We start from the raw sequence: 63980 nt of genomic DNA on the forward strand, positions 1-63980 counted from the left end.
AGATGCTGAATTTCACTGACATGGAAGCACCTAAAAGCGTTGTCCTCTCGAATGAATTCAACGACTATTGCAAAGCAATGAAGATTCATCCATACTAAGTGGAAACATGATCAGTCCAAATGACAAAATCTAAACTCTTTATTGCATTCATTTTATCTTAAACAAAGTATATGGCAGGGATTCATTTAATTTATAGAAATGCTGAATATTGATCACTTAAAGTCTAGTGATAGGCTGAGTGAAAAGGATTATTAAATTAAATGCATTAACAATGTAATTTTTGGATTCTTCTGGTTGCTCTCCTTGTGGGATTTTTTTTGACTCCATGATACCATTAGTTCATTGAACACCTTAAATGTCATGTTCCAAAATTTCATATAAGCATATAAACTCTTACATCTGAAGTTTACCAGTTTAGACTGTTCGAACAAACTCTTAATGGTCTTCGTGTTCTTCTGCTGTTGGTGAGTTGTAACCTATTTCACCTTCCATGTAGGACAAAGCTTTTTTTCTAGTTCCATCCATTTGTCTGCAAATTTCATGAGGTCATTGTTTTTGTTTTTGTTGTTGTTGTTTGTTTGTTTTTAACAGCTGAGCAATACCATATTGGGTAAATGTACCACATTTCCTATTTCCATCTTTGGATAAGTGACATCTGGCTGCTGTGAACATAGTTGGTCAAGTGTTCTTTTGGTAAGATGGGGTATCATTTAGGTATATTCCCAGGAGTGGTGTAGCTGGGTCTTGAGGTAGATCGACTTCCAATTTTCTGAGGAGCTGCCATATTGATTTCCAAAGTGGCTGTACAAGTTTGCACTCCCACCAGCAGGGGAGGAGTGGTCTCTTCTCCACATCCTTGCCAGTACTATTTCTTCCAATTCTCATTTCTCTGAGCACTGACTGGATGACTGTTCTGTCTTCACCTGAAATTGTGCTTCTCTGAGACACTGTTTGCTTTTCTATCTCTCACCACAGGTGCCTCATCAACTTGAAAGATAACTTACCTTAGGTCCTAAGAGTTTATGAACCAACACTAACATACCACACTCAGCATTTCTCTCCCTTCAAAAAACAATACGTTATTCTGCTGATAAAATTTACATCTAAAAATTCTTACAGCACTAATACACATTTTATTATGATTAATGCCACTAGTATCAATATTTACAAATTTACTCTTTCAATACAGGATAGACACTGTTTTTGCTTTGTCCGGTTTTAGTTTTTTGTTTCATTACTTTTCCTTGCCTTTTTGGATTTCTGGGTCATTATCCCTGAGATTAGAGAAAAGAGGTTTTGGTGTGTGGATGAAAGATTGCAGAAATGAATGAATGACTAACTGAACTGACATTGTTGCAATTATAAACCAGGTGTCATGCAGGAAAGAGATCTGGAACTGGCTATCACCAATTAGGCAGCTTTCAATGAAAAGTTTGCAAGTGTTAAAGACAGTTCTGGGAAATAAAGTCTTAAGGCTTCGGAATGTGTGCTTAGAATGTCACTTCAAGACAGAGACTATATGAACATGAATTCAGCACCATGAATTCTGCAGCCAGTATATGAAATTAGAAATTGTTCTCTCTTTCATTTGTCATCCATAGTTATTTTAGTGATCATTGCTCTTTATATGTGGTAATTTAAGGAAAAATATGCAAACCCATGTTCACAAACACACACACACATACGCACACACACACACAATTTAGTAACCTCTATACAGTGAAAAAAACTGATTTTATTTTACACCTTTGGTCTACCACAAGGACCTAACTTAATGGGAGCCATACTTGACTTATGTTTTATTATAATAAATAGAAATCCCCTGAAGATAAAAAGCTAGATACAGGTATAAATATACACATTCAATTTAATTACAATATTCATGACAAACATTAACAAGTATTCCCAATTTAATACATATTTACCTAGAACAATATAAGAAATCCTTGAATATGGATATTTTGGTCATGGTTAAACAAGGACAGCAACAAATACTTGGAAATCTCAGTAAATACATTTGAAAACAATAGTGTTTAATATTTTTCTTTATCATCTGATTGATGTGTAATGTGATATATCTTTCATAAAATTACACTCTTCCGAACTAAAGGGCAAAACAAATCTTTATACAAAAAAACCCATGCTTTGAAGGTATACTTAAATTAAAATGTGAAATTAGTAAAGTGTATGATTCAATTCCTAGGCTAATTGACCCATTTAATTGTATTTTTAAAATACCATATTGAGCATGACAAAATACGTTCAATTCAAGTCCTAAAAAGAGATTTATCCTTTACAAATTCCTCCCACTAATCATTCCATATGTCCTGTGGTACAATGGTTTTCTCATCATCCTTGGGGCACATTACTCCCCAGCTGAATGTTTTCAAAAACAGATTCTGTCACCTGCTCCTCATTGTAGCAGAGCCTTAAAGAACTCCCAAAGTCGGCCAGACTATAAGGGTGATACTGAAATTTTCAATTGAGAATAATTAGGTTTTATTTTCGATGTTCCCTGACCTAATCTGGAATCTTATGTAATGGGCAATCATTAATTCGTTTCAGCACCTGTTCTTTCTGTATCCTGTTACAACACTTATTAACACAGGAAACTTCCAGTGACAAGTACATTGGTGACTCTTCTACAATTTGAGAATCCAAACTGATAAGTATCCCCCACCCCAAAAAAAGAAATGTTGCTCACTTCATACTAAATTACCAGTGTAGAAATTGACTACATCACTTGGGCTTCAAATGTCATTATGATTAAGCACAGAAGTAACATTGTTATTGCAGCTGTTATCATAAATATTAAAAACTCACAGTGTGGATAATAGTTGCATTGCTCATTTTATTTTAATGTTTATGTCTTTATTCCAAAAAGATAACTTCAGTCTAAACTCACATTGTCACAGAATTTAAAGCAAACCTGTGCTGGGAGAAACAATACCAATCATTTCAGAAGCTGAGGTGCTAATATACATATTGTGTGGTCTAGCCGTATGTCCATCTCTTCCACAATCATATGTAAATATGTCTAGTTTACTGCAGTGAGCATCGGGCCTTCAGATTTCATTCTGGTCTTCCACTTTCTCACGTATTATTTCCTGTCAGCATCCATAGCATGGGGCCCAGCGAACGACGTGGCGTGAAGTAGGAAATGCCCTAGCTTGGGATAGATTGAGCCCTGATACTGTTCTAGAAGACCCGGGAGTCAGACACTCTTCTACTCCCTGGTGATGAAAAAGGCAGTCTTCCTTAAGTTCACTGTCAATCTAATTACAGAGAGCAACAAAATTTTTTTCACTTTTTTCTTTGTTTGCTTGGTTATTTTTGTTTTTTGTTTTTGTTTTTGTTTTTTATCAAAATGAGAGAATTGAAAGGAGTTCAGTTAGCAATCGTCTTTTAGTGTTTCCTATGCTGAGATTCAGAGGAACCAGAGAATACACTGATAACTGAATAGTTTGAGTTAGATAACTGAATAGTTTCAAAACACAAATCTAATACATTTTTTTCTCAACTCCATAAAACCATGTCCAGACAAGATAAAAAAGCAGAGTCCTCAACAATAGGATATTCTAGTTTTAAGTTTTCCACTTTTATGTACTAAACTTTATGATAGTCTTTATATTTTGTTCTGTTTTCTTCTGGTAAACCATTGACACTATTTATGAGGAAGTAATTAAAGTCTCCATTACCTCACGTAGACATACAAATTCTTTAAAATCTTCTATGAATCTGGCAACATCGAGTTCTCCTAAATCCTATCTGAACAGAAGCTAAAGTAATAAAATTATAATTTATTTTTTAAAGCCATTTATTGTTTGCAAAGAAATTCAGATTAAAATTTATTTTTTAAAACACAATATGTTCTAGATAGTGACAAAGAAAAACAGAGACTTTCAGTTTTAAAGTACTGCAATTTATTAACTTCCTTCAGTGACACTGTAAGCAAAAGGATGTGCTATTTAAGTTTTCAGAAGGAAACAAACAATTGGTTTTGACTTCTTTCTTCAGTAAAAGAGATAGTAACCAGATCTGCAAGAAGGAATGGCTATCTACACCCAGCCCAGGGAACCCTTCGGTTACGTGACTTTTGGCATGGTTGTTGGATCTTTCTCATGAGTTTGCCTCTTGAGAGACACTCATCCCAGTGTGCTGTGATTTGATTCCTGCACATCCCTAAACCAGAAGGGCAACTTTTATATTTATATAATTCCTAAAAGAGTAACCTCTATCTTTCTCTAAATATGTTCATTCATACATATTACATTAATATGTTGCACAGCTTTTAGACACAGAATAAGAAATAAACGTAAGTATTTGTCAGGGACAGAAATTTTAAAATTCTAAACCTAAATTCTTCCTTTAAGTTGCTTCTTCTGCTCAGGTATTTGGTCAAATCCACCAGAAAAGCAACTAATAGGAGTATTTTTGTTCTGTCCTACAAAAAGGCACATTTGCTTACTTGACAGAAAAAATAGTTGATTCATCTATTACAAATATCCATGTCTGAACAGCACATGAAAAAGTGTGTTAACAGCATACAATTTTGTTATTTACAGCCTATTAAAACCTTCCTTAAAGAGATAATATATTCATGGTGTCCCATATTTCCTGGATGTTTTGTGTTAAGGATTTGTTGGACTTAAGATTTTCTTTGGTTGATGAATCCATTTCTCCTAGTGTATCTTCAACACCTGAGATTCTCTCTTCCATCTCTTGTATTCTGTTGGTAATGCTTATATCGGTAGTACCTGACCATTTGCCCAGCTTTTCTATTTCCAGCCTTTCTTCAGATTGTGTTTTTTTTATTGTCTCTATTTCAGGTTTCAACCCTTGCACTGTTTGCATTGTTTCTAGCAATTTTTGGTTTATCTTTTCGTCCATTTGTTGCATTTTATGAATTTTTTGGTTTGTTCTTTCTTCATTTCTTGCATTTTTGGTTTGTTTTTTTTCTTCCATTTCTTGCATTTTTTGGTTTGCTTTTTCTTCCAGTTCTTGTATTTTTTGGTTTGTTTTTTTCTTCCATTTCTTGCAATTTTTGGTTTGTTTTTTTTTTTCTTCCATGTCTTGCTTTTTTTAGTTTGTTTTTTCATCCATTTCTTTGAGGGATTTTCCTATATCCTATTTTAGGGCCTCTATCATTTTCATGAAGGTGGTTTTAAGGTCATTCTCTTCTGCTCCATTTGCATTGGAATGTTGGAATCTTCCTGGTGTGGAGTACTTTGAATCTGGCAGTGTCATATTTATTTTTCTGTTGCTGAGTGTGTTTTTGTATTGTCTCTTTCCCATCTCTTCTTCTAGTGGGTGCAGAAAGACCACCTTACCGGTCTGGTGGTTAGGAGACAAGAGTTCCCTTCTGGTGGGTGCTAGCAAGTCCAATAATCTGGTAGTTCTTTTATTCCTTGTCCTCGTTCTGGTCCCGTGGGTGGAGAAGACCAGGAATCTGGGGTGCTTAGCCTCCCACCTGGTCCCCTAGTCCCTTTGGTGGATCTGATGGTTTCCTGGTCTCGTTGGTGGGAGAAAAAACCCTGGAATATTGGGTGCTTGGCTCCTGCCAGGATTGGAAGCTCGATGCAGTTCCCAGGCAATCCTCAGGCACTGGCACACAGGCCTGGATGCAGGGCCTGTTGTACCAGGTCCAGCCAGAAGAGCTGGTCCCCGGGGCTCCCTGGATCCACTAATTTCCTGGTCCCATTGGTGGGAGAGAAGACCTGGAGTCTGGGGTGTTTGGCTCCCACCGGGATTGGAAGCTCCAAACCTAAGAATAATAGGTATAGAAGAAGGAGAAGAAAACCACCTCAAAGGGGCTGAAAACATATTCAACAAAATCATAGAAGAAAACTTTCCCAACCTTAAGAAAGACATGCCAATGAAGGTACAAAAGCTTACAGAACACCAAATAGAGTGGATCACAAAAAGAGTCACCTCGCCACATAATAATCAAGACCCCAAATATACAGTATAAGGAAAGAAAAGAGTAGCTAAGGAAAAAGGCCAAGTAACATATAAAGGCAAACCTATGAGAATTACACCTGACTTCTCCATAGAAACTCTGAAAGGCAGAAGGTCATGGATAGATATTCTACCAACACTAAGAGACCATGGATGCCAGCCCAAATACTATACCCGGCAAAGCTTTCAATCACTATAGATGGAGAAAACAAGATATTCCATGACAAAACTAGATTCAAGCAATATGTATCCACTAACCCAGCCCTACAGAAAGGTTTGGAAGGAAAAATCCAACCCAAGGAAGTTAACTACAACCAGAAAAACATAGGCATTAAAGAATCCCTCCCTACAGCCAGAGGAACAAGGGGTGAAATTCCACACATAATTCCACTACCAACAACCATTCAAAATCAAAGAAGAATGAGCAATCAATGGTCATTAATATCCCTCAACATTAATGGCCTTAACTCACCCATAAAAAGACACAGGCTAGCAGAATGGATTCTAAGACAGAACCCATCCTTCTGCTGCATACAAGAAACACACATCATCCTCAAAGACAGACATTACTTGAGAGTTAAAGTTGGGAAAAAATTTTTCCAATCAAATGGACCCAAGAAACAAGCTGGGGTAGCAATCCTAATATCTAACAAATTAGACTTTAAAATAAAATCAATCAAAAGAGATGAAAGAGGTCATTACATACTCATCACAGGCAAAATCCACCAAGATGAAGTGTCTATCCTGAACATCTATGCCCCAAATACAAAGGCATCCACATTCGTAAAAGAAACATTACTAAAACTTAAATCACATATAAAGCCACACACGCTTACAGTGGGAGATTTCAACACACCACTCTCACCACTAGACAGGAACACCAGACAGAAACTCAACAAAAAAGCAAAGGGTCTAATAAAAGTAATGACCCAACTGGGATTAACAGACATCTATAGAACATTTCATCCACATAAAAAAGAATATACCTTCTTCTCACCACCACATGGAACCTTCTCAAAAATCAACCACATACTTGGCAACATATAAAACCTCAGCAGCTTCAAAAAATTGGAATAACTCCATGCATATTATCAGACCACCATGCTTTAAAATTAGAATTCAACAACAACACAAATGGCAGAAACCCTACAAATTCATGGAAATTGAAAATGCACAATTGCACCATTCCTGGGTCAAAGAAAAAAAAGAAATTAAAGACTTCCTAGAATTCAAGGAGAATGAAGACACAATATACCCAAACCTATGGGACACTTTGAAAGCAGTGCTACGGGGGAAGTTCAAAGAACTAAGTGCCCACATGAAGAAACTGGAGAATAGTTACATTAGAGAATTAACAGCACAGCTGAAAGCTCTAGAACACAAAGAAGCAAAGTCCCCCAGGAGGAGTAGATGCCAGGAAATAATCAAATTGAGTGCTGAAATCAATAAAGTAGAAACCTGGAAAACAATACAAAGAATCAATGCAAGGAAGAGTTGGCTCTTTGAGAAAATCAACAAGATAGACAAACCTTTGTCCAAACTTAGCAAACAGCAGAGTGTGAACATGCAAATTAACAAAATCAGAAATGAAAAGGGGGACATAACAATGGACACTGAGGAAATTCAGATAATCATCTGGTCATACTTTGAAAACCTGTACTCCACAAAATTCGAAAATTTAAAGGAAATGGACAACTTCCTGGATAGCTATCACTTGCCAAAATTAAATCAAGAACAGATAAGCAATTTAAATAGACCTATAACCCCTATGGAAATAGAAGCAGTCATCAAAAGTCTCCCAACCAAAAAAAGCCCAGGTCCACATGGCCTCAGTGCAGAATTTACCAGAAATTCAAAGAACAGCTTGTACCAATTCTTCTCAAAGTATTCCACACAATAGAAGCAGAAGGGTCTTTGCCAAACTCTTTCTACAAGTCTTCAATAACCTTGATCCCCAAGCCACACAAAGACACAAATAAGAAAGAGAATTTCAGACCAATATCTCTCATGAACATTGATGCAAAAAATACTCAATAAAATACTGGCAAATCGGATTCAAGAACACATTAAAACAATCATTCACCACGATCAAGTAGGATTCATCCCAGGGATTCAGGGATGGTTAAACATATGAAAATCCATCCATGTAATCCACCATATAAACAAGCTGAAAAAAAAACCACACGATCATCTCACTAGATGGTGAAAAAGCCTTTGACAAAATCCAACACCCTTCATGATAAAGGTCTTGGAGAGATCTGGAATAACAGGAACATACTTAAACATAATAAAAGCTATATACAGTAAACCAACAGCCAACATCAAATTAAATTGACAGAAACTCAATGGAATTCCTCTAAAATCAGGAACAAGACAAGGCTGTCCACTCTCTCCATACCTTTTCACCATTGTACTTGAAGTTCTAGCCAGAGCCATACAACAACAAAAGGGGATCAAGGTGATACAAATTGGGAAGGAAGAGGTCAAACTTTCACTATTTGCAGATGATATGATAGTTTACATAAATGACCCAAAGAACTCTACCAGAGAACTCTTACAGCTGATTAACACCTTCAGCAAAGTAGCAGACTACAAGACCAACTCAAGAAAATCAGTAGCCCTACTATATATAGATGATAAAAGGACTGAGAAAGAAATCAGAGAAACATCACCTTTTACAATTGCCACAAACAACATAAAATACCTTGGGGAAACGCTAACCAAACAAGTGAAAGACCTGTATCGCAAGAACTTTGAATCTTTAAAGAAAGAAATTAAAGAAGCCCTCAGAAAATGGAAAGATCTCCCATGCTCTTGGATAGGTAGGATCAATGTTGTAAAACTGGCAATCCTGCCAAAAGCAATCTACAGATTCAATGCAATCCCCATTAAAATCCCAGCACAATTCTTCACAGACCTTGAAAGAACAATAATCAATTTTGTATGGAAAAACAAAAGACCCAGGATAGCCAAAACAACCCTTTCAACAAGGCAACGTCCAGAGGCATCACCATCCCTGACTTCACGCTCTATTATAGAGCTATAGTCCTGAAAACAGCTTGGTATTGGCACAAAAATAGACAGGTAGACCATTGGAATCGAATTGAAAACCCTGATATTAACCCACACACATATGAACACCTGATCTTTGACAAAGAAGCTAGAAATATGCAATGGAATAAAGAAAGCATCTTCAACAAATGGTGCTGGCATAATTAGAGGCTGGCCTGTAGAAGAATGCTGATCGATCCATGTTTATCACCATGCACAAAACTTAGGTCCAAAAGAATCAAAGACTACAACATAATTCCAGCCACACGGAACCTCTTAGAAGAGAAAGTGGGTGGTACCCTTGAACGAATTGGTACAGGAACAGCTTCCTGAACATAACACCAGTAGCACAGATATTGAGATCCACAATTAATAAATGGGATCTGCTGAAACTGAGAAGCTTCTGTAAGTCAAAAGACACAGTCAGCAAGACAAAAAGGCAACCCACAGAATGGGAAAAAATATTCACTAACCCCATATCTGACAGAGGGTTGATCTCCAAAATTTACAAAGAACTCAAGAAGCAAGTCTCCAAAACACCAAAGGATCCAATTAAAAAGTGGGCTGCAGAACTAAATAGAGAATTTTCAATAGAGGAGTCTAAAGTGGCTGAGAGGTACTTGAGAAAGTGCTCAACATCCCTAGCCATCCGGGAAATGCAAATCAAAACAACTCTGAGATACCATCTCACTCCTGTCAGAATGGCTAAAATCAAATATACCAAGGACAATTTATGCTGGAGAGGATGTGGTAAAAGGGGAATACTCCTCTATTGCTGATGGGAGTGCCAACTGGTTCAGCCACTTTGGAAATCAGTATGGAGATTCCTCAGAAAAATGTGAATAAACCTACCACAAGACCCAGCAACTCCACTCTTAGGTATATATCCAAAAGATGTCCATTCATACAACAAGGATGTCTGTTCTACTATGTTCATAGCAGCACTATTTGTAATAGCCAGAACTTGGAAGCAACCTAGATGCCCCTCAACCGAAGAGTGGATAGAGAAAATGTGCTACATTTACACAATGGAGTACTATTCAGCAGAAAAAATAAATGGGTGACACTAGAAGAAACCATCCTGAGCGAGGTAACACAAAGAGAAACATGGCATGTATTCTCTCATATATGGATTTTAGACATAGATCTGGGGAGTGCCAGCCTACAATCCCATGGCTAGAGAGTCTGGGAAACAGAACCTTTATTCAGTGGCTGATGGAAGAAGAAGCAGACTCACATGGCTAAACACTGAGCTGAACTCAAGAAAGCCAGTAACAAAGAGAGAGGACTGATGACCAAAGGGATTAAGTCTGGGCTGGTTTAACCCCCAGAAACAGCTGACCTGACAAGGGTTAGCTCTTGAATCCTGGGCTGATGCATGGGAATCCAGCATGGGGCTGATCAAGACCCCCTGAATGGGGGTGTCAGTGAGGAGGCCTAGGCAATCTATGGGGCCATTAGTATTTGACCAGTATTTATTCCTGGCATACAAATGGACATTGGGTGCGCATCCCACAATAAGAGATGCACTCTCACCCTGGACTCTTGGGGGAGGGTCTAGGCTCTTCCCTGAATGGAATGACAGACTATGGACACCCCCATGGAAGAACTCACCCTCTCTGGGGAAAGGAGGGGGTATTGGGTGGGTGGTGTGAGGGCGTGGGAGGAGAGGAGGGAAAGGGAGAGGGAGGTGAGATTGACATGTGAAGAAACCTTGTTTCTAATTTGAATTTAAATTTAAAAATAAAATTTTTAATAAAAAAGAATTAATTAGGATAAACTTTGCAGCCTGTGCTATATAGATTTAAGTGGCTCTTTATTCATTTGGCATTATGTATGCCTAAGTCCTCATTGACTGTGTCACCTGACTAATTTACCATTACCCTCATTTTACACATGAGGAAACATGCAGATGTTATTTGGTCAAGCTTCATAGATCACAAGTGCTCAACCTAGTGTTTACATTCAATCTGGCTTGGCTCTTTTGGACCTGTGAGTAATTCCAAGCTTCTGCTACTGTAAAAACCCCAAGTATACAAAGAAGAAAAGTGAGGCATCTACCCTAAGATAACTGTCAAAATAATTCTTTTACTTGACTGTCCATTTGGTATGTAGGAAGCAATTGTTGCGTGCAAATTTCTTTTTAAGGTTCCAGAAAGATGATGAATTATAGAACAGTGATTCCTTAAGAAACCTAAGGGTTGCTGGCAAAGGCAAGAGAGGGCACAAGCAATAACACAGTGTTACATGTGCTATTCTTGAAGAATGAACAACATCTGTGGGATGGAGGGAATGCCTGCCTGGGGGATGTTTGTGATGTATCTGAAGAGACTGAGACATGGAAGTCCCATTTCAATTTCTAAAGGCTTATTTCTCACACAGCTTTGCTTTCATTCCTGAAGAATGGTCTCTGTCCACCTCTATCTCTTAACTACATGTGGTCTCACAGTACAGGCAGAGGCTAACAGGCGCAAGGCCTTGGCTACCACCTGGTACTACATAAACGTGCAGCAGAGCAGTAGCTCTGTGCAGAGCCTTCACACCTACAGTCTCATCTTAACCCAGACTTCTGACAGCCAAACTGGGCCAAACGTTCAGAGGGCAAAGCTGCTACAACCTCTGCTATGAGCTTTCTAATCATGCCCTCTTGGGTCTCCATGAATCCTTTGCTCCCTTGACGGAATTTCTTGGCTTTGGTCTCATTGTGTGATAGCAGGCTCTATATCTGGGTCGTCTTTAGGTGGACAAACATTTTTTTTGTTGTTTTTCGAGATAGGGTTTCTCTGTATTGTTTTGGAGGCTGTCCTAGAACTCACTCTGTAGACCAGGCTGGCCTCGAACTCACAGAGATCCTCCTGTCTCTGCCTCCCGAGTGCTGGGATTAAAGGCATGCGCCACCAACACCTGGCTTTAGGTGGACAAACATTTTAAAGAAATCTTAATTTACAAACCAGGAGGAGTTTTAGCCTTTCTTAAATGGTTCATTAGATTATCTGTAAATTACACAAGCCAATGGAAGTTCCTTCCCCTAGATGTATAATTCTGGCTTGGCCTTTGCTAAAATGGGATTTTAATGTGTTTGCTTCAGTAAAAGCAAATGAAAAAAAAATGATGTTGAATATTACAATGGAATGCATATTTTTTCCTCTCAGTAGATATACTCAGTAAATGAATTAAATATTTTAAATGTCTGATAGGATTGACAAATGATGGCTCAGTTTATTTTATGAATAATTTCATGCTCTGTATTACATTTCAGGAAAATAATAAAAATCACCTCTGTGGTATAAAAAAAAGAGAGAGACGATCTAAGGAAATGACTTGTATTAAGTTCTCAGATTTTGAGAACATACTACATTTTACCCCCTGACAAATATCTGATGCTTGGCCTTTAGTTACTCTGAGATGTATAATTAGCTTTTATAGACTACATTTGCTTTATTTATATATTAACATTGGAACCACTCTCCCAGTATTGTATTTCCATAATCACTATCCACTCTTCTACTAACCCCCCCCCCACACTCACAACACAGTATCAAACATGCTTTCCCTTAATTGACTATTGGAATCAGCATGACTCTGGAATTAGCTGTAATTCCAGTTTCCTTTTTTGGTTCTTGAGATTCATTTTGTATTTTAGGTTGTTGAACTCATAAAGTTCCTCAGGCTGGTCTGAACTTGTGGCATTCTTCCTGCCTCAACCTCCTGAGTGCTGGATTTTCATATTTGTATTTACCATGCCTGTTGTAAAAACATAGTACTTCATTTTATTTACAGATGGATGCATTAAGCTATGTTATGTTTCACAATTTATATATATATATGTGTGTGTGTGTGTGTGTGTGTGTGTGTGTGTGTGTGTGTGTGTGTCTGTGTGTAAAATGATGGTTTATTGACTTTAAGAAACTCAGAGGAAAAATCACATCTCCTTAGGAATATATTAAATAAGTCATAGTTTCTGAAAGCTAATGCAATCAATACATGTATGGTATAAAATTATTCCTAAATATACATTATGAAATCTATAATACTTTGCCTTTCCTAATAGTACACGAAATCACAGCACATTTCATAATAAATGTTTTCATTGATTTAAGCAGAATTGGTCTTTCACATTATATGTATATTCAAAGCCAACATTATTTAGACTTTTAAACCCTCCTTTGTTCAAGAGGTACAATGTAAATTTTACTTTAAAAATCCTTTACGAGATTGATCTAAAAAGCAGCTAAAAGGCTTTTCAAACTTTATATGAGCTTACAGCATTTAGACACAGAGGAAAAATAGTGCTCTATGAAGACATGAAAGACTGGAGACATTGTTCAGGAGTGGACTGGTTAACTGCTTTGCATGAGGCCCTGGATCCAATGCCCAACACCAATTTTTAAAAAGTAAGGAATGGAACTTGAAAAATAAATGTGCTATTTTTCACCAGAAGTTGACTTCACTATGAAAATAGAAATAAAGCATGATGCAAGCAGGCACAGTGATTCTAGAATATTCTACTTAGAGTTACAGGACAAATTGATAAATGTGTTCTGTTCATACACAGTAATCTTACAGATGAGAAAAATTAAATGAAGCGGTAACTTATACATGCTTTAATTAAAAAGTGGGAGCTTCCAAAGCACTATCACCTGAAGAATTTGGAATACAGGAGTATCAGTTCTTTTACAGGTGCTTCTAAAATACATTGCTAATAATTTCATCCTATCATTTTTCCTTATCAGCTCTGCCAGTATGTAAATTATTCTATGAGAGTCAAGTGGTTGAAGTAAATCTTCCAGGGAAATATATTACATTAAAAAAAACATTATTCCAGCCAAAGGAGTAACATGATTAATACACTTCTAATATTGTTCTGATTTTTCCCCAGAAAATCTGCATGAATGAAGAATAACAACCCAATGAAATCATACAATCAAGTTTTCTTTCCCATTAAGGATTCATTAAGATCAAACGGCCCTGTTTCATCCATCTTCAACCTCCCTTCCAGAAGGTAATTTCCCAGATTGCTTACTGCTCCTAGAGTTTTGAATGGAAGAATCAAGACACAGTATTTGTATTACCAGAGAGACTGGGATGACACTATGGAAAAGCCTACTCTGAAAAGTAATCCCATACTCACTGGATGTACGTACTCCGACAGTTTTCAGATGTTACTTGTGATCTCATTTACCCATATCTGTGTGTCTAATAATTTAAACAAACAACCCATTTTTGAAGAAGTCATTTACTCACTGCTTTACAAATGTTCCTATAGAGGAGTGATGAGCAAAGGGGTCAAGACCAGGCTAGGGACCCACAGAAACAGCTGACCTGAGCAAGTAGAAGTTCACAGACCCCAGTCTGAACCAGCATAGGACTGAACCAGCATAGGACTGAACCAGGCCCCCTGAACTTAGGAAACCAGGGCAGTCTATGGGACCTCTGTCAGTGGAACCAGTATTTATCCCTAGTGCATGGACTTTGGGGGCCCATTCCCCATGAAGGGATACTCTGTCACCCTAGATACATCAGGGAGGTCTTTGGCCTTGCCCCAAATGATGTGACAGACTTCGGTGATCCTCATGGGAGGCCCATCCCCCTGGGGAGTGGATGGGGGGGTAGGATAGGGGTTGGTGGGGGACATGGGAGGATGGGAGGGAGAGGGATGCAGGATTGGTATGTAAAATAAGAATGCTTTTAATTTAAATACAAAATTTATTTTAAAAAATGTCCCTGTAAAGGGCAGTCAGATAGAAGGGCTTGTTCATTTCTTCTTGATAGTCTTCCTTTTTTATTCTATTATTTTTTCCAGACCACTTTACCAGATTAAAGCCCATTCAAAGATCACTAACTCTCTGCAAGCTCTGTTTATTTTAAGATTTTGACAAATTTGGTCAAAACTTACATATTGTCAAGGCAGTTTGTCAAGTTTATTGAAAACTTTTTTTCTTTCTTTTTTTTTTTCTTTGTAGAATGCTGGGATTAGTTCACAGCCTCTTTGCCCACGTATGTTATTTTTACAGCTTTTTGTTTAATCAATGAACGGTTAGTGCTCGCAGGGGCCTCCTTTACCACCCACACATAGTTGCTGACACAACACCACTGACAAGGAAATACATGCTAAAAGAAATGTGGGTCGAGAGTGAACTTTATATGCCCTTCACCACTTAGCTAGATTTAAGTGAAAAACAAAGCACACACACACACACACACACACACACACACACACACACAAATGCAAACTCAAGAGTCATATTTTGTGAAGAATGCAGGAAGTGTACCTAGCCTAATTTCTTGTCTGTGCTTGGGTAGTGTATCCAAAATAAAATTGAGTGTTTTTTTTTCCCTGAGTGTCCAAAGTCCATCCTTAAGATCTCTCAGACTTATGGCACCCAAACTCGGCAAAATAACACTGCTGGTACCACACGCTTTCCTACCGTGAAACACAATGAAGAAACTAACTCTGGAGTTCGCATGCTTAAGCTATGCTCCTCCAGTAGCTAGCTATAATTCACTGCCCTGAGGTTGACCTTTCTGCTAGAGAAAAAGGTGTTGGAAATGTGGTTTCTGAGGCAAATCCATAAAATTCCACCTAATGAATGCAGAACACACACACAGTGTGGCCCCAAACATGATGACTTTGCTTTTCTGATAAAAAAATAACTCTTCCCACAGGAAAATCACTTAGAGGCTCCTAGTGGCGGGGCCACAAACACACACCTGATTCCAACAGTGGAAACAGGGGCAGCTCCTTCATCTCCTGTTGATGCTGAGATCAGTATTATAGACCCTGGGGCGGGGACTGATAGCTAAAGGCAGGATCAGTCCAAGCCTACAGATGAAAAGTGGTTTAGCTCATTTTGCTCAGGGTTGCAGGCTTTCCATAGAACTTCCTGGGGAACCTGGTTCAGCTGTTTTCTGGCTTCTCCGTGTGTTGTGCCTCCTGACTCTGTCCCTTACAGATGTTTTTTTCTCTACTGCGTCATCTCTGGGAAGCGACAGTATTAACTGCTAGTGATGGCGGCTCCGAAGGTGAAATTGACCAGATGCAAACCATTCTACTAGAAAAAAATTATTTAAATGAAAACAAAATTGCAAGTTTTCACATTTCAACACAGTGTCAAATCTAGGAACTTGCAGGGATTTAGTAGTCTTGGTGGAATTAATGGATGAACTCCTGAGGATTTAGTGATCTTGGTAGAATTGATGGCACACCAAGTATCTCTGCCTCTTTGAGAGTCCCAGGATAATGTGGTTTCCTGGACGAATTGAGACAGAAGGTGAGAACGGAAAGGAGCTATGCACTTGTAAAGACACTGACAGAAAACAGTCCAGCTGACCTAGATGAGACGCTGAGAAAGAGAAAGACCCATGTCCATTGCTGCTTACTCAGAGACAGTTTAGAATGCAGAAGAGAAAAGCCCAAGACCAGAGCTGTGGAGTACAACATCTTAATATCCATGAATACATTCAATGTCATATGAGAAACAAACATTCAGATGGAGAAATAGGAAACTACATGAGCATCATATATCATATATTTTTGCATGAATTTTACTGGAAATTAAATTCTGCCATGTCTACCAGAACCTACTGTGTTAACAAGATGTCAGGTTTTATAATAACTGCATAAACAATGTTGAAGTTGCTGTTTAATTCACTCTTGGAGGGGTTTTGTCCTTCTTTTGGGAAATTGAGGAAGTCATTTTCGTCACCCACTGGAGACAGAAGCTGCGTGGTATCTTTCCCTTTGTGGACATCTGCTGATTCATTGTCAACATTCTGAAATCTTCAGCTGGACACAGTAAATGCTAGTCAACCAACAGAATCAAATGGGAAAAAGGCAAGGTGAACAACTGATCCATTACAAGGAGTCTCTTGAATAATAACAGCCAATTTCAACTTCTAGAGTTCTGTATGCGTGCACATTTTAACTTCATTTCCATTTAGTTTCACGCATTCTTGCCTATGTGTGTCATTATCCACAGTACACGTCTTCTCTCTAAAACGATCTTCTAGATGCTCTAAGAGCTGATTATTTGACTAACTTGCCTTGTGTGTAGCAATCGACCCACATCTTGTTTGCCCCCTCAGACATACGGTACTTACATGTCTTGGTTGTAGAAAACACTCTTTTAGCAGTATTGACATTATAGCAACATAGTTAGTAACAATAATAATTGTTTACCACATTTGATATGATAGCAATGTTAAAGAGATGCTTGAGTCTGTCATTTGAATCACAAAAAACTAATTATTTATATGTAAACTATTATGAAATGACTTAGTCCTTAAGGAGGATTTTGCAAAGTGACATAACCCATTATTGGAATAGCTTGTGCATGGATTCAGTATTCCAGACAGGTGGCCCAGTGCCCTTTGCAATGGGCCTTCTACTTCTGGAAAGGCAGCTGCATTAAAATTGGTAATTCAGTCATTCTTATTAAATAAATTAAAAGTGTTAATTGAATGAATGCAAAAAATGGACAGAGCTTGACTGCTTAAAGCATTGCTAGTTTAGTCGTGTCTGGTTGTTGTCTCTTGGGAGCCTGTTCTTTTCTGAAGGGAAATAGAGGAAGAGCAGATTTGTGGGAGAGGGGAGTTGAGGGAGAGATGGGAAGAGTGGAGTGAGGAGAAGCTGTGGTTGGAGAGAAGAATCCATTTTCAATAAACACTTTAAGAATTAAGGGTTTTCCTTTATACAATAAATCAAAAGGAATACTATGTAAAATCCTTAAGTATTTTTAATAATAGTGATGGAAAAATATCCATTAGAAAAACTTATATATATTTTTAATTTCACAATATTTATTTCCCTTGAGAATCAACCACATGAGGAATTTTTATTTTTTATTTTTTCTTGTTTTTTAATTTAAATTAAAAACAATCTTATTTTACATACTAATCCCAGTTCCCTCTCCCTCCTGTCCTTCCATGTTCTCCACAAACTCCCCATCCCATGCCCCTATCCACTCCCCAGAAGGGTGAAGCCTCCCATAGGAGATCATCAAAGTCTATCACATCATTTGGGGCAGGACCTAGGCCCCCTCCACATGTATCTAGGGTGAGAGAGTATCCTTCCATAGGGAATGGGCTGCCAAAGTCCATGAACTTTGAGTGTCAGTTGGGACACCAGGGAATTTTTATTTCTTAAAGACATGCTTTCCTTTATTGTCAGAGTGTTAAGTAAATATATAATAGAGATATTTCGCAAGTATCCATCCATAGGGTAATTCACTACTCAGTTCTGGTCCTCAGACATAATAACTATGTGTAAGAAATGGGTCTTTAGCAAAGATCAAAGACAGTAGAGATCTCTTTGTCTATCACCTCCAAAAGTTCCTAATTCAAATCATTGAATTCTATTTATACAAAATGTTGGATACATTGAGAATAAACCATTCTTAATTCAATCGCAATGCACACAGGCACACTCTTACACATTGTAGGGTGCTCATTTGCAAAATCAAAGTAAGATGATTTTTAAGTGAATTGCACATGGGCTCATCAAATCACATGAGAGATTTTTCTTTGAAAGGTAAGTAATGATTTCAACAGTGAATCCTAATTTCACATCTAAAGAAAACATAATTGTTGATTTTTAATCAAATTAATGGCTCAAAATATTCCTTTATGACTAATAATTTCTTTCAGATACTGGAAAATTCAGAAAAGTCTCCACATATTATGTTCTAATGTAAAATAAACTCCCAATTTGAGGAAGAAAAGTTATAAAATTTCAATCAAACTAGGAACATCAAGATAGCGAGAATGGTCAAGCCACTCTCCTATGAGATTTCAGCCTTTGTCTTTCTGGATGAGATGATCCGCTCATGTGCCCTTGAAGCCTCAAACTTCCTCTATTCACTGCTCACTAAGGACAGATAGTCTCACCAAATGTGGGGCTGAGAAACCAACAGAAAGGGAGTGCATGAGTTTAAAAAAAAAAAAGCGCCACAACCTGACACAGAGTCCAAAAAAAGTTTACCGCCATTGATTGCCAATGTCCTGTCCTTTCATCAGGAAATTGGGAGTGCCGTCAGTTCCAATCTGAACCTGTCACCAAACATGTTAACTAGACTTGTAGCGTTGTCCACACCCAGGAACACCTGCTACTGAGGCTGCCTTTGCTTGTTTGCTTCCTGTAATCGTAAAGAAAGCATCCTAGCTTCCTTGAACCTGGGAACCGTGCATGAGCATGCGCTCCCAGCCTGTTGTCCCTGCTCAAGGTTACCCGCTAGAGCCCATTTCATGCTCGGCTGCACTGTGCTCTTGTGTGCTGTCCCAGAACATCTTGCCCTCTTTTTCCAGTATTCTGAAATCAGAGGTGCATTCCAGTCTCCAGCATGACAGATGCTTGCTCAGATGACTGTAAGCGGACCTCCTCAGGGCTGACTTTGTAGCTCTTCATTCAACACCTCATGGCCTGCTTATTTTAGCTGCCTGACCCCTAATCGTGAAGCCCAAGAGTAAACACTAGGACCTAGAAGAAGAGAGCAAAGAAAGACATCAGACCATATTAAAGCTGTTCCTTGATGACTTATACAGTTGCAGAAATGTGTGAAGTTTATTGCATCTAAGAGTTCTGACTTATTTAAGTGCACAATTGGAGCTTTATCTAGAAACCTGTAGATTGAAACTTACAGATAAAAGTGATGGGAAACATTAGGTTTAAATTGGCTGTACTGGGAACACTTATAAAAATGAAATTGTTTTGGCATGTATAAGCCATGGGGAAGTTGCTCTAACCTTGAATGTACCCTGGTAGCTTATGTGCCCAAGATGGATGGCTTCTTGGTACAGTTGGTCTATTTAAAAAACAAAAACAAAAAACAACTTCTGATTGTTGTAAAATATTTTACTGCTTCACCTATTCTTACAAGGTAATGGACTACAAAATTAAACAGGCTAACTGCTAAATTCTGCTTTTGTAGGAAATGCTTGCTTTCTTGGATGGCTGAGATACATGCTGCACATCTTTTACAAAATCAAACTTTGCCCAGATAGGATAAATATGAGCTAATTTGATGACCCAAAATTCAAAAACTTTGTTATTTGTGCTTTTGCAATCCTTGGATTAACAATAGCCAAGACCTTACCTAGAGAACTCTCTCTGATTTAGTAATGGCCAGTAATTTTAGTTAAAAGCCTCTATTTTAATAAATAGACCACAGACCCATACCAGACCTGATCAAAAATAAACATTCAAAGAGGCCAGTTTACATCTCTGAGATCAGCTCCAATTTGACATTAATGTAAACCATGGGAAAAAATGAACGGTTGAAATGAAGATAATTCTAACACCATAATCTTAAATTAATAAAAGTATGTACTAATAATCTAGGTAACTGAAAATAAAAATTTTAAGGCAAAGGCACATCCCCTCAAAACGATAACTAATGATATATTATAGGTATTATAGAATGAAAAACTGATTCAGGACTGTCAAAATATGTATAAAAAGTGTCTCAGCATTAGCTAAAAACTTCAAGAGGCCAGTTGCAGTGTTTCGGAGCCCTCTCTCTGGCCGTGATAATAATGAGCACAGTGGTACTTGGAGTCTAATGCTGCAATTGAACTGAAATGATATGTCATGGGTAAACTTTCAAAGTTAATCAAATCAAAGCATTATGGCAAAAATAACTTTACAGATGCTATCTAGTAGGTAAGATAAATATAACAGAAATATAGTGAAACAAAAATTTTCAACTTATAATAATTATACGTAACAGGCATACAGACTCAAATATTTTAAACACTTACTTGAAACATCTAACTTAACTTTGTGGTGTATATACATTATATAAATATGTACTGTATATGTACAAATAAATATTCTAGGTGAAAACTCAAGACCTAGACACATTCAAATAAGGCATTGCTCTAAATATGGAATATATTAACTTAGGATATTATATAAATATAGTATACTGTATACCCTATAAATAAATGCATATAAATTACAGAGAGAAAGAGTGAGGGGTGTATACAGTCCTGGTATTGGTAACACAAGCTTTTTAAGTTCCGTGTGTTCCTATATGAAACATAAAATGCCATCTGATATAGGATGGTCAAATTTAACATGAAATTAACAAGCACATACGTTCTTGAGAGATAATGGGCAAGAATTCAGCAAGGCTTCTTTTCAAAAGCAGTATGGACGAAGCAACATGCTTAGCAAATGTTGAACTATGCTCTCTTTTTTCATTTTATAAGATGTATCATTAGATAACTTGCACTCACCAAAATTACTCAGACATGATGTCTGTACAACTCAACAAGCCCCAGTACAGTGAGAACGGACTTTCTGAACGGAAGCTGTGCAGCTCACATGGAACTTCAGTGCTGAATGTATTTTATGTGCTTGCCCGCTTCTAAAGCCAAACCTCGAGGACAGAAACAAAACGGCAGAAACAGCTGTCTTCCTATCTTCTTTTCATACACAGAGCCACATAGAGAAAACAAGATAGGACTAAAACTGAGAGGCAGAAGGAGGGCTGAAGGCAGGTAATGGACGCGAGTTATGACCGAGCTGTATTTGAAAGAGCCGCAAGGGTCACGGCTGTGCATTTTGGACAGGGGAAACTGTGGCGATGTTCGTAGAAGCCAGTTCGTAGAACTGGGTACACACTAAGACAGCACTGTGAAAACGAAAGGTGGGGGGGGGGCATTGCTTTTTAAATACCGCGAGGTCACAGTGTTAAAGAGGGGACTGAATTGTTTCCTTTCCCTTCGCCACAGGTGAAGGTGTGTTAGGGATAGATAGCAAAGGCGATCCAGGAAACAAAGCAGAACAACAGAAAACAAACGCAAGGAGATATTTCCATCATTTGAAGGGAAAGTTTCATAAGCACTTACACAAAAGTGCTTTTATATAGTTGTTAGTGACATACAATATTAATCTTAGCACAACTGAAATGATACATGTGGAAAAATACAAATAAAGTGAGTTCCTTAAAAGTCAGCAAACTGAATTTTTTTTGGTAATATACAAGAAGTGGTTGACTATATAATCATATTACCTTATATGAAGATGTTGGCATATCGATAATGAAATAAAACAAAAATGTTAGTAAATAGAGATATTTATAGTTGTTAATCTTACAAACACTCGAAATACAATTTAGACACAGGAGAATATACTCCTGTGTCAATTTTGGAAATCTTATGAAATGAATTTGCATTAAATGAAACTCATCATGGATCTGATTTCTTACAAAAAAAGTCAGTGACTTTAGGTCCCTTTCATAATAAAAATGAAAGTTTACTTCGGAAATGTAATTAATCAGCTAAATTGCAATGCACACGTAAAATGGTTGAAAACCTATCAATGAACTCAGTCTTGAAGAATATCTGTGGGTCTAGTAATTACCCGGTGAAAACGAACACCACCACAAGTGTCCACGCCAGTGAAACTGCATATTCACCCACTTTGATCTCCCTTTGTAGTCACTGAATCCGAGTTGTCAGTCAGGAAAACAAACAGCAAAATGGAATCTTTCTAACTCTCATGAGCTAGTTAGAACTGGTCCTACAGTTCTGAAATCTTATAAAAATATATTTATAGCACACGAAATGAGAAATTGCCAAAATAACATGTTTATTGCACGAATACATTTGAAGACTTATACAATTATATAATCCTTAATATTATTAACCTTTTTTGAACTATTTGGCTAATTGGTCTGTCTTCATCGTTTGTGCTACAAGTGCCATTTTTCTCGGATCTAACAGTTAACCACTTTAATAGCAGCCTCCTCTGAGGCACGAAGACTCATTTCCAAGTTTCAACGCTTTGCATGGTCTTGACTCATTCACATTGAGATCATCCCTGTTATTGAATTTCCTTTCCTAATCTGTGCTTTGTAAAAACCAGGAACAAAAAATTCTTACAACCCGTAAGAACTGAAATAGTCTTACAGAATTAAAACCTTGGGCAATGATTCGGACAGAGGGTGAATTTAGAGTGACTATTTTTTAAAACCCCATTAGATCAAACAGCAGAAGTCAAATAATACTCTGTTATATCCTTTGAGTAATGAATATATTTCATAAAAGAAAGGAAAATTTGCACTTACAAAATATAAAACCTTGCCAAGTTTAATGTAGGGTATCCAGGTTTCTCCCAAATAATACATAGAGTTTGTGGTCACCAAATAATACATTTTGCACATCTTTGATTTGATTATGAATTTCATGAAAATTTAAAATTTCTGCTCCTGGTCCTCTTAAAGTAATGTGGAAAATGGTAAGTTTGAAGTAGGGCATACATTTCTTCCTTGCCTGTTTTATTTTGAAATATCCCTGCTTAATAAGATTTATGACCAGGGCTTACTGGACTCGGCTTCAAGGCTGTTTTGTTTTACTATAGCCATTCTGGCCTTTGGGTGTCTCTGTTCTTCCTCATGGATTGAACTTTTTACCTCCAAGATCCCATATGCTCATCTGACCTACAGAAAATGCCAAACGTTCCCTCATTGTATCTCTACCTCAAATACTATAGCAATTACTCTTATTTAAACTTTGCTGATTTATTCCAAACTTTATGGCCGGTGAAAAAGCCCAGGGAAGGACAGAAGCATTCCACACTGAGATGAACGTGTGCACCTCGCTAATAATTTAAACTAAACATGTAAACAGAGAAAGGTTGGGGGGTCCATCCATCTTCAGCTGCACGTTTGCCTACCGTGTCTAGGAAACCCCCTTTAAAGCATATTTCCTGATTTTTTACAGTTCCATGACCTAGGATATTGATTTTTTTCCAAAATATACCTTTCTTGACGAAAAAGCTTCAAGGTATCTGTGAAAGATGTACAGTGTTAGACTTACTTTACATATTAGTATAGTGTTGTATTCGTACAGTACTAATGTGTAAACACGGCAATACTTTATTTCAGAATAAATTCTCAAGTGCCAGTGTGAGACTGCCCTGCTCTTCAGTCGCTCACCCATTGCCTTGTGTTAAAGACTCACCGTCCAGAAAATTAAGAATAAAAATACCCGCAGACACCCATAACACACTTTGCAGGAGTCAGATGAAGCGTTGTGGTGTTGCTCATCCTGTAATAAAAATCAGACATATAATTGGTCCAAATACTTGCAAATACCGTGTGCTTGGGACTATCAGCATGGGAAATCAGAGCAAAGAGAACTCAAACCTGGGAGCCGTTGGGAGAAAGCAGACAAGGCCTTATCCTCAAAGCTACACCCTTCCTAGCAGCCGACTCCATTAGTCAGTTTGCGGGTCCTCTAACATGAAAAGAGTGATTCTGAATTTGCTGATGTGCCGCGTCTCCTGGCATATTTTTTAACCTATTTTTAAAACATTTTATGGTCAGAGAGAGATGACATTTCCCATCTCCATAGATGTGCCCTTATAAAAGAGAAAAATTTCCACGGCAAATGCACACTGTGCTTAATCCTAAATTAAAGTCGTTGCCCAAATGTTATCCCTTAACCCTGAGGCATGGGCAATTTCTAAAGAAACAAACTCGGCGTTTAATTAACTCTGAAGTCCCCTGTAAATGGAGCTTATGTATGTGTGTGTGGTGTGTGTGTAAAATCCAAGGCAGGATGAATTTAGAGAAGAAAACTGCTTGGAGGGGTTGCCTCCTACAGAAGCCAGTTGGCCCTATCTGAGTCAGACAGACTCCACACACAGCTACGCGGACTAAATTAAGGACTGGGGAGGTTCATCCAGAGTGCACAGATTAAAATTTTCAATAGACCTAAAAATGTCTCCAAGGCATGAATGAGCCCGTCACTTCTCCTCTGCCTCTTCAGCAAATGATGGATTCATTCGGTGCCCATAACACACCCTATGAGCTATGCCTGGCTTGCTCCGTGACTCTTCCCTCTCCAGTCATGCTGAAGCAGAGGTTGTGGTTAAACAAATGTGCTTTTATGGAGCACAGTGCTGTGAAACAGAGCTGATTAGGGCCTGACACATCGAATTAGATGGGGGCATGAAATTGGCCAATGACTCTATTGTTTCTGTAAAAGGTTCTGCCTCACCACCCTCCCAACTCTGGGAGGAACTGATTTGTTTCACTGTAATTCGGGGACTTTGGCTAGAATTCAAAAAATATTAGCACAACCTTAAAAAAATCTATTTTGAGATTTATCGAGCCATGTGCTTATTCTCAACTAGTTAGACCGTGAACTAGCAAATGGCCTAACCCACATGAGAACTTACTGTTAAAGAAATAGTTTCTAAAATAACAAGGAAAATAACTAAGATAAATAAAAATAATTATACATCAATTTTTATTTGTTAAACTTAATAAAACAGCTATAACTATTCTTTAATATATGACTGACTCATTATTATCACCTAATCTACAAAACCTTTCTAGAAGTGTATGGGACTCATATTAGAATCATTAAGACTCTTATGCTCAGATATCATGTATGTATACATACATCTACACGCATGTTATATATGCATATTGGATTGTATGACTGGATATTTACAACACGCAAACAAATGAAGACCTTTATCAGGAATTTACTCAAGTGTTCTGTGCGATTGTTCCAAAGAAAGTGTCTTTGCTTTAACTACTTTCCAGGCAAATAACATTTTACTCTTGTCTTTCAACTCCAGAGGACATGGAAAAGGGCCTCTCATTTTAACTTTCAATCCTGAAATCAATAGCGTTTCGCCTGGCTTATGTGCTTGAAATAATAGTTGACTAGAGAGGGAAAAAGTAAGAGAAAGGAAAACTGGAAGTACGGCATTTTAGGTAATCAAATTGTTGCCCCTAGCTCCTTTTTTAAAAACTTCAGCTCATCTCACTGAAGCTGAGCTGTTAGAAGGGAGTGAACCGCATGAAAGCTCAAAGGCTGTGAAGGAATCATCACGGGAGCGCAGAAGGAATCACGGGAGCGCAGTGTTCGCTGAGCAGCGGTCCACAGCTTTGCTCATAGAGAACTGGTAAGCAAGGTCCGGGCTGTGTGAGGGGCACGTGCACTGAGAGACTGTGGTGACTACTCCGGCTCTTAGTTCTGTCTTCTGAGCTCTTAGGAGGGGTAGCAGAGGTGTTTAATCTTTGATGGTTCAGTAACGAAACGATTAAAAGTGACATGTAAAACAGTTGTTCATGAATTTCTCATTTTCCCTTGGTGTCTTTTGCTCATTTAAAGTCTAGGTTATTTTTCAGAAGACTCGGAGATTGTTCCAGAATTCTAAATTTTGATGAATGATTTTTTTAAAAAATTGTCTCGTGCTTCATTTGGAGAGACTTTGAACTGATATCTTGGTACAAAGCCGTCTTGTGGTTGCTGTGAATTTAAGCTGTGGTACAGAGCAAGGTTCTCTTTTTACTGCATGCATATTGTAGATAATATGTGAGTGTGGTGGCTGGAGTTCCTCTCATGTCTGACTACATATGGAAGAGAACGCTTTCCTCATGAGGCCGCCCGCAACCACTACATGGTGGACGGGGTGTGGGGAATAAGAGTCCATAACTTTTAATCTGTCTGCTGCTTTTGCTCCTACATTGGTAGTGGAATTTTGTGGTGAAGAATTTCAGGGATTCGCATTAGTCAGAGCCAAAAGAAGGCACTGCCAATGTTGAGTCACAAGAGGCACCAAGGATCATCATTCTTGCTGGGCTCTTGCTCTGATACTTGTGACAACTGCTGTTAGTATTCAGGCATCTGTACAGGCCTGTCCTCGGGGTACTGACAGGATTCGCCCTCAGCTGCAGCTACTAAGGGTACCGACTGTGCACAGTCACTAAGTTCCCTTTTAAAAGGGCCCCGCCCAACTTCTATCCTCCTCCTCCTCCTCCTCCTCCTTCTCTCTCTCTCTCTGTCTCTCTCTCTCTCTCTGTCTCTCTCTCTCTGTCTCTCTCTCTCTCTGTCTCTGTCTCCCCCTCTCTCTGTCTCTCTGTCTCTCTCTCTCTCTCTCCCCCCCCCTCTCTCTCTCTGTCTCTCTCTCCCCCTCTCTCTGTCTCTGTCTCTCTCTCTCTGTCTCTCTCTCCCCCCTCTCTCTCTGTCTCTCTCTCTGTCTCTGTCTCTCTGTCTCTGTCTCTGTCTCTGTCTCTGTCTCTCTCTCTCTCTCTCTCTCTCTCTCTCTCTCTCTCTCTCTCGCTCGCTCGCTCGCACTCTCTCTGCCTCATTCCTCTCTCCTGCCGCTTCTATCCATGGAGTCCAATCTCCCCGCCTCCCCTTTCCCTTTGTACAATCCTTTTCCCTTAATAAAAAAAAAAAGAAATCTCCACTTGAACTCTCTTGCCTGGTGTCCTTCTCTCTCTAGCTGATTTTTTTTAATTGCAACTGTACCATCTGTTCTCCTCAGACTTGTCTGACGTGAGACACAAGACTTTTCTCTATTGCGGTATATGGTATATTATTCGGTAACATTTGACGGCTGCTCTACACTTGGACTTTCAAGTGCCTAACCATGCACACATGCATACATGCCTCTGGTCTAAAAATTCAATGAGAGGTAACAGTGGATAACAAGAAACAACAATTAGTATGAGCTGAGTTACAACTGTATTCTTAAATCATAGGGGAGTGTCCTTTTTAATTAAATACTGAGATTTAGCTGGGGTTACTTTCAACCAACTTTCATTAAAAAAATATTATCTTCTTCCAATACATTTTCAGCAAGCAAAATAAAGAGAATCACTGTCCTATACTGAGGAAAAATTTCAAATCCATGCAATACATGAATATTGAAATACAGAAGTGTTTTCTCTTTGACCTATCTAAAACGAAGCAATAGAAAAAAAAACACTCAATATAAATCTACCAAAAAGTGCTATGACCTGGGAAAACCCACAAGGCTTCGACCCTACACAAAGAACTACAGGCAACAAAGGAATGTTGAGAGCTGAAGAAATAATCTTCTCTAGGGAAAAGCATAGCAACTGGCTACCCAATAACAAAAGATCACTCCTGGAAACATACATAACAGTCACCTAGAGGATCACAATGAGAAAGAGTTTAACCTCAAAAATAATATGTATTATTATAATATTTCATAATTATTTTCTCCTACCCCTTTAATGTTTCATAGTCAATAAGTGCAAAATAGATCAGCTTATCATATAAATGTCATAGTGTTAGATTCCCTTAGAGTGGGGTGTAATTGTAACATTTAATGACTGTTAAAGTAAAATGAGTTCAGTTAAAGATGAATATTTATCATAGTTAAAATTTAATTACTCATATGTTTCAAAATAATATATGTGAGCTAGGCATTGGTGGCACACTCCTTTAATCCCAGCATTCGGGAGGCAGAGGCAGGCAGATCTCTATGAGTTCGTGGACAGCCTGATCTACAGAGCGAGTTCCAGGACAGCCTCCAAAACAATACAGAGAAACCCTGTCTCGAAAAAACAATAAGAATTAATATATATGTATGTTGAAACAATGTTATGAATTAGGAAGAGCATTCAATTACATAGTGCTGCAAAAAGATTCTTGCTAAATATATTTGATTTAAATATTTTTATGAAGACTTTTAAGAATTGAGTCTGTATACATTGCACTACAGTAGAAAACTTTTGTTTACTTTTGTTTAAATTGACTAGTGTTCTACACTTCCTATTATTTCATAGGAAAATTGCTATGTGATTTTTCTTCTCAGAATAACAGAAAATGAAGTTAATGTGGTTTGAAATTGAGAATTCCAGTGAAGTGGAATGAGTATGGCAAACATGCCTAAATTTCACAAACAGAAGCTTGTCTACACAAAAGAAAAAAAATTAATTTGCCGCCGATTTATACCAAGTTTTATTGATGCAAAAATACAGATTTATAGAAACCACCTGTTCTCACTATAAATATAGTTCTATTCAGATGAACACTTGAACCTCACTTTTCACAAGCGAATATAACTATAAAGAGTAAAACCTTAAGACATCATGCAAATTTGGTGACACAAGTGTGACAGGTAGCCACATATTCATAGCTGACATTGAATTCCAGATAACAGAATGCACAGACATGGTAAGAAGGGCTTTTGGAACTGGACGGATGTCTGGAAGACTTGAGGGACCTGCAAAATCCAGTGTGTGTGTGTGTGTGTGTGTGTGTGTGTGTGTGTGTGTGTGTGTGTGCAAGGCACAGACATTGTAGCTTGACTAGCTGTAGATAAGTAGACAGTTGCACAGAGTTCTTAATCTATTCAATGGTAAAGTCACCTGATCAAAAATTTTATAAGCAGTAAAGCCTGTTTGTTTTTATACATAAAATCCAACTACATAATGTTACTCCAGGATAAAATTAAGCGCAAAATCCTTCCAGTATTAAAGCAAAATGATAACCGGTGAACTTCGTGAATAAATCATTATCTGTCGCGTCACTTGGGTTTGCCATGCAATCTGTGTTGTACATTCTTGTTTTCAGTGTGGAGCTCAAATGTGTCTCCTTGTAGGTGCACCAGATTTTCACACGTGGGCTTTATGTCTCCGTTAACTGATGCTAAAAGAACAGTTAAAAATTAAAAACAAAGATTCAGTTCAACGGATTATTATGAAATGTATAAACATCAAAACCACTTCATTTGGATTGAACCTTCCTGCCAGGGAACTAGAGAAAATGCTGACATATGTAGGTACATTACAATTTACAACATAGAAGAGAGGAGAGGTTAGGACCATGAACAGAATATATCACTAAATGATCCTAGGCAAGATGCCACTACAATCGTCTTTTTTTTTTTAAGCAGACAATAAATTGATAGTCATGACAGGAAGTTATGTGTCCAAGGTCATTTGTCTAATACGCCCTTTCTTCTCATTGTTTTGGTCATAATGATATATGGGACTACCAATTTTCCAATGTACCTGTTTTTTTTTACCTGCCTGCCAATTTTCTCATAACTGATGATATTGTCATAATGACTGTAAATGCTTTGCAATGCCCTGCTGTGATTCCTCAAACAACATCCAAGGAGATAGTTAGGACAAGTTTCCAGATCCATAAAGAAACATGACAAACAGAAAGAGGGTGGTGATGTTCATCACTTTAAAATTCAATTGTATTGCTTAGAATAGAAGTGTCTGAGGGTTAAACAGATTCCCTTTCCCGCAATACCCACTTTGCTAAAATTAGAGAGATCAACAGAATCACTTCTTGAATGCTACTGATTTCCAGGAATGTTACCAATTTTATGGAAACAAGCTAACTGTATGTCTAGGAAAAATTATTTCAGGGATAAACTGTTGTGGTTATCAAGATTCTATGGTTGTGGGACAGTCCTGTCTTAGAAAGGGTTTCCTATCAGCGACTTTGTGGATGTGAAGTCACTAATAGATTAGCAACTATTGAATGAGTAGATCCCCAGAAAGCATAATGACAGTAGAAGCCAGAAGAGGAAAGTGGCGGAAAGAGAATGGCAAATGCTTGCAATGCATACACCAGATTGACAGCTTAAAGGGAAGAGTGAGACTTGGAGAAGGGGCCTTTATGGTTCGACCACTTCTCTTTCACTAGACAGGGACTTTCGATTGTATTATTCCCATTCCTTCCTCTGAACATTATGGACTACTAACAGCCCTTTTTATAGGAGAAGTTCCTTGAAGCTGAGAAGTTCCCTTGCAATCAAAGTCCATAATCCAAACAGAATCAATTGATATTCTGTTCCAGAGTTTGACAGCTGAAATTCTTACTGAACTAAGTTAGGGGCCTATGGACAGACAGTTTCTCCAACTGGGAGCTGGTGAGAAATGGAAGCTTTCACATAACCCACAGAAACAATGAACGACTGCATTGTGGAGATCTGCAGTCATGTTTATCCACATCTCAACTTGAGAAGCAGCGAGCTGAAGTTCCCTCAGAGGACAGAAGTCCTAGAAGTAGCACTCCCAGGATAGAATCTGCCAAGAGGGAATGGGAGGGTCAGGAGTGAGGAACACAGTGAAGAATCCTATCAGCCTGTGGTCTTTTATTTAAGGTCAGTGCACCTGATTTTGACAGGGTATTACATTTCCCAGGCATTGCCATGCTGGAGCAAAGCTGCAAAGAAGAAGTAAGAAGAGGAGACAAAAGGGAAGGAGGAGGGAGAAGACTGGGTTGGGAATTGTGAATGACTCCATAAAGTATCTTCTCCATAGTTAGGTTGGGTTATGCGTGCACAGTACCTTAAAAGGAGGCTGGACCTCATACTTGGCAGATTTGAGATTCAGTCTTCAGAAGTGAAGTGTGAGATCTAGAAAAGCATAAATGGAAAAGCGTACGTTTTCCCCTTGGTCAACCATGATTGTAGACATTATGAAACAAGGTAATGTTTTTTAACAGATCAGGGGACCATTTCTGATAACAGGGATTAATTTCTTATAATGAAAATCAGAAGAGGTAATTTCTATCAATCTAAGAACAAGGCAAGTCCTTCAGAGGAGATGAGTCAAATTCATAATTAGTCAGTGAAAAAAAATTAACAGAGATTAGAGCAACACCAAAGAAATTTGCCTCTAAAAGCAAAGAGGTATGGTGAATGAAGCCACTAACACCTCTGCCAGAAAGTTCTTGCAGAGCAGGGTGAGGGCTTCTAAGAGGTGGAACGGATTTTGCAAGCAGAAGCCTGTGCCTGTGAGCCAGGAAGACTTGCAGTGGGTTGAACTGATGGGTTTCATACAGTTCATCAAAGGAAAATGATTATGAAGATGATTTAGAATGGCTTCGGCTATGGGCATACGTGGGCAGGGAACAAATGCAGAAGTAAAAAGATGATGTGGGTTGCAGTTGGAGAAGTGGTGTGGTGATGCAGTGTCCTCTGGTGGCAAGTACACTGCCTGAGGTTATTGAACAATACGTTTAAGTGATGGGATGGGGAAAAGTATTGTTTACTGGAGGACAAAGTTAAATAAGAAAGTTGAATGCAACAGCAAGCCCCGGGAGGCATGGATTAAAAGGGAACAAGAAACAATGACTCTGCTCCAGAAATGGGGAAGGAAATCTCCCCGGTGAGGAAGTAGGAAGAAAAGACAGAGCCAACAAACTATAGAACGTTGTATCATCACTGAGAAAAGTGGAAGGAATGCTGGCCAAACTCCACCTTCGTCTAAAGAGTCTGATACTATCATCAAGCTGGGTTAACATATGAAGGCTGATGCAAAAGTTTCCCTCAGCCACGCCTATACATGTAAGTGAGAACTTAAATAAGAACACGATAAAAAAAATTGAAACTCACTAGGCATGGTGGTGCACACCTACAATCCCAGCACATAGGAGGCAGAGGCAGGGACACATTTGAGTTCAAGAGGGGGGCTGACAATTTTTTCTGCACAATGAGGGTGAAAAATCCTAAGCACACATTTAAATGCTGAGTCACATGCTTGGACTTGTGTTTCTAATCTAAATGTCATATATTTTATGAAAGTCCCAATCTTTGACCAAATCTACCTTCCAGGATCTGGTCTCCATTTCTGGATGAATCAAGTACACTAGAATGCTCAAACTAATAAATAGGCTGTTTGTAAGGTCCCAAAGACCTTTCAAGAACAAAACAAAGGATGATGGAGAGATAATATCTAGAAAACCCTTACCAGACTTCTGGGTGTTCTGAAACGGGCACTAGATTTTGAGTCTAATCATATGGGTACCATCAATGTAGATTCAGCTATTTTTTTTTCTGAAACAGGGTTTCTCTGAGTAACAACCCTGGCTGTCCTTTAACTTACTTTATAGACTCGACTGACCTGAGTCAGTGATCTCTCACTAGCTCAGGTCAGCTGATCCTGTGGGTTTCCATCATGACCTTGACTCCTTTGTTCATATTTTTGCTTCTCCCTCACTTTAATTATAGTCCAGGACTTTGGCTTATTATTTAATTGTGGATTTCTGCATCTGCTTCCATCTGTTTCTGGAAGAGGGTTCAAGCTTCTCTGGGGGTTATGGAATGTAGGCTGCATATCTTTTACTTTATGTCTGGTATTCATTTATGAGTAAATATATTGTATATTTGTCTTTCTGATTTTGGGTTACCTCACTTAAGATGTTTTTTTTCCTAGTTTTGTCCATTTGCCTGTGAATTTTAGCATGTCATTGTTTCTTATCTCTGAGTAGTAGTCCATTGTGTAAATATACCACATTTTCTTTATCCATTCTTCAGTTGATTTCCACAGTGGCTGTACAAGTTTGCACTCCCACCAGCAATGAAGGAGTGCTCCCCTTTCCCCACATTCTCTCCAGCATAAACTGTGATTGGTGTTTTTGATTTTAGCCATTCTGATCAGTGTAAGATGGACTCTCAGAGTGGATTTGATTTGCATTTCCCTGATGACTAACGATGTTGAGCATTTCTTTAAGTGTCTTTCTGTCACTTGAGATTGTTCTGTTGAGAATTCTCTTTTTAGATCTGTACTCCATTTTTAATTGGGTTATTTGGCAGTTTGATTTCTAGTTTCTTGAGTTGTTTGTGTATTTGGAGACCAGCCCTCTGTCAGATGTTGGGTTGGTGAAGATCTTTTCCCAATCTATAGGGAGCCGTTTTGTCTTGTTGACTGTGTTCTTTGCTTTACAGAAGTTTCTCAGTTTCAGGAGGTCCCATTTATTAACTGTTGATCTCAGAGTTTGCGCTACTGGTATTTTATCTAGGAAGTGGTCTCCTGTGCCTATGTGTTCAAATGTATTTTCCATTTTCTCTTCTGTGAGGTTCAGTACCACTTGTTTTTTATTAATTTGCCTATTGTTAAGATCCTCTTTCGACTATGTGTAGCACTGTACACACACACACACACACACACACACACACACACACACACACACACACACAGGAACTTGGTGACTGATAGCACCTGAGGGGACAGAACAGGTTTGCCAGCAGCAGCCCAGAGACAGGAGTTTCAGGTACCTGTGAGCAGTAACTACTATGAAGCAAGCCCAGGTCCTCTGCAAGAGGACCCAGTGCCCTTAACCATTTACTGTGTCTCCAGCATCTGCTTTCTTATATTTCGTGTCTTGATTATTTCTTTGGATAACTGTGTGATCCTGACTAGCTATTTCCCAACGCTTTCGCTCCTTTATCTATAAAATGGGTATAAAACAAAACATTCCGGAGTTATTCGGAAATTAAACTTGCTAATGTGCTAAAGACCTTGAATTTGCTTGGTGTTTATAATAGGAGATACAAAAGGAACCGCTTTTCTTATTGGTATTACTTTTGTCATCAATATTGGTTTTCCATTCCTGCCTCCCAGAACACATGTTACTACTTATATCATTAGACTGTTTCTGGAGGACCTCCTATTGACCCTGCCCTGTGTTTGTATGTCCCTGAGTTGACTACTGATTTATTTACGAGGTACCTGAGACCTTGCTGTGGTGGGGCCAGGAGGATGTGTAACCTCTTTCCCCCAGAGGTGTGCTGGAATAGCTGTGGCCCCGGGAGATAGTGTCTTAGGATCAGTGTTTCATTTCATATGGGAAACAACTGCCTTAGTCAGACTAATTTAGCAGAATCCTTGATGAGCCTCCCTTATTCCCATTTGCCCTGAAGGCCAGCACTGCAGAGCACCTGCAGCAGCTTCCTCCAAGCTGTGTCCCTGCTTGGAGCTTCCTTTCCTTTGGAGACTAGGTGACCTGGAAGAAAGAAGCCCGTGTTTCTGCGGAGCAGCACAGGAAAGACCATATCAGGAAAGACCCTGTATAGCAGCTACGGAAACAATAAAAAAGTCCTCGATGTCTGAAGAGCAGGACCACCTGGGAAACACGGGAAAGTCCACTCAGTGAACCACACTGACAGTGCCTCACCTCAGAGGTGATCTGCTGACTTTGACTGGTGTATGGCAGCCGTAATTTACTCTTTCTCTGATACTACCCTTTCATCTCAATGAATATTGTAGTTCACAGTAATCACAATGCCTTTTCAGCAGCACCCCTTACTGCTCGGTAAAAATCCCAGTTAAATATAGGTTTTAGAATCCTAATTTTGGTTGGGCTTAAGTAGGGTGAAGCATGCTAACCACTTCCTTTCACGTCTCCTAAGGCGACAGCTGTTTGGAATCCTATGATCCAGCTGTTTGGTTGGCTATCGTTCACGTCTGATTTGTTTTTGAGCACGTTCGGGATGTTATCCTAAGTTAGGGAAGTTAAGTTATGGTTAGAAGGAGGGCAAATTTTCTATTTGTTGATTAACTTTAAGAAAGGAAAAATTAATCAAAAGTAATTTGATTTTGGCCATTTCTCATTGTATTTATTGCTAAGCCCAAACTCTGGACATTATTTTCAGTTAAGCATAACTTACTGCACAGCTTTCACGTTTTCTTCTGGAACAGGGTGAAGCTGGCCATCTAGGTCCCCTGTCCTATCAAATTAGGAGGTCCCCGCTTCACCGGGATTTCGGTGACCTTCTATGACAGACACTCCTTTGGAAGAAAGCTAGTTGGCACAATCAGGTATTTAGAGGTGAAACTTCATTAAAACGAATTAAAGTTGCAGATTGCAGCCTGTCTTCCACTTTTAAAAAACAAGAAAACAATAAATTGTGCCTAGAGAAAGGGAGGCACGTATCAAAGCATCTTGTTTCCCAAATTGCTATTCATTTAATACTCACATCTTAGCAAGAAATAAAGGCTAATGTTAACATACTCAGTACCATTACAGTCCCTGAAATACATGCTAAAGTGTGTCTTACTTGAGTTCAGTTATCAGAAATTTTCATTACTTAAGTGAAAATACATTCAAATATACTTAAATAAAATCAGAGTTACTCTTATCTGTAGAACTGTATTAAATAAGACACTTTAAGGGAATTTTTAAAAAGTAGTTTTCTGACCTAACCTGTTGAAAGTAAGGATGTTCTGGTGTCATTTGTGACTATTGCAAGCAATGCGTTGCAGAATCTTGGTAGCTAAAATTTGTAACAATAAAAACATTTGGAAAATATTATTTTTAAATCAATAAACGACATTAAATGAGTCACATTAATGATGTCAAATATGTATCTGTACCACTAAATGAGAAGCAGCAATTAGAAGATGTAGGGAAATAACCCCCACTGTGTGAAGGAGCAATTTGAGCAATTTAGTGCTCGGTTTGGAACTACAATGGCTGCCGGCCCTCGGTAACTAACCTAGAGACCTGCGGGTGCTGAGATGGAAAAGATGGAGTCTGATTTTCACTTCCTCGAATAAACAGAATGTCACCAGCACGTCACATTCCACCCTCAGCGGACCCCTGGCACGGCTAATGAGTATAATCTTCACATTCAATCATGGGGGCTTCGTGACAAGCAAACAGCTTCAGCTAAAGTGACAGTTGAGACTGTCGCCACGCCACAGCCCAGCTTCACAAGGGGCACTCTTAAATGCCTATGTCCAAGTGGAATTAAACGTCTGAAACAGGGGGGCCTGGCCGTGTCCGTTAGGTGTCATAAATTTCATGCAGATTTGTTGGATTTCTTTTAAAAGTCGTTTCCTCGCTGCCTTTCCCTTCCCTGGACTTTTTTTGCTGGTATAGAACATGTGTCTGGATTGGAAGTTTGTTATGGTAATGGAATGGCTCTGATGCTCTCATGTCATGTCTTCTAATTTTAATTCAATTTCTTTTCTATTTTCACACTCTTCCCTTCTATTGAAAAGATTTTTTTGTTCTCATGTGGTACATCCTCATTTTGTTTTCCCTGCCATCTACTGCCCCCAGCTCCTCCCTACACCCCCTGCCATTCAGATCCACCCCCTTTCTGTCTCCCATTAGGGATTCAAACAGGCTTCTAAAGGAAAATGGTAAAAAACAAAACAAAACAAAACAAAAGAACCATATAATACAATAAAATAGAAACTGTCACATCAGAGTAGAACAAAACAAACAAACAGAAGGAAAAAAAGCACAAGAAACATGTATAGATACAGAGACATACACACACACACACACGAAATCAAAACTTATATGCAAAAGGACATGAAGAAAAAATAAAAAAAATGAAAGTTAACCATGAAAAAATAATTTGCTTAAATTGCACTGGGAATATATAGCCCAATTTTGGTTCATGATATCAAATTGGAGTTGTGTACTCTAACTTCCCATAAGAATGATTTGCTACCAAAATAAAAGATTTTTATTTTTTATTTATTTGTGAGGACTGGTTCCAGGATTATCATGTGACAGTCTCTTGGACCCCTGAGGATGAAGTATATTCTGTAATATTTAGAGTGTCATATAGAAAACTAGTAAGTCTGTTCGTTCTGTGACATAATTTAACCCCAATTAAACTATTAGGATGACCCGTCTATTGGTAGGCCCAGGTAACTGAAGGCACCTACTGTTGTTGTGTTGGTGGTCTTATGTTTATCTCTAGTAGACTTTGTGCTATGAAACTGGATGAACTGTCTTGAGATTGTAATGTTCTCTGGATGAACTGTCTGCTATACACTTGAGATTGTAATGTTCTCTTGATAAATTGTTCTTTTAATGAATAGGAAGTGAATTTTTAAAGGTATGCTTTGTCAGCTATTACAACATGATTGTGTCCTAAATGTTTTGGGCTGTCTTTTTACCTCCTGGCTGTACTTGCCTTTGATAGGGTGATAGAGGGGAAGTTGGAGGAGGAGAGAATGAGGAATGCATGTGTTTTAAACACATCATATTCATGTATGAAATTCTCAAAGAATAACAAAAACAAACTAAAAAGTAAAAAAGGAGATATTTACGTAAAAATGGTTAAGTATTTTTTGTTGTTGTTTCATTTTGTTTTTGCTATTTGAAACAGGATTTCTCTGTGTAGTCATGAGTGTCCTGGTACTCATTCTGTAGACCAGGCTGTCCTCAAACTCAGAGATCTGCCTGCCTGCCTCTGTCTATAAGTTCTGGGATTAAAAGCATGCTCTACCTGAGCCCAGCAAGAGCTAAGATTTTTTAATAAAATATGCCAAAATTAAAGTTCCAAAAAAGATGAAACTTAATTAACATTTATTAAAAATATCATGACATCAATCAGCATTTTTTTCTGTGTGAGTGTCCTTTGAACTCATTCTTCCTTGTGATTTTTTTTTTGTAGCAAATCATGCTTATGGGGAGTTAGATACACAACTCCAATTCAAGATTATGAACCAAAATTGAGATATATTTTCCCAATGCAAATTCAGCAAACTACCAGTTGCATTACCTTTCTGGAGAGGAAAAAAAAGGAAGCGCTGAGTTGAACAGTGTGGTTATCACACTGTGGATTGCAATGGCCGTGCATATTTCCTGGGCACTCTGAAGGTCACATGACCCTCACTCATCTGTAACTCTTTCTTGTACTGCTCAGTTTCCCTGTGTACAAGTCTGTGTCATCGGCTTGAAAGGTAGGTTTTGGGGTGAAAGGAGGAGGAGCACTCAGGTAGGCAGATGGGAGTGGAGTGTTTTAACCCTTGCTCTCCTTCCTAGGCCCCACACTGGGAGCCTCCTAAGGAGAGATTATATCAGACATGTGGCCTCATACTCAAACCTGGGGCTTCAGAGTTGGTACTGGAGTCACCCCACAGCATTTCCCTCCGAGAGATATGTGGAGAGGTGAAGTTGTCAGGTACTGTAGGGTTCTCAGTCACCTGAGCAGGAGTCACAATCAGAATTTAATATCTGCCTCAGAATCTTCCATTATGTGGCCTTAACACTAACGGTTTGTTCAGTCCTCAGCCATGGAGACCACTGTTCCTAGAGTCCTCATTTGCATCCCCTCTGATCTCTACTTCACTCTCAACCTGGGTACAAGCAGCTGCGGCTTCAGGGTCTTTTCCCTCTGGCTCTCCCCTGGCTTGGGATTCACAGTTCTTACTTTCACAGGAATAGTGAGGATTGTGTACTTCCCTGGTTATCTTTCAGGAAGTTCTCCAAGATAAAACATTGATCACACACTTCATCGCCTTTCCCAGGAAGACAACATGCTATCACAGGAGTTGGTAACAATTAAGACAACTCTGTCATGCCTGATCTATTTCTATAATATTTGAATTATAAAATTTTTCATTTTCAGGATACAGATCACCAAGTGGTCAAGGGTCAATTAGTGAACCTTGCACTAGCTAGGAAAACATTACTTCAAGACATCTGGAAATTTCATGAGGAAATGCACATTCCAAGAAACACTCAGGGTGTGTATATAAAAATGAGAAAAATTAAAATGATAAGAAGTGTTAATGATGATTCTGCATGATTAAGTAAGGAGTGAAAATAGAGAATTTTAATCTCATTCCAAGATTTTATAACACATTGCTTGAGCTGTCAAGGATTTATCAGAGGGGAGAATAAATGAAAGAAAAATGATGGTGTACTTTAAGCTAGAGATGATGAAGTGATATCAAAAGAGGAGATTAGAAGTGTTGTTCATCTTTACCTCATTGATTCTGGTCTACAGACATTCAAGCCGGAGCCGCAAACAAGCTGAGAATGAATGGGGGCTGAAGCCACTCTTTCAACTTCACAGCCGTGAAAGTAGCACACAGTGGCTTATAATTCTGAAACACCTGCCATCTGTCTTCTGCACAGAGTTAACGATAAGGAATAGACTGATCAACTTTCCAGATTAACGGAGAAGTTAAGACGGAAGGATAATGAAGCCCAGAAGAAACAAAGACAAACATGAAGTCAACTGGAGTTCTACAATCAGTGCTGACTCATGATTCATAACTAGCAGAGAAAGCACATGCCAGCACACACACACACACACACACACTCACACACACACACACACACACTCACACACAAAGACACACATACATGCATGCACTCACAAACATACACACATATGTGCACATTTACCCCAAAACACACACATGCACAGACACACACATACAACACAGATAGTTTCAACCTAGATAAGACAATGTAGGAATGTTAGTATTCAGGCATCTATCCTGGCCCGTCCGTGGGGTTCTGACAGGACACACCCTCAGCTGCAGCCACTGAGAGCACCACCTGAGCACATTCGCTACCTTCCCTTTTAAAGGAGCCTTGACCACCTCCCATTTAACTCTCTCTGCTTCTCTCCGAGTCTCCTCTCCCTCCTCCCTCCCTCCCTCCCCCCCTCTCTCTTCTCTTCTACATCTCCTGTCCCCTGAGGTCAGTAGTTACCCCTTTCCCACCCCCCTTTTTCCATTCACTTTTCCCCCAATTAAAAACAAAAACCCTCCACCCCAGATCTGTTGTATGGCACCTTTCTCTTGCATGATGATTTTAATACTAAAAAAATTATTGTTGATAGGAGCTCATGTAACCAGGTGTGCCTTGAACTTGTTATGCATCCAAGGGTGACTTTGAACTTCTGATCCCCCTACCTCTGCTTTCCCAAGTGCTAGTATTATAGGAATGTGCCTCTACATCTGGTTTATATTGTGCTGGGGAACCAAACTCAGGGCTCTGTGTGTGGTAGGTAGACCCTCTACGAACTAACTGAACTACACACCTCCAGGACAACAGAGCTGACTCACCAGTTAAGGTCACATGCAGTTCTTATTGAAGGCCAGGTTTGATTCCCTAGCTCTGAATGCCCGTAACTTTAGTTCCATGGAATCTGACTCCTCTTCCAGCATTCCTTGACTCTTAAGCATCCATGATGATGGCAAGACACTTACATGCATCAAATAAAATTCCCTTAAAAGTTACTTTAGAGAGGTACATCATGAAACCTCTGGCAGACACAGCAAAAATTAAACCAGAAGCAAGAGTACTTTCCTTAAGGATGGGCATGCCAGTGGTACTTAGAAATCTGTCAGGACTGTGCTTAACTTAAAATTCTTATATGCCATCCTTGAACCTTCAAACAATTACTGATGGAAGCAGAGGCAGACACCTACAGCTAAACACTGAACTCAACTCCTGGAACCCAGTGACAGAGAGGGAGGACTGATGAGCAAAGGGGTAAAGACTGAGCTGGTTCAACCCACAGAAACAGCTAACCTGAACAAGGGGGAACTCTTGGACCCCAGACTGATGGCTGAGAGGCCAGCATGGGACTGATTCCAACCCATGTGGGTGTCAGTGAGGTGGCCTAGGCAATCTATGGGGCCTTGGGTAGTAGATCAGTATTTATCCCTGGCATACAAATGGACTTTGGGTGCCCATCCCACAATGAGGGATGCTCTCTCAGCCTGGACTCTTGGGGGAGGGCCTAGACCCTGCCCTGGATAAAATGACAGACTTTGGAGATCCCCCATAGAGGACCTCATCCTCCCTGGAGATCAGAGTAGTGATTCGGTGGTGGGGCTGGGGAGGTTTGGTGGAGGGCTGGTGAGGAGGAAAGGGAGAGGGAGCTGGGATTAACATGTGAAGCAACCTTGTTTATAATTTAAATTTAAAAAAATATTTTTAAAAAAAGCCTGATGATGGGGGGGGTGTAACGACACAAATCTCCTGAGTAAATAGGGAGCTTTGGAGCATGAGGGAGGGTGGAAAGAGAGAAGGGGAAAGGGAGCTGAGAAACTGTATAGCTCAACGAAAACAAGTTCAAAGAAAGGAAAAGAATAAATGAAAATAAAAATAAAGAATATTGTATAGAAAAAATTTGATCCTCAAAATTCAGCAAACATAAAATATAGTGGTATGTGTTTGAATCCTCAAGACTTGGCCAGCAAGTATAGACTTTCATGGCTATCTCCAACCTTCAGGGCGAGACTCTTTTCAACGGTCACCTGTCGTATAAGTTTGAATTTCTATTATGTGAATAGATATCATGACCACAATAACTCATATAAAGAACACATTTCATTGGGCTGGCTCGCTTACAGTGTCAGAGGTTCAGTCCATTATCCTCAGGATGGGGAACACAGCATCACACAGGCAGATGTATTACTGATAGCCGAGAGTCTTATGTCTTGCAGGCAACAGGAAGTCAACTGAGACTCTGGGAAATATCCTGAGTATAGGAAACCTCAAAGCCCACCCCAACAGTGACACACTTCCTCCAACAAGGCCATACCCACGCCAATAAAGTCATATTCCTAATAGCTCCACTCCCTATGAGATTATGGGGTCCAATTACATTCAAACTACCATACCTATACAAGACCAAGTCAGTTAAAAGTCATCTAAAATTCCAGCAGAGATGGGAGAGACATTTCTGAGATGTCACCACATCAGAGGTGCTACCGGAAGCTGAGAAAAAGGTGGTCGCTCTCCTTTGGGAACGTAACTGTTTGTAGGTTTTGGGTTGGGGGCTCAGTGTAAGGACACAGAACCATATGCATATGATCAGCACTAAATGGATGCAGGGCAAACCTATAAAGAGAACGTGAAGTTGGGAGGGGATTGAGTGTCTGGGCGGAAGTAGTGACAGGTGGATGTGATTAAAATTCATTCTATGCATACAGGGAATTTTTTTAATTAAAAAAGTGTCTTAACAAAACTTGATAGAAAAATTCCTGAGGAATGACATACAATCTAAAACTGACCTCGGGGGCTCTTATGTGCACCCAGATATAAATGTGTACACATCTGTACATGCATTCATAAGCACACACACAAACACAAACATGCACACACACAGGTGCACACACATACACACACACATTTTGTTATGTTTAAAACTTTTTGTATTAAAACAACTTCATTCTGTTGCATTCTCCTAGGCAAGCAATATGTTGACCCATGCTTTACTACAACTTCCTTTAGACTGGGGAAACTTACCTTCATCTCTTAGTATTCCCTGGCTACTTGGGTCACACGGCTCATGTGCTTGCTCTCGCTCACAAACAATCGAAACCGTTGGATCCCATACCCGAGTCAGCCCTTCCTTCCAATTGCCATTTTCTATCCACATTCCTACTTCAGAACTGGAGCTCACACAACAAGGCAGCCTGACTAACACATCCTTCGTTCTCCAGATATAAATATCGAAAGGAATCTAATGCATATATTCATTTGTAACAGAATCTAAAGCATTTAAGACAGATTTCTAAGGTCTCTTATATAAATTTTCTCTTTACATAACAGTTATTTCCTTTTATAAATGAATACACATGCCACAAATTATCCTCATGCAGAGACCTGATCCTGTGATAGAACAGCAGAATTTTGTGCATATCGAATGAACTGGCACACAAGCCTTTTTTTTTTTTCCAGAAACAAACAAACTGTGTTTCTCTGGAATGGATCTTACTTTCTTTCACTTAAGAGTGTGTTTCAGATAATCTAAACAAATCAAAGCCTTCTTTTTTCACATTTCTTTGAAAAGTAAAATAGCAGAAATTTAAAAAATAAGGTATTTGCCTTACATTTTTGTAGGATGAGATTTCATTAATAAAAACTATGTTTCTGAAACTGAGGTTCCGTGTGAAGGATGATCAGTTCATTTTACATGAAAATAACATTCTCTAATGTGCTATCTTCGTTTTTATTCTAGGTCTCTTCATGCCTAGATGTGGATAAGGAGTTTGCTTCCTCTTACTAGGGAACAGTACTTAGAAGACAATTTCTAAGAATAATGTGTGCTCATTTAATATTGAAACCCCCCTCTCACTTTGCAGAGCCAGTGACTGTATGCATCTGTTTTCATACCTGTGTGTAAATACAAACACATAGAGGTAAGACCCACAGTTAAAATCCATACAATCTCAAGCAGGAGTTCATTCAAATTCTTACTTTTCACTATTTTTGAGTTTCTTCAGATTAGTGAGCTGTCTTCCATTAAATTTCAAATGTGAACTTAATTCTTAAATGCTTGTATTGATATTCATATTAACCTATATACATATTCAGGTTCTTCAGAGCTAGAACCAATGGAAGGATATCTACAAATGGTTCTATTGAATCTAGTTATGATTTAGTATGAGAAATCAACCATGTGGCTGTTGAGTTGACAGAAAAGCTGCTGTAATTAGTTCTGTTCAACTTGAAAGTCAAAGAACCAGTAAAGATGAAAATTTACCCCCTTGTCTATGAGTGGGAAAAGATATTTACAACTTCAGAATTTAAAAACAAGGGTTCAAAGAATTGTGTTGGTGTGAATACATGGTAGTAGTTCTGACACATAATTTAAAACTAGGTAGCCTATGATTGATGTGGTTCATAACCAACAATGGGTCTTCTTGTCATCTATGCACCTGCCTGCTACTATGACACTTACCTGAACTTTGTACCACAAGTGAGCAACAAGGTTAGGATACCTTCCCCTCTTTCTAAAAATCAATTGCCTAGTTCCTTCTTTCAGAACTACTTACATTATATTGGGGAAGGAGAAGCAGAATATTAATAACTTAGAAATTCAGAAAGACATTCTTTATAAGCCTGAAATAAGAGTCCTTGCACCTGTGGCTGTAGCAGGGTAGTGAGAGATGTGTACTGTGTGGCCAGATGCCTTCTTTATTCCGACCTACCAAGATCGTTCTAAACCAATGCACTGAGATTCATTAGACTGACAATTCTCTAATATTTTTCTAATAGTGACGCTTCACCATCAATTAGCTAACTAATTTATCCTTTAATACCACTCTTTGCATCACGTCTTGTACCAGCATATTTTTCCTGTATCACCTAATTCTAGAAGCAATGGTGCACAAATGCACTCTCTGAAGTTAACGAATTAAGAGTGTAATTGTTTATATCATAGCTTACCGCAGGTGAAACTAGGAAGAAACAATGACATGGATAAAACAATATTTATAAAAGTCTCCAACTTAAGCAGGTGTAAGGGCCAAAGATAAAATCATTTCTTCTCCCAGAACTGGCAGCCCACCAGCCGAAAGAGTGAAGAAACAAAGCCAGGAAAACATCAGAGGTCTGAAATGCACCCACAAGTCCTCTCACTTCTGCCGAATTTAGACCGAGCTTATTTCCATTTCCTCCCTTTGTTCCTTTCCCAACAAGAAATCCTGCTGGAGGGAAAGCTTTGCAAGTTATCAACCTGAGCAAAGGTTTTGTGACCCACACTTTCTTAGCTCCTTTGTGTCCATGAGTCACCAAGCTGCCTCCAAATTCTTCTCTCCATCTTTTCTAGGTTTCCAGGAAGATGCTGCAATCGGCCATCTACCTGGTTCTCCCTGGAAGTACATGGTACAGATTGAGAAGAAAGATCGTTTTCAGTTTTACACAGGTATTTTTCTCAATTAGTTACATCTACAACCTCCATCCCTTTTTTCCTTCTTCTCCCACCCCCACCCCTGGCCAAGTGGAGGCATGGAGACTTTTCGGACTGTCTGAAGTTTCCTCATAGGTCATCATTGGAGAATATCAATTTTCTTATGCTATCTTTAATCAAGTGGAAACAAGTTGCCGTGGTGTTTTTTTCTCCAGAATCTTAGTTTAGACGCAGGATGAGTTTCCATTCCAAACCTGTCTATTGTTTCCTACAAACAGAAGTTCCCTTTGTGTTTCCTAGAATCAGTCACAGCATGGCCCTTTTGCTGCCAACCAGTACCATCCTTTACTTCTCTAGTAAGCAAGTGGATGGCTTTGTACCTAAGCCCTAAGAATTGCACTGACTGACTATATTGCTGTCTTCATCTGAGTCTTATCTTTGATTTCACCCACAGTATTTTCTTGACTGTTCATATCCTAGAAATGGCTCCCAGTTCATTCTTCTTTGACAGAGTATAGCTTTTCCCAGTCTCATTTTGAAAATTAAACATTTTATTTGGTTGTCCGTTGCCTCCCTCGCTTTTGAACAGCTGTTAGAAACAGAAGGGGAGAGGCAGGTATACACAGCCTCAAAGAAACTTAACATGTTACCTTTCTCCTAATTTTCAAGTTTAAGGATAAAACAGACAACACAATGAAATTAACTCTGGGTAGTATTTCCCTAAACCCTCAAACTGTTTGGTTAAAAAAAGGTGCACCTGCCTGTCCATATGTTACGTTTTTACTTGAATACCTAAGGCAGTACCCTATGAGCATAATAGCCACTGATTAAAATATGTGGGACTAAATCAGAGAAATGGTAAACAAATGGGAATTCTTACCAGTAAAAATTGAAATAGAAGCTGACTGACAGGCTGACAGATACACACACATTTACAAAGTTATAATGCAAAATATGGGAGGAAATGATATTTAAAAGGCAATGGTGTGTGGTGCAGTGGCTGTGAACATACAAGGCTTCCTCTGTGTTCACCAGCCCCTCCCCATCACAAATAGCAACAGAAAAGCATCCTACTTCAGGAGCTGCCTAGGAAGTCAATTTAAAAATCCTGTGGCTATCTTAGTAAAATAATCAGGTAAGAAAAAAACAAACAAATTGATTTTCACTGAGTTATTTTTCAAAATTCAGTAAATTGTAAACAAAAGACTGACGTTTAGAATTTATTTTTTTAAATTATAACTCCCGAGACTCATCATCTTATTCATGCCTTGTTTGATTATTCAATTGTTACTTGATATGTTTTCCATTGAATTGCCATTGCTTCATTCACTTAATATAATAACCGACTAAAGAACATTGTTACTTGAGAGAAAAACCAACTCTTTGTCTCTCTGGACAGATAAAAGTATCTAGTTTTCCGCAGTATAGTATGATTGAAACAACAAGGATCACCAGAATTAGATGAAAATTGGTGGCGTAAATCAGGCAAAGATAAATTAGTAAATTTATAGAAAAAACTTTCCATAATTCTTATATTGTTATTCCTAAGGATATACTAGCTTTGGGAAGATTAAGGAAATAATAAACAATTGAAAAGAAAAAGACATCCTTGAGTACACAGAGAGTAAGGCCAAGAAGTTGAGAGTAGATATGTCATGAACCTAGAAGGAAAAGTCCTGGTATCATTCTACTCAAGAAACATGGAAAGAAAATGTCTGTTAATGACATATTTCCAGACTCCAAGGTCGGCTATGTCCTTCAACCCTCATCGGAGATTCTGCTTCTTGTAGAGCGTGGGAATCAACACAGAAAACCAGAACTGGACAATGTATAGAGAGCGAGCGACGGACTCGGATCTCTCAGTCCTAAGTGGATTGTTCGCATCAAGCCCTCCCTCAAGGCTGAGGAAAACGTGCAACAGAAGAGGTTGAAAGATCGTAAGAGCCAGGTGTGGTGGATGACTCCGAGGATACAAGGCCTTCTAGACACAGCAGGACTGAAGCCTGCGTATGAACTCATTCAGACTGTGTCAACACAGCAACAGACCTGCACAGGTTCAAGCCAGAAGGAAAAAATAAATCCCATCAACTGACACAGGGAAGCGATCATAAAGTTTCACCCCTAACTATGAAGCCCTTTGTAACTGGTGCATTCTAGAAAAAGAGAAATATTTTTTCTGCAGTGGCATGACACAGGGTATATTGGCACACTGCAGGGCAGACCCCACGCCGTGCAGGTGTTGGGGAAAACAAACCAAGTTCCACATTTTGTCTTGTTTAGTTTGCTTTTGTGGACTTTTTGTTTCTTTTATTGTTGTTATTGTCTTGGCTTTTTTTTTTTTGTCCTATTGAGTTTTAGTTTGCTTTGATATTAGTTGTTTGTTGTTTGCCTGAGAAGGAGAGAGACAAGGTGAAGCTGTGAGAGTAAAGAGGTCGCTCTTGTGAACAAACCGGCAGTAACCATGGCTGAGAAAGTGTATACGGAGTAAGATGCTGAGTCCCTTGGGCATATGCTGGGTCACATTGAAGATTTACTTTTATTATCTTGACACACTACAAGTTTCTTAGCAAAGCTCAGATTGTGATGAAATTGAGTTTTCTTTTTTCCTTTTAAACACCTTCACATTAATTAATAGCAGCCCAGTCATTTGTCACTTTTTAAAGGAGAATAGGTATTTTGTATTTGCACTGAGTGATATATTCCTTTATAACAACCACTTGGCATTCAAATGTTTAACTCTGAAGCTTTTAGAATCTAATATTCCCTGGATTATTTTTGAGAATTCTTTCTAGTTAGGGTACATGCCCAAGAACAGCCATGACACCCTTACTAAGAGGGGATGAGGGATTCTCAAGCCCTTTTTTCTTTTCCAGTGTTTGCCTTTTTACACCTTTTCAATTGTCTGCACCATAGCACTTCGCAGAAATGGGTCCTGCTGAGTTTGCTCCACCAGGCTCTACAACTTGAAGCTTCATAATGGAAATCTACTTTTCCTTTTACACTTAAATTTTAGAACTTTTCAAAGAAGCTTAGAGTTTTTCATGTTCACAGGTCAGCACAACCTTAGTCTTTTCTCTGTCTGTGTGTTTGGCTCCAGTTTATGGACCTCTGTTGTACTCTAAAAGTTCAGCTATATTTGAGTAACAGCACCTGGACATAGTGGTCACACTACTAACTTCACCTCACCATTAAATCACAATGGCCCTAACAGCAACATGGGTGGTAATAATACCTGTTGATACTGCATTTAGTGTTTGCCAAGTTCTAGTATGAGCTGCACACACACACACACACACACACATCCAAATGTATGTATTTATTTGGAATTTATAACAACTCTACCACTTGGGCTCATAATCTGTCTCGCAGATGAGAAATATGAACTTCAGAGTGGACAGTGAATCAAAAGTCACAAAGTTCACAAAAAGGACATCATCCAAGTGAAGCCCATGTGAAGATGACAGAACCTTTTCCTTTTGAATAAAGGAAAAATATATATATAAGTATTTCCAGAATAACCATCATATAATACTGTCTTCTTAGAACTTTATTAATTTATTTTGTTAGTTTGTATTGTTAAATTATCCAGTTCTCATAAGAACCAGACGATGTGATTTTACTTTACAGGTGTTATAATTTGTAGTGTTAATTACATATTAGTCAATAGAAGAAGGTTGTCCATTGTCCTGATTAGCTTGCTATTGCTGTGATAAAAGACTGAAAAGAAAACTTGAGGAGGAAAGTGTTTATTTCATCTTCCGTGACTGGATCACAGCCCATCCTTGAAAGATTCCGGGCGTGGAGGTTAAACAGGGCAGGAACCTGAATTAAAGAACGGACTGAGAGGCTGCGGTGAGATGCTACTTACTGGCTTTCTCATATTCATCTACCTTTTATATCCTGCCTGAGCAGCGCAGCACCTGGCACGTACTGAGGATCCTGCTGAAATCACTAATTAAGACAAAGCCACACTGACAGGCCCACAAGACAGTCAGAAGGAGATATCATCTCAACTGAGGTTCTGGCTTCCCAGATGACCCAGGCTTATGTCAAGTTGTCAAAAGCTCACAGCCATACACATGCTGATTATAACTCTAGAAATAATGCATATGCTGATTATAACTCTAGGAATAATGCATCTTCATGATATGTGAAACATCTCTACATTGTGAGACAGTTAAAAATGTTCATCACTTAAAATATAGCATTTTCTTAGCTATGTTGTTGTTACCCATAGTCACCACGATCTGCTGAACAGATTCCTCCCATCCAACTGAACTTTTCTACTGACTGACGTATTACTCTCTCGCTTTCTATAGCGGCCGAAACCGTGTCTTCTACTTCTAGGAGTTCCTAGTGTTACTTTTCAAACATACAGCTCATTGGTGAGTTCCTCTGGTCTCAGTGCATTGATCCTCCAGCTAACTGATATATGTCCATACAGGAAAACATACATTCTCTATCTACCCTGAGTTAATGGCAGCACTGTTGAATCAAGCATCCAAGAAAGTAAATTCATAAAGTGAGCTTGAGTTAATTGAGTGTGCCAAGTTATTCAGAATTAGTAAAGGCTTACTCTTCCCCAAATTTCATAGCATCTATTCAGAGGCTGCCACATTATAGCTCCCTTTTGACATCACTCATCACTCTTCCTCAGCAAGGCTTCTATATGTCATAATAGGATAAAAATCCCAATTAGAAGGAACACCTTCTCTCCCTACATATTTTGTCAAAGTGATCTACTTCCTATTAGCTCTGGGACGATGGACCTAATTTGTTTTAAAAAAATTGAGCATAATACTTTACCTAGGACAACTCACAAATTTATTTTTATCATAAAATTCAATAATTGTGAAGTATAGTTTAAGACTTGTTTTGAAGGCATTCCTATGAGACTATTAATAATCCACTCAGACTGGGTCAATAGTTCCTAAATTTAGCAGCATTTGAAAAATGCCCGACAAACACATACTGAAAGACAGTGGCAGAGTAAAAGTCTACACATCTCAGTAGATTCATATCATATTCTGTGTTTTCAAAGAGAGATTCATAGGTGGATGACCTGTGTCTTGTCCCAAATCTTCTAAGTCTCGTTTAAATACAGTGGTGTTGCAGTCTTTGAATACATACCACTTTAGATTTAAAGGTACCCACTGCCTGCATTTAATTTTGTAATAAGCTTCATGAGTCATATATTTTCTTTGACAAACATTTTAATCTGGATTCCTTCAAAGAACAGGTGCAAACATTTACATGGAAACACAAGGAACAGCGGTTAAGGTGTTTAAATGGATAGAGTAGCTTCTGGCAGTCTGTAAAGGATTCCAGAGTCAGTGTTTTCCATCCAGGAAACCCCAGTGAGAAGAAATAGCTTATAATCCTGTTCTCAAATGTCCAGGGAAATGCGACTGAATAGCCTTGTCTAGTCTCTGATCAGAGACCACCCATAGGGAAACTCTATTTTTGCCTCCAAACCTGAAAGAATTAGTAGCCCAAGTCTGACACCCTTCTGCACTCCTGCCACCCAAGCCTTGCTTTTCTCTCTGAGTCTGTGCCTGGAACGATCTTGTGAGCAGAAAATGAATGATGTATAGTCCAGGTAAGAATACCCAAGATTACAATGGTGCATCCCTAGGCTGCAGCTTCAAGAAAGAGGGTCTTAACTTGTACTTTTCAAACTTTTCCAGTTCCCTCTCAATTCTGTTTCTTTGAATAGAGATAACTCCTTCATTCTTTCACCAAAAACTTAGTGCAAGGGTTTTTTTTTCATTTTTGGTACGGACACTGCCCTAGACTTTAGCCCTGCTGCCCCTGCTCACACTTCTGTTGCTGTCCTAATTTTCTCCTGGGAGACTGCTAGGCTGCTATACTTAAAGATGCTAACTTTCTCTCTCTCTCTCTCTCTCTCTCTCTCTCTCTCTCTCTCACTCTCTCTCTCTCTCTCTCTTTCTCTCTCCCCTCTCTTTATTCTGTATGTGTGGGCAAGAACACACATAAAACTGCAGAAAATTGGTAGTAGATTTTCAACTTGAAAGAATTGGTTCTGGCTGGGTGGTGGTGGCACACTCCTTTAATCCAAGCACTCAGGAGGCAGAGGCAGGCAGATCTCTGTGAGTTTGAGACCAGCCTGATCTAATGAGCAAGTTCCAGGACAGCCTCCAAAGCCACAGAGAAACCCTGTCTCAAAAAAACAAAACAAACAAAAAAAAAAAAACAAAAAAAAAAGAAAAGAATTGGTTCTGTTTTACACCCCCAAGAATTCTGAGGACCAAACTCAGCTCATCAGCCTCAGCCAATAAGTTCCTCCATGTCCTTTGTAATGTCACTAATTCACTTTTTATTTTGGTACATATACATTGTATAGTGGAGGACCAGAAAAAAAATAGGAGCTAGACTTGTTGGATTTCCATGAACAAGTGAATGACATTTCTACACAGGAATGTCACAGTGACAAGCATTGCTTCAGCAAAATCACCTTAACAAAATAATAATATATGATTTGGTTGTATGGATTTTTCCCCTGTACCTCTTCCAACAAATACAAGCAAACACATTTGCTGTTATTGCAAAAAAAAAAAACTTGGCTATGACAGCTGTTTCTTTGGAACTGTTAAGAATTGCTTTGTAATTCAATTCTTTACAAGTCCACTTCCTGTTTGGAAGCACAGAATTTCTGTTTTATGTGCATTTTTTCCAGGATATCAAAACAACATTGAAAACTGATATAAATCCAATTTTATAAATAACTTTTGCAAAAGCACATGTACATGTATCTCTTATTACATAGCTAATGACTATTCCTTGACATAACTGCCAAATTCTACAATGGGACTTGGTCTGAAATTAATTGAATTCTGTCCATCACCAAATGAAAGTTTTAGCTCATTTTAGCTCAATTGTTTATCGAATTGATATCAGATTTCTAAGTCATAGCGATTGGTATTTGTGCAAAGGTAATTTAATCCCACTTGCTTTTTGAGATAAAGTTGCTAAAGTAAACCTGAGAAAATAAAACAATATTATGATTTGTAACATTTATAAATCAATATTGGAGATTTTGATCTACATGTTTTTAAAAATGGTGGCTAAACTAAACAAAAATAGTATGGTTTTAGGTCACAGATTCAAAATCCTTTTGGGACTGTACCTAAGGCAAATTCTACTTTTGGAGTTGAAAGGAAATTAGAGAACTTTAGAGTGGATAAAATGTTTCAATTCAGGCATTTAAAAGAAACAAGACAAACTATTGAACATCTGTTCACTGTAATCACATTGGGGAATACAACATCTTGAAATGAAACTCCAAGAAAATAAAATCACAACTTTCCTGAAGTGTAGTTGGAAGTGTAAGTTTTACAGCCTTTGAATGACTCCTGTTGGTAATTTTTCAGAAAACTTCTAAAAACAAAACCAAATCTCTACCAAATTACAGTGACAGATAATAAACAGATGCACAAGCAAACATATGTAATCTATAGTTGAATCTGCCTTTGACTTTCAAGTGCCTGCTTCCCGAATGGAGGTCATGGTATCTGTTTTATCTTCCTCTGCCTTGGTTCTCTTTGATGGCAGACAGAACAATGATGTGGACTCTTGGTGGTCTGGAGCACACAAGGCACCATTGATTCAAACAATTTATAAACTGTCTCACAAAAGAAAAATCATTTAGAGGTGTGCTCTTCCTATAGCTTCTCTTGACCACCGGATCCCAGGATCACATAGCTATAGAAGGACAGATGATAGGAAGGGAGCACCAGCTATCTTTCAGGGTTACTAGCAGTGGAAGCTGTTCTCAGCTCAAATGTAAATCATACACAAGGAAGACACAGAACTTAATATTAAGGGCAGAAATTCTGTAGAACCAGTTGAGCTGGTTAGAACCAAGTTACTGACGCTGCATCTGCTAGGATAGTAATATATTTTCTAACTGCCCAACTGAGAAGCTTCATTTCACAAAGAATCCATGTTCAGTGTTCCTATGGGATGTTCTTTATGGATGCAAAGGAAAGAGATGGTTAAAATATGTAATCACTTTATGAGAGTTTAATGCCACCATTAAGAAAACTGGCAATTCATAAATGTAGGCATTAGGAAAATGTGTTTCCAACCTCATGCCAATATAAATTTTGCTATTTGGGTGCCAAATGGAAAGTTTGGATTTGTTTACATTCATGCATGCATGCATACATATACATTTATATATGTACACATGAATAAATTTCTGAAGATTTATGTCAGAGTTAAAATGTCCTATTTATGTGTAAATACTATGGGTATTATCTAACCATAAGCTACCCAAGAAATTGAGAAGTAGGGAACACAGATTGATCTTTAACTTCATAAACACTTTCAATATACCTTAGTTAGTGTAAATACACCCTTGTTTTACCTAAGATTTTTGTCTCTTGTAAACTTCCCTTGGTAAAAAAGCACATACAGGTCCTGTGAATGCATCGTTATTTTACCCTCTTTACTGTGATATTACTTTGAAAATAATTTCCATTGTTAGGAGATAACCTGTTAATGCGATGTCATAGATCAATGCATTGTCAATATAATGTACATTATTTCAGATTATTTGTATGAGAGATAATAAACTCCAGATGAAGTTGCAATTGATTTGAAGCTTAATATAAAATTTAAATTGGACAGTTTTGCAAAGAATAGTTACAAGTAAGATAACAACGTTCTGATGACCGGGTCTTATTTCTTGGCTCAATAATGTCATGGAATTGAACGATCTTTTCTTATCTCCTTAGTAGAGTGGGAGGTGGTCACCAATGTGGAGTGTCCTTCTGTGGGTTACAAGCATGTGTTGCTTTTATTGGATGATGAATAAAGCTACTTTGGCCTATGACAAGTCAGAATATGGCTAGGTGGGAAATACAGGGAGAGATACAGGGAGAAAGAAGGCTGAGTCAGGAGTTGACACCAGCAGCCGCTGAGAAAGCAAGACTTGTAGAAAATGAGATAATGTCACAGCCACGTGACGATACACAGATAAATAGAAAGGGGTTAACTTAGATGTAGGAGGTAGACAATAATAAGCCTGAGACATCATCCAAACAACTATAATTAATATAGCCTCGGAGTGGTTATTTTATAAGTGCCTGTGGAACCAGGCAGGATGACAGAAAAGCTTATGGCTACAGGTCACACATATGTATGACATGTCTTCATTATGGGCCCTGATTATGCTTTGCATTGCATTTATGCTAAAATGTAGCCTGCGAGAGCAACCCCCATCTTCAGTATCAAAGCGAGCATAGCTAAGAGAGGAGAGAAGGAGTGAACACTATAGTTGTCTTAAAACAGATCACCACAACAAGTACGTTTCTCCTTTGTATATATCATACTGATCCAAGACAACTAGCCAAGCTGGCACCAGTGTGAAGAGGATACATAATAATTGTAGAGGAAATGAATAACAGCACTGTTGGCTGCCAGAATGTGTTATTCCCAAACTGAATACAAATAATATTCAAATAAGTCCATGCTGAAGGCTTATTTGGAACAGGGCAAGAACAAAGAACCCTATGGTGTCAAGAGTGACAGGACAACGTACAATTCTACATCACATGTTTGGGGCCTTTTCACCAGGGACAGTTCCCTCCCTCCTTTAATGTTCCTTCTAGATGAAACATAAAGTGTGCATAACTGCCAAATTTCCCCAGAGTCTAGGGAGAACCCAAAAAGAAGCTCCTCTATCCCAAACATTTCCCAGAATCCACGCACAGTCTTAGTTCTACCAAATACTCTTTCCTCCTAACTCAAATGCTTACACACTGCAACAGTGTAAGATATAGATTCCTTTCCCCTATAAAGCTAACAGGCCCCAACTTGCTGTATTGGATGCATGTTACCTTGCCATTGCCAAAAATAGTAGCAGCTACCACTCTTAAGATTAATTAACTTATTGTATTGCCACGAGTAGAGAATGCTAACAAGTATGGCCTGTGTTCCTAGTGTCTATGCTATTTATAAATTGTTGCATGACTAATTGAAACCTGCTTTGAAAACAATTCAGAGACTAACTTTGATCTTTATTCGTATTTAAGTGTATTTTATGTATTTTTATTATATGTGTAAGTATTTATATAAGTGCATATATGTAAGTATTTATATGGGTATTTTGTAATATGTTTTTTGTCCATTTCAAATTATATACCTTCATTAAAGACACGATTTTCTTTCTCAAAGTTAGAGGAAGTGTTGCATATGTACTTTCTGGGTTTTGTAATGTTAACCATTAGTTATCTGAATTCATTTTAGAAACACATTTTGTGGAAGTGTGCTATAATGTTAACACATATCACTTTTCAAAATTGTTATGTTAAAAAACTAACCAGCAAACTGATAGCTAAGAGGTGTTGTCCTTAAACAGAGCTCTGAGGGATGGGAATTGTTTCTTTATAGCACAGGCTTTCAAAAGCTGTTCACACCAGCTGACATGGGAAGACACAGCTAGAAGGCAACATTTGGGTAGCTGACACAGGCCTCTGCACACACTGGGTCTGCTTTGTAGCTTGACTATATAGACTAAACAGGCTTCAGAACTAGAATCAGCATATTTGTGGGTCCTAGATCATCCAACATAAAGTGTCTTGTTATAGAAATTTAAGTGTATTAATAGAGCTTGAAAGCATTCCCTACCAGTTCTTCAGATTAAGAATGTCTTCAGTGACCTGGATGAGCAATTGTTTATTAGCCATCCATAAAGGAAGCTACGAATGCAAAGTTTTAGCTGGTCAAGTGTGGTAGGTAAAAGTGTGAGTCTGTTTTATGTCATGTTTCAAGTGTGTAGATGAGAACAGACAGAAAAATACTGGTCAAATAAAGACAAGCTTTGATGCGCTACTGTTATACTATTTATGATTTAAGTATTTAAAGAAAAGCACTGTCTTGGAGATATTAGTTACGTGGTTACAATAAAGCCATTGCTTATTTTAGCTTTTATTTTATGGCTTAGATTGTGTTTACATTTTAAAAAACTTTTTGTTTTATGTATAAGCTGGTATAATGGGGTGACTACATCAGGAGTCACTGGAACTGTTATAATCAGTTAAGCAGGAGTGTAAGATCTCTCCAGAAACCTAAGGAAAAGTGATTCAGAATGAGACTGAGAGTTGAACATGGCAGGGTATGAATGCTCACTGGTTTGGAGAGAGTGGGGGAAGAGATGTGTTTAAAGTAGACCCTCATGCGAGATTCATGGTAGGCGATGAAGTTCTGTAGCTGTGGGTTCTCAACTGGCTGGGAAATAAGGGTTGAATACAAATTTAGAGACATGAAGAGTACATAACAGAACTGAAATATTCTGCTACAGACTGAAGGACTATGAGAAAACAAAACGGTGGCAGATCACACCACTACTCCAGTTGGAACTTCTAATAAGTTCAGGTACACAGTGCAGGGAATACGGTTCCCGTTTAGCAAAATGTGCCATTCTGGAACAAAATGAGGACTTTAGTCACTCTCAGATGTGGAATATTCTACAATTCCACAGTTCTGGCAGCAGCGGGTAAATACCTTTTCTACCTCATACCACCAAATTGTGAGTCATAAACTCCTCAACAAACAAAAAGCAAAGAAATAATTCCTATCCCATTACTTTGCTGTCCTTCAAGGCTTCCACATGACGTTCATAGAACCCCACAGCATCTCTTCCTGCAGAAGAGAGTAAACTGGACCATCTAGTGTTGAAACAGAAGCAGCAGAGGAAGCATGAATAATCCACGTGACTCAACATCAGAAGGCTAAATGCTTCTCAGCCCCAAGAAGAGTCGAAGGGTGACCACGCTGCCTCTGATGCTTCAATTAAACAAGAGCAACATCAAAAAAAAAGGTAAAATAAACATGAATGAATTGTGTTTTGAAAAGACACGGGTAAAGTGAAATGTGTTTCCTTGTGGAAACTATAGTCCTTAAAAGTGAGCTGCAGAATGATGATGCTGAATAACAGAAAACTTGCAGACGTTCGGTTGAAGCATCGCAGACAGGGTTAAGGAAAAGTCTTGGCCAAAGACAAATAGGGTTAGTTTCAGCTGACTACATGTCCAGTCCCCAGTGACTAATCTCTCATGTATGTTTATGTAACTCTTGGGTGGGTAACAACATAGTTAAACCAGAACTCTTTTAAAATAACAAGGGTAAACTACAAGAAACTTAATTGTTCTTCGCGTTTGACAAGTACTTCCCTGTTCTCATTGGCCAAATGCTTCAAAATAAACTGATTTATTTATTCTAAATGATAAAATCAGTAAGGTCAATGTGAGACATAGGTAGGTAATTTTTCTTAAAGGAAAAAATTACTGCTATTAAATAGAAGAATGGAATGCATAAATAAAAAAGAGGAATGGACAATATCGATTGTGATGATAAAAGAAGTAACAGAGAAAATATTTTGAGAGGAAAAAAGTGCAAAAGATTTGATGAGCTGTTCATCATCGTATAAACATGTTTCAAAGGAATGAGCAAAGAAAAAAAATCAAGTTTTTCCTTTTAAATAAACTATGTGAGTCCTCAATTTCTATCAGTCAAACTGACAACATAATCAAAAGTTGAGTGAAGCTTGTAAGCAAAGAGATACTTATTAAATCTAACATTATTTAAAGAATATAATCTGATGAAATAGGTTTCATTACAAAGGGGTACATGGTAAAAATATTTTGGTAAATAACATTTTCCAATTTAAAATGTAGTAATGAACTGTGGGATAGACTAGGTTTAAGAAAACGGTAGTCATAAATTGAATGAAGTATAAATGCCAGGCATTGTGGCAGATATGAATCTCAAATCCATCTTGAGATTCATGAGACATCATGTCAAAAACATAAATAAAATGAATTAGATATCATGAAAAATCACGTTTGAGAACAACGTTATGCTACATTTTAGGGAACACTAACACCAGAAGTAAACTGAGGAATTGCGGATTGTGAACGTAGCAAACAGATCTTAAAGCCAAAGCAGAGTTTAGTATTAGAAAAATGACAGAGACCACTGAACAGCAGGTGCTGACTTATTCTCCTGGCTACGATTTGTAATACCCTACAGACAATGGAAACCCAAGTTTCTTATATATGCTAGCGTGCTTCATTAAAAATTAGTGAGATAATTTACATCTGAGAAGCCTGACTCCAGACACCCGTATATCTGTTTTTAAGTTTTGGATTCTATAATGGTCAGGGATTTATTCTGACATGTTTTTGGTATCTGCTTGTGTGATATTTTCAGACTTCTTTTCTATAGTTAGTTTAGTTCTCTGCTCCAGTATTCCTGAATTCTCTGGCTCTTAGAAATTGTAAAAGTTGGCACTGTCCTTGGGAAACCTAGTTGAAAAATCTTACGGTTTTTTAAAATTTTTTTTTGTTCTTATTTCCAGTGTTGCTGCTGTGCTGACTCATAGTAGAGAGTTGGAAACATGTTTCAGTTGAGTTAATACCTAGGCAGCTATGGAACTCAATTGGAAATAGTTGTCCTGGTGGTAATCGTTAAGTTTCATGGGCTTTTAGCTTGGGTCAAACAAGTGATAAATGTGATAAATAGTTTAATAAATAAAATGACACTAATTAATGAGAATAATTTCACCATGCCCATTAAAAGACAAAATAATGAAGGAGATGATTACAGCCATGCCTAAAGCTAAATGCTGTCAATGCAGCAGGCAACATAAAACAGAGAGTTCTAGGTGGAGTTTCAGAAGTGTGGAACCTTGAATACTGAGTAGTCTGCAGCACACAGCAGTGTTCTGGGACCACGGTACTGGGGAAGCAGCAGCTGATTAGCTATGGCCTTATTCACGGTCACATTTGAATACATCTAACAAAAATTACTGGTGTACAAATCACTGCCTGGCATCATTTGAAAAAGTGTTTCTTTGTGGAATGTAGCATTAGTGGAAGAATACATAGATTTCAAACACCATTTTCATTCAAAAGCATGCTGGGCAACAAGCACTGATGTTGGAGGTAAATGTCCGTCCCATGTAGTAAATCCACAGAGATAGACCAATGGAACTCTGAAAACTTTGTCTTCCAGCTTAGCCCAGTCTAGTGATTTTATACTTTGGAAGTCTCCTTCGGCGTGACTTACTCTTGTGCCTTTTATAAATTTTAGTGTTTCAAGTCTTAGTCCACTCTTTTATCCACCAGGAGCAGCGCGGTTCTCCAGTGAGCATACCTACTTCCAGCCTCTATTTAGTCTTGCCCATCATTCATTTATTTTAATGCATGTCTCGACAACTACAGTTCTAACAACACCGCGTTGTTCTTCAATATGTTTTGCAAGCCGCATGGTTTTTTAAAATTAATTTGTGAACTGTCATCCTTTCATCTGAATTGTTTTCAAATTACGCATGTCATGTCAAGTGTTTGAACCTCGATATTTGAGGTTCCCCTCTGTTAAACCACTTGTCTAGGCAGTATGCTTGTTTATTAATTTTTATGCTTAGAATCAATACAATTTTCAAAACCTGCATTCAGCACTTTCAAGGGCTAAGATGTAAATTGACTTGTAGGACAATGGCATGGTTTAAAAAATAATAGAATGGTGCCACAGTTTTTATTCTGAGTCTTCCCTGTGATATTGTTTCTCTGGAAGTCCCTGCATTCAGACCTTCAGACAATGGATGCTAGCAAAATGATGGGAACTTCCAAGTCACTTCATTTCAGCGACCACATTTTACTGACAGTCAGATAATTTCTCCCTCAGGCACTGACATCTTACCATGACTGCCACCTTTCAGCATTTTCAATTATCACTTTTACTGATTGACACCTTTGAACATTTGTCAACGTGTGTTCAGTTTTTTTTCTGGATGACATAAGCACATTTTGAAGCAGTCAGGCAAGTCAATAAGGTGGACTGTTCAGAGGCATCATTCTGGCATCAACAATGAGACAAGCTGGCCAGAAAAAAAAAAGGCAGTGTGCCGGGATCTTATATTTAGTAATTGCATGATGCAACCATCCGGTTAGAAATCCATGCTCGTTTTAGCGAAGGAGTTGACAAGTGAAATCGAATGGTAGTTCAGTATTTGTGACTGGTCATGTGTGTAAATCACAACAATATACATGCGTATTCACATATTACACATAATGTGCTGTTCTTATGTGAGGGTGTGTGTTCATACGTGTGTGTGTTGAATTGCCGTGTGTGTGTGCATGTATGTGTGCATGTGTGTGTGGCAGGCAGAGTGAGATTTTTGCCATTACGAAGCATCTGACTCATGAATTTCCATAACTGATGTTAACACGGAGGTCTGGTAGACCGTTTAAAAATGACTAAGGTTACTAATGTAATTGAGAGAAAAATCAGAGTTAGAGTCATCCCTGCTATACCCCAGTATTGTTGTGGAATATTTGTTTAAACTGTAAAGATGTATCTTTGCCAAGGAACCTTTGGATTGGTTTAATAATGAACTGAATGGCCAATATGTTATTATTCAGGCATTTGTACTGCCCTGTCCTTGGCGTTCTGACAGGATATACCCTCGGCTGCAGCCACTAAGAGCACCACCTATGTGTAAAGGGAAAACTTTTCCTCGAGAGAAGCCCTCCCACCAGCCTGGTTCCAGAGCCGCATCAGTCCCAAATAAACACACAGGAGGCTATATTAATTATGAAGCTGTTGGCCTTGCTTGTTTCTTACTGGCTAGCTCTGACTTAAGTACGTATCCCATAATTGCTAATCTAAGTATTTCTCTTACCAGAGAGGTTTCCGGGCTTCCTACATCTTGACTCTCTGTGTTTCTCCTTCCCAGAGTCCTTCTGGACTCCTAGTCCCACCTATCTTGGTTCCCTATTGGCCAATAGTGCTTTATTGACATACACACAGGACTTCCCCATCAGCTGTGCACATCCACTTTTAAAAGGGCCCTGCCTACCTCTCCTATCCTCTCTCTCTGTCTCTCTCTGTCTCTCTGTCTCTGTCTGTCTGTCTCTCTCCTCTCTCTCTCTCTCTCTCTCCCTCTCCCTCTCCCTCTCTCTCTCTCTCTCTCTCTCTCTCTCTCTCTCTCTCTCTCTCTCTCTCTCTCTCTCTCTCTCTCTCTCTCTCTTTGCCATTTTTCCTCTCTCCTGCTGCTCCTGTCCGGAGTTGGACATGCTGTACTGAGAAAAGATAAAAACCACATGGTAGAATGTAGATTAACAGAAGCAGCTTAATTTGCATAATAAGAGGTAGTTAGAAAAAAGCCTATGCTAAGGCCAAGCTTTCATAATTACTAAGTCTCCGTGTTGTTATTTGCAGGCTGGTGGTCCAAAAAAGTCCAGTGAGAAAGCTTGATACACAGTATTTCTGCCAGTTCCAGGCAGAGCTGGCAAAGGATATCTCACCACCGTACCCTAAGCTGCTATTTGTCCACAACAAAGACTATGTGAAGCTTACACATCCATGTTCATGTTGTATGTGTGAACATGACTTCTTGTGATATTCACACAAAGTGTCAACAAAAATCCAGAGTTAAATTATTTACCTGTAATTATAGGCATAAAGACTAAGACGATTTTATGGCTGAATCAACCCCTCTACAAACACAAAAAAGAACTTACAGCATTTAATGTGAAAAGCTCTGATATATAAGTGATACATAAATGCAGAGTTTGAAAACATAAATAGGGAGCAAAATACAGGAGAAATTTATCTGCCCTTGAAATTGCTAATTGTTATATAACAATAATATTTTAATTCACAGGTAAGGCTGACACAAAGTGAACATTCCTGCATTTCCATTGCTAAATGAAGTTTTAAAGCTATAAACTTCTGAGATGGTGTTTTCAAACCATAATGCCCCTGTTATAAATTCTTTTAAAACCTAGTGCCCATGCTTTGACACTGGAGACAAATCAGATATTTTCAGAAGTGAAACTTAAATGTATTTCAAACTAATTAATAAAACTTTAGACATCTGGGTAACGTGATAAACAACAACAACAAAAAATCTCCCCAGTAGAGAAAGCAGTCTGGTTACATATATTAAAATATTTGAGTCACTAGATTTCTGCTTTGCAGAAATACAATATTAAAACCTACATGGCAGGAAAAATTAATTACCTTAGTACAATCACCAAAGGGAATTCCTTTTGTTATGATAAGTTGCTTTTAGTTTGAATTAGTTTTGAATTAACCCAATTACACATCACCATTCAAGTGTGATATTAAATTTAGAAAGTTAAACTGTGTGAAAACACTTTTATAAGAAAATGTTGGTTACAATAAAAGATGTAAAAATGTTCATGTTGGAAAATATTATTTATGTGTTAAATTATTTAAATCAATATTAAAATTGATTTTAAAATTCTGTTATTAATAGGGTTTGTCAATAATTCAGAATGTTATAACAGTAAAGTAATTATAGTTAACATGTGATTTCTTCAGATGTTCTTGTGTGTTTATGCCAGTATGCCTGTTCTTTGTGTGTTCTCTGGGTGTGTCTGTGTGTGCATGTATATATGTCCATACAAATGAAAATCCCAAGTCAACCCCAGCTGTCAGTCCTAAGGAGGCTTAGGAATGCTCCACATTTAATTAATTTATCTATTTATTCCTCTGACCAGTGAATCCCAGGTATCTTCTAATTTCTGTAAACTTGGCATTGGGATTTCAAGGGGACACTGACACATTTGTGATTATGGGGATCAAAGTCTGGTGCTCACATATCAAAGGAAAGCACTATAATGACCGAGCTACCTTACCTGTGTCTCCTTATAATTTCCCTGACAAGATACTTGAATTTTACATTTTTCCCCCTAATTTCACATTGTGATATAATGGTGGATGATAGGTAAAGAAAAGTTTGAAATATATTTGTTAAGTAAACATAATAGTCTTGCAAAGGATAAAAATGATGATATTTCTTACTAAAAAAATGCAATTCTCTCTTCAACCCGCCTAAATGCAGATATATAGCTAGCTTCAGGTCTATACTATTTATAAAAAGAGAAGAAACAAATTAAATGAGAATTGCATTTTTAAATGAGATAAAACATGAATAAAAGTTATGTTTAGTATCTTAGAGTATTTTAAAACAATAGTCTTATAAAATGGTGTGAGATACTACTGTATTTTCCTTCTAATTAAACTGGACATGAAGCATCCTGTCATGGTGAAGCCACTGAACATAATCACATCCATCCTATGACATGATGCTCTTGCTTTGCTCAGCAAATAATACTTAACTTTCCCATTTCTAATTATATCTCCTTTTAGTAAATTGAAGACAACACATTTAACAACACTTAAAATAGAACTTGGTTTAGCATTGATACCTAATGAGCCTGGAAGGCTCCACTTGGCACAGTTTTAACAGGATAGAACTTTGTAAGTTGAAATTATTATTTTGATAAAATAACAAAGAAACTTTTCTTGGAGCACATATGTTAATTTGTCTTATTACAGTTTGGGTATTTAATAACTATGAATTTAATTGAAATATTTTAGTGTACTGAAAATTAATTGTTATATAATTAAAAAAGATCTTTATTAATACTCTCAGGTCTCCCACTTATAATTCTATATACAATTAATACTAAAAACTATTAAAATAAATTATCCTATAGAAGCAAAGGGACTGCATGCTGCAGCATTTTGTCTCCTGAGCTCTGGTTTGGTGGTATATAAATGCTTATCTTTAATTATATGAAAAATATGCTTCTGTAGGAAAAGAATTTTTTCTCAATATTAAAATTGAAAATATCTCAGGAATAATTCATTAAAATCTCTAAAGCAGTGCTGTATCTGAATCTAATATGAATCTTTAGTGTCTGCCCTCAATTTGTTTGCATTTTCTACGTATGTTTTTACTAAATCATCAATCTACTTAAATAATGAAAAATGTACTAAGAACAAACAATTGTGACACAGAGTACAAAATAAATACGTTGTCTAAATTCAGCACTAAATATATATATATACATATGCATATGTATATATATTATGAAATACTTAAGAAAATTAGCAAGCATTAATATATTTAGTATTATTTAACACTTTTCATTTCTATGAGAGCTTTTGAAATCTCATCTGTTAAGGATTCTGA

At 38.2% G+C, this 63980-nt stretch overlaps 1 long non-coding RNA gene across 1 annotated transcript; it reads right to left on the reverse strand.

The window, feature by feature from the left end:
* Positions 1-28640: 28640 nt before the first annotated feature.
* LOC121135171 lies at positions 28641-60693 on the reverse strand. Its single transcript, XR_005872380.1, has 4 exons — positions 60654-60693; positions 44795-44906; positions 31098-31165; positions 28641-29436 (listed from the first exon to the last, which is right to left on the reverse strand). It is a non-coding gene; the product is annotated as an uncharacterized LOC121135171 (long non-coding RNA).
* Positions 60694-63980: the final 3287 nt, after the last annotated feature.

The sequence above is a fragment of the Mesocricetus auratus genome, unplaced genomic scaffold (assembly GCF_017639785.1).
Source record: "Mesocricetus auratus isolate SY011 unplaced genomic scaffold, BCM_Maur_2.0 Super-Scaffold_100031, whole genome shotgun sequence".
NCBI classification, from domain to species: domain Eukaryota; kingdom Metazoa; phylum Chordata; class Mammalia; order Rodentia; family Cricetidae; genus Mesocricetus; species Mesocricetus auratus.